Genomic DNA, 70,423 nt, shown 5'->3' with positions numbered 1-70,423 from the left:
TTTCTCTTCTGTAAAGCAGAAAAGGGGAAGATACACTTCTGGGCTTCTGTGAGGCTAAAATAAGATGATGTATTAGAAGGTGTCTTAGCCCAGTACCAGGAAAATAGTAAGTACTCAAAAAGTTTTAATAACATAATTATTACTTTAATAGACATAATACTTCATCCATAAACCCAAGTGTATAGGAAATACCACCTTTCCTTATGGTCTTTAAATGCCTTAAGCCTGACTCTGCTAGAAGTACAGGAACCCCAGTGGCCATCATTTCTGAGGCTTCCCAAGAGATGGGCCAGCATCACCAGCCTGTGCTTCCTACTTGAATTATCTCTTTGGATCTTTGGCTGTCTATGCCAGGTCTCATTTGGAGCCTCAGCCCCAGCCTTGTCAGGATCCAACAGAGGCTCCCAAGGGGGTCCATATACTTGTTCTATGGGTACCCACAGAACCATTTCCAAACTTGGATTCTTTAATCTCTCTTTCTCTCAGAGGCTCGCCTTCCAGACGGCTCTTAATAACTCACAGTTTTACAAAAAGAAGAGAAGACATCTTTGAGTAGCTTTGGGTCTGTCTTGCTACCACCAGACTGCTAACCTGTCTGGTACTGGCAGATCTTTTGGCTTGGCCATCTGCTTGGACATGAGAGAAAGAAAGTAGTGAGAACAAGGCTCACATTTATGTCTTTTTTTTTTTTTTTTAAGCACCTGCCATGCTAGCTACAAACACATGTAAGCAGAGTTTTCATCCCTCTGTACCTACCCTACTTTAGAACCATCTAAAGAGCTCCAGTCAGTGCTGTCTGAGACCCAGGCCTGCTCCCATTCAGCTATTTTAAATTATTCAAATATTATGGACACCGCTGTTTCAAAGGTGCTGCTTACATTGCAGGGTGAAGGGTCTCAGAAAGATGAAGACTCCTGCTGTATATCAGGTTCCTGAGAGCGGTGGTTCTCAGCCTTCCAAACACCACGACCCTTCAATACAGTTCCTCATGTTGTGGTGCGCCCCCCCCCCCCCCGCCGCCCCGCCAAGCCATCAAATTATTTCATTGCTACTTTATAACTGTCATTGTGCTACTGTTATGAAAGGTAACGTAAAGATCTGTGTTTTCTGATGGTCTCAGGCTACCCCTGAGAAAGAGTCCTTTGGTCCCCCAGAGGGGTCATGATCCACAGGATGAGAGCCACTACTATAGAACCTTGTCATCCACAACTAACTCTGAAGACCGTGGATCATTTCAGATAACTGGCTGGGGACCTTGGTGCCAATGGGCTGCTTGGAGAACACTGGTCAGGATGCTCCACTTTACAGGAAGACCAAAGTTCTTCCTGTAAAGAAGAACCTTCAAAGAGGAAGAAAACAATGGAGCCCCTGCAGTGTATGTAGGGTGTGGTGGTGAAAGGGTAGGGCTGGTTTTTTTTTAAGTGGGAGGAGCCTTGAAGGTTGGATAAAGAATTAAGAGGTCCTCCTGTGAGGCTCCAAGACTTGTTTCCCGCTGGAAGAACAATCCTTCTTAGGTGAATCTTAGCCAATGGAGAGTTTCTGAGCCTACAGTTCAGTACTGGCCCATTTCCAGTGTCAGTCAGAGGAGTCTTATGGCATTTCAGACAATGCATGGGGAAGTAAAAGTCCTGTTTGCACACTTCCTTTGGCCTAGCCCCACAAATATCCAGACACGTTGCCAAAGTCCCACACAGAGTACAAATGTGCCCCATCTTTCCTGTGCTCCACTTCACAGGAGAGATTGCCAAAGGCCCTCATAAACCAGGGCACGTTCAGGAGAAGCCCATTGATTAGTGGCAGCCCCGCCCTGTGTCTGTGGGACCTTTATAGGCAGCACAGGCCTCAGCACATGGGCTTTACCATCCCACACAGAGATGATCGGATAAACACCAAAGATACCCATTCGCCAAAACTCCACAGAGCAGTGACAGATCTGTCCCTAAAGTCATTGCCACAGTCTTTTTCAGTTCATAGACTAATTCAAGCACCATCTACCACCCCGGCAGCTCTGTCAGCCACCACCCAGGATTCCTTACCTGGCGTGATGGAAACTGTGTCTTTCTCCCAAGACACGACGCTAACATATTCCTGCACTGAAGAGGGGATGAGGCACTTAAAGACGGCCACGTTGCCACGCATTGACCTTTGATCCTCCACCCGGACGGTGTAAGGTTCCCTGAAAACTGTGAGAGATTGAAAGAAAAGTGTCTCAAGGCCATGGCAGAGAAGAAAGTGCGTTTGACAAAGTGATCATCCCTTGAAAAAAATAAAACCCTGATTGTGTGAGCTAACAATAGTGTGCATCTATTCCAATGCTTCCTGGGAAATGTAGTTTAGATATTGGGCTCTTCATGGGGTTGGTAGTACCTAGTGGGCAATAGAAGAGAATAATTGAAACTGGGTTTTCTGAGACACAGATACAGTCCCCACGCCCCTACCACCCTCCTACCTCCTGTCACTACTATTCTAGCCCAACCTTGGTCCTGATTTTAAGACCATCTGGAGTCTACTCCTGCCTGCTCCTAGCCCTGTACTCATTTTTCACGTGGTGTCTGCCTGCAGCCACTCATGAATCACATCCTGCAGGTGGGATGACCCTACCTTAAGAGTGGGATGCAGAGCTCTGCCTCGCCCGTCTTCCTCAGTTTGGCCTCTGCCAGGGGCTCGTTCCTTCCACCACCCCCTTCTCTGCCAAGCAGAGCAGGGACATCCAGAGCCCCCAGCCAACCGGCCTTGTCCCCAGCAGACACCTGGGCAGCATGCCCTTCTGCTCTCCTTGCCATGGTTGCCAGGGTGACACCTAGAGCCCCGGCATCTTCCCCCGAAGCAGCGCACCTGCAGCGTCTCTGGCATCATCAAGAGCCTCTTCAATTGCTTGTGTTTCCAGTGGACCTGGCCCTCCCCAGGCCTTCATCCTCCCTCTTCCCCAGGCAAGAGGAAAGGAGAGGAGGGAAGAAAGGGAGGAGGGGAGAGCCTGGCCCTCTGGCTCCAGTCCAGCCTACCCATGGGTCTGGCAGCATTACTCCACAGACTCTCACAAAGAAACCTGATGGAGCTGACCCCCAAGAGTGCTGGAGTGGTAAAGGTCATGGGCGAGTTGTGCTACTCACAGACCCTGGGGGTCTTGGAGTGGAGGCAGCCGAGGTGAACATAAGAGGCCCTGCCCTCTGAGCACCATTGGGGTGCAGGAAAGTTAACCTTTAAACCTCAATTTCCTTAACTGTCCCCAGTAAGAAACATTTGTAGACTTCTGATTCTAACTCACATGATGGCCTTTCCCTTTAGCCCAGGGCCCCTGCCTATATAGATGCTAGAACTGAACTTAAATCCAGGCTTCAAGGCCTCCAGCTCAATAGTTGGGGTTGTACTTGGAGCCAGAGACAAGGCAGAGGACCTGATACCAAAAAGACACCTGGAGGAGCATGGGAGAGTAGGCCCCTGCCTCAGCATTAGGGCCAACAGTTGACACCCCCCCCCCCCAGCTACCCAAGGGCACAGACAGGGCTCAACCATCAGTCTTTCTCAGCCCTGCGCTTAGATGCTTGCAGCCTTGTTCTTCTGCAGAGCTCATCCTGAAGGGTCTGCCACTAGGCCTGCTGGTCTTCCTAGGAACTGTCCACCTGGGCCTGACCAATTCATCTTCAGGGCAGATAGCACATTGGAGCTACATGGTTGGCTGGCCTCTTGCACCCAGGTGCCCCTATAAGGAAAGCACAGCCTGCACTTGGGTGGCTTACTTGCTACCTGAGGCACTTGCTACTGTATCGGAAGGATAGTGTGTTGCAATGTCCTAGTTAAAAAGATCCGATCAAAGCCATCCGCTCACTTCCAGGGCTGAACCACAGAGATCAGCCTTCCCACCCCACCCTGGCTTCTCTATCACCACAGTCTCTTCGGAAGATCCAACTCTTTCACTGCTATGGTTTTCCGCCATGGAATATTACTTAAATGACAGTTCATCAATGGTGGGGTGGACAAATAACATGTGGCCTAGTTACGTGGTGAAACACTACACATCCCTGATAGTGGGTGACCTTCCACCACACACCACACACCACGGCGAGGAAAAATTCCATGATGAGAACAGTGAGCTGAAGATCCCAGAAAAGGCAAACTGTGCCTCCATCTATAAAGCACGGGCAAGGTAAAACATCCAAATTATTCCAAGTCCGGGGAGTGGCTGTCCTGAGGAGAACAGAGACCACAGAAAGAAGCAAGACTTCTAAGGTGCTGTGGCATCTGTTGTGCATATCTCTGTGCTGGGTAAAGCTTGAGCCTTATGGAAATCGCTTCAGTTATATACGGGAATGTGCACTCTCCGTGAGGGACAGGAGGTGTTAGAAAATGAAATTCAAGGAACATTTTTTTTTTTAATGTTTCAGTGGTCAGTGCTGTCACACCTAACTCCCGTACAGTCCTGTGCTAGGTAGACACTCATTTTGAATGTGTAGACGAGGCACCCCCTCTTCCCAAGCACACAAGTAAATGTTTCTTTTGAGCTGTTGCGTGCATAGTACATATATACCCTCATAACGCCAGCCCGCCTACCGCATTCTGTGTCCAGACCTCAAAGGAAGCCCCGCCCCCTCTACGTCCCAACCCCCATCAAGGTACCTTGCAGGTCCCTCTGGTCCCTCACCTGCTTTGATGCGAATGTTAGGGCTCCGGATCTTGCCGGCTGCGTTCTCTGCAGTGCAGAAATAGTCATTGTCGTGAATAAAGCTATTGAAGGCGGAGGGGGAGAAGGGGTAGAGCTGCAGAGTTCCATTGGCGTGCACGTGCCGGATGTGTGGTACATCGTAGATGTCGTCCCCCGTGGCCAGGTACCATCGAAGAGCCGCGCTGGGGGAGCCCGCGGCCGGGCAGGGCACCACCACACCCACGGAGCTGGAGAAGGTTACCTGCTGCAGGGAGTCATTTACAAAGTAGAGGCTGGTGCCGACATCCTCAGGGCGGGCTGTGGGGGGGGGGGGCAAGGGAGGCAAGGAGAAAGAAGCGGTTAGCGTCATCTGCCGGGGAAACATTCATTGGAAGCCTTGCTGGTTGACACGGATTCATCCAACCTTCAAGTGTCAGCCAGTCGATAATCACTTACTGAGCACTGTTTTATTTACCAGACACTGGCAAAGAGGAGAAAGGACACTTCCTGTCCTATAGGCGTTTCTAGGTTAGTCGGTACAGGAATGGCATAAGTCAAAAGTCTCATTGACTGTGTAGAACCAAGTCCGTGTAGAGAGACTGCTGCAAGCCCTGTTGCACCACGGGTCTAAAGTCACCAACTACTGTGGCAATGCACACACCAGAAGAGACAGAGATACCTAGATTTGTAGTCACTTAGCACCTACTCTTTGCAGCCTGACTCCTAGCCATTCCTTTAACCCACTTGCACAGTCCTAAGGGGGAGATGGCCCTTTCTCTCTCCCACTCCCTCTGTCCCTTGCCCTTCCCCCTCTCTCTTGCTCCCTCTCCTCTTCCTCCTCTGTTTCTTTCTATGTGTTATAATGTATTTGTTTCTGAGTGTTTCACCTGTATGTGTGTATATGTGCACCACATGCATGTGTGGTCCTCACAGAGGCCAGGGGGCATCAGATCTCCTGGTACTAGAAGTATAGATGATTGTGAGTCATGTGCGTGCTAGGTACTGGGTCTGGGGCCCTTGGAAAGAACAAGCACTTTAAACCACTGAGCCATTTCTCCAGTCTTGCAGCTCTCTCATCACCTATATTAATTAGAGTTTTGATGGCTTTGATAAAAAAACACACGACCAAAAGCAACTTGAGGAAAAGGTGTGCTTGGCTTATGGGTTACAGTCTACCAGCATGGGAAGCCGAGACAAGAATCTGGAGGCAGAAACAGAAGCAGAGGCCATGGAGGAATGCTGCTTACTGGCTTGCTTCCTGTGACTTACTCAGCCTACAAGGGGTGGGTCCGCCTAAAGGGATCTGGGGCCCTCCCACACCAATAGAGTAAAAATGTTCCACAGGTTTGCCCACAGGCCAACCTAGTGGGAGCATTTTCTCAGTTGAGGTTCACTCTCCCTAAATGACTCTAACTTGTATCAAGTTGGGGAAAAAACCCACTAGCCAGGATATCCCCCTTTGATAGACTTGGGGTTCTTAGGGGCTTGACCATGAGCATAGGATGGTTGCAGAGTTGAAGTTTGGAGGCCTTGCTAAGATCCTCTGCTCTTCCTAATCCACGGCAGGTGACAGGGAAAGGGCCTATAACCACAGCATGAGAAGAAGGGGTGAAGGAAGTATGGTGCCAGCCTGGGAATGGAAGGCAGTGGGAATCCCTGAGGGCTGTCTTGGATCCCTTAAGGTCATCTGGTCCCTATTCAGTGTGTTTCAGATGACCTTTGGATCTGTAACAAAAGGCCAGGCCAGTCTTGGCCTTAACTGTCTACAGAATTCTCTCCCCTTTGATCTCGTGTATCTGCCTTTCTCAACTGGGAGGTAAGCAGGGTGGACAAGACTGGGAAGACCCCTTCTATCCCTAATGCACTGCTGTTCCAAAGCCCTGCACCACAGAGAAACCCTCTCAGGGCCACCTGTCAGGAAGGGCAGTGTCTGTTCCTCCCACTCCAGCACCAGGCTGTGGAAACTCCTGTCCCTGCCCTGTTGCAGGAATCGGGGGCCCTCCCTCCCTACTCAGGGGCCTGGCCTTTAAGAAGGCCGACCCAGAAGAAGAGAGAACCCCCCCCCCCCGGCCCTCTGGTCTCCTGCTGGAAGCTGGTCCCTCTCCACCAGGAAGATGAAGGAGTAAGCAATGGGCTGCTGCTGCTTGTTTAAAGAACGTTGTGGGGGACCCAACTTGACCTCAATTTCCACAACTTTATGGGGAGGGGGAGAGCCCACATCCGGACTGTATTAATATTCTTGCCTTAACTCAGAGCAGAGCCTCTAGGGAGAATATACCAGGCAGGTCGTTGAGGAAGGCCATTAAGCCTCATTGGCCAAAGCAATTCACATCATCTCATAAAAAGCCGTGATGAAGCCATTAGCAGCTGTGCTAGGAAAAAAACCATCCATGGACTCCTGGCTGCAGTGTCAGGGGCATCCTCTTAGCAGAAAATGCATTTGCTGTTCCCACCAGGCCCTGCACCCTCAATGGCTGAAAGGCTCTGGGGGAGGCAGCATTGCTTGGCAATCTCCTCACACTGCCTCCCTGTAATAGTCCATGGTTGAGTGTGTCTGTTCAGGGAGAAGCTCTGTAGCAGGTTCCGTTCTGCCTGGAATATTCCTCACGCTATAAGATCAGGCCATTTTACAAGTTAAGACTCCTCAGTACATCCATATGTGGGGCCCCCATGTTCACCTTCTGAGAGGCCCTGCCAACCAAGGTGCACTCAACAAGTACTTGCTGAGCATCTCAGTTGTGTCATGTTGCTTCTATGGCCTCATGGCATCCTCCTCCCAACATTCTGGGACTGCGTGGCCACCGTTATCCCAATCTACAAAGGAGGAGACCGAGGCACTTGGAGAATGAAATGACTATCTCAAGACTCACACAAGCAGTAAGTGAGACCTCTGGGATGCCCACCCAGGCAGTTTGACCCAGCATTACTTTCCTGACAGGCAGTGTGTAGCTGCAATATGATCAATGCAATAAAGAGGGGCTTTGCCTGCCCTCGAACACAACCAGGCCACCAGCTTCCATTTTGGGCTGCCCAGGAATGAACTCACCTCACCTCACCTCACCTCACCTTACCTCACCTCACCACACTTCACCTCACCTCACCTCACCTCACCTCACCTCACCTCACCTCACCTCACCTCACCTCACCTCTCCTCACCTCTCCTCACCTCACCTCACCTCTCCTCTCCTCTCCTCTCTTCTCCTCTCTTCTCCTCTCCTCTCCACACCTCACCTCTCCTCTCCTCTCCACACCTCACCTCTCCTCTCCTCTCCACACCTCACCTCTCCTCTCTTCTCCTCTCCTCACCTCTCCTTGTCTCTCCTCTCCTCTCCTCACCTCTCCTCTCCTCGCCTCACCTCTCCTTGCCTCTCCTCACTGCTCCTCTCCTCTCATCTCATCTCTTCTCTCCTCTCCTCTCCTCACCTCTCCTCTCCTCACCTCTCCTCTCCTCTCCTTGTCTCTCCTCTCCCTACCTCGCCTCAGCTCTCCTCACCTCTCTCGCCTATCCTCCCCTCTTCTCTCCTCCCCCTCCCTCTCATCCCTGGAAGTGGCTCCTGGTAGACTGGGCATTCCGGCAGTCCTTAGCTTTAGGAAGCAGGGCATACATCCCTCTGCATTTCCGGGTGCTTTTTGAGATGACCTAATACCTCAGCTACCTCCACCATGTCAACCTCATGGATCTGAGGAGCCAAGCTCCATCAAGTTATAGAATGACTCTCCACTGTGCCTAACACACAGACCTAGGAAAACTGAGAAAGCTGTCAGACAGAAAGGAATCCAGGAAGTGTCCAGTACATGGGAAAAGGCTCCCAAATACTTGCAAAGGTCTGAGGAAGTGATGTAAGTTGGACAGGGCCCTCTGTGATATCAAAACCTACATAATAATGATGACAGTCACTGACTTCACTGTTAGCCAGACCCACTAAGATCATTTTCTTTTTCATCAGTAATAGGTAGCTATTGTTCTTCATCTTAATGCCCTAAAGAGAATTAATAATAATAATAATAATAATAATAATAATAATAATAATAATAATAATAATAATTCCATCTTACAGAAAAAGAAGCTGAGAAGACTGGGAAGCTAATTGACTCATTTAAACATACACAACATAGTAGGAGGGAGAACAGGAACCCAACTTTGTCACATCAGAAGCAGAAGGTACACCTATTTGCTCTACTGAATGGTCAAGCTGGACATGAACCAAACCACAAAACCCTGTCCACCCTTTCCCCGATCCCTGCCATACCGAAACACACATTCCTGTCTCCTCTTGTTAGCAGTCCCTTCCCCCTCTCCTTGCTTCTGAGGACAACCCTTTCTACTCCCACCAACAGCATCAGCCACAATGACAACAGCCCTCCTGCACTTGGAGGCCTTGGCTCTTCCCAGAGCCAAGGACACGAGGTTCCCAGAAGCTACAAATGGGTAGATTTAATTGATGAATTGACTGGGATTGTCCAGCCACCTGTCAGGGCTGATGCAACAACAGATTTATAGCAAAAGACGAGGAGCCTCATATTTCTCCCACTCCAGGATGCGAGCTGCTGTCTTCCGAGTATGGGGGAGCTGGGGAGGATTAGACACACCATTCATTTCTGCTTACGGTTCTGACAGTGCATTGCTATCATGAAACATCACCCTCAGGTGTAAAACAATAGCATTTTGCACTTAGGTTGGGTTCATATTTTACTATCACAAGGCACCTGTCATCTCAAAATGCAGAAGCCTTAAATAAACATTAATTCTGCCTTGTCCTATCTGCCAAGGGAAAGGCATGAACAAACCCATAGGAGGGAAACTGAGGCACTGCCCACCATGTATCTGGATTCTGTGCCACTCACTCCCAGAGTGGAAATCTGGGCAGGAGGTCAGCTGGCAAATAGAGGTGGAAGCAATGGTACAGAGGGGAGCATCGGGTACTCAGGGTCCTGTTCTGACCCCACGGAGTCTACTGTGGCCTCTCAGGGACTTCATCTCCTGCTCCAACTCCTGTTGAGATCTACAGAGCAGGGATGTTACAACCGGGCAAGGAGATGAGGCACCACAGAGCCTTGGATAGAGCCTGAGAGAACCGTGTGTCTTCTGGGGGCTTGCGTCACCTGCTGTGTGACCTCAAATAAGTGGCTTAGCCTATCTGGGCCTCCTTGTGCCCATCTCCAAAAGAAGTAGGGTGAGGTGTCATACCTTCCTCATGGGGCTGCTAGCAGGGGAAATGGAAGGGGAAGCCTCAACTCCTTTAACAAGAGTGGAGGAGCAGGAAGTCCCAACTCTCCTGGAGGCTCCAGGTGCCCTCCACTTTCCTCTTTGCTGGCTCTTTATCCTACTCTGCCCCTTCCCAGGGTCTTTCATCACTCCAGGAAATATGCACAAAGCACCAGCTGAGTGTGCCAGAGTATTCCAGGGAAGGCAGAGGCATCAAAAGGCAAAAGAGAAGGATGCTGCCTTTCAAATCTCCCAAAAGGAGAGCCGGAGATGGGCTAAGCCTTGGCACAGAGCTGAGTGTGGGAACGAACTATGCTAAGTACGGCTCTCAGATAAAAGCCAGGATGGACAGGGTCAGTTACTCCACAGGCTGGCCTTCACGAAGCTGGAAAGTAGACGGGAGTAGGAGGCTGGCCCAGGAGGCATCCCCAAGAAGCTCAATATGACAATAGTAAAGACTGGCATGAGATGAGTGTGTCTGGGGGGAATCTCCAAGCTGGAGTATTGGGGAGATGAGGCAGAACCAGATGAAGTGGCCTGCAACCTGCAGTCAATGGTGGACACTGTAGGGTGCAGGTGGAGTTTACAAACTGGAAAGGACACCAAGCAGGATGTCCAAGTGCCTTCTGACAGTGGTGGCTGCTCTTATTCAAGTAGATCCCAGGCACAGTTTTCAGGGATGGACATCTCTCTGGAGACTCACTGGCATGGCTGATGGTACAGAGTCCCAGAAAGGAGACCAACATTTCCCAAGTGGAGGCTGGGCTGGGCACAGGGCACAGTTGCTTCCCTTTTTTATTTAATATGTGCACAGCCATGAAAAGTGAGAGTCCTGATGGTGAAAAAGAGTTTAGGGGAGTCGTAACTGCTGTGAAATCATACAGGTAGGAAGAGAAGGTAGCAGCAAGGCACAGTGATGTGCACAGGGACTCCCAACTTCTCAGGCAGGGTCGGGGGGGGTGGGGGTGGCTTGAGTCAGCAACTGAAGAGCAGGCTGGACATCAAGAGCCGGTGCCTCAGCAGAGAGGGAACGAGATAAGGGGAGACAGGGCTATTCTATAGGAAGGTAGGTGGGTAGGTGGGTAGGTAGGTAGGTAGGTAGGTAAGTAGCTGGATAGGTGGATGGGGGTAGATATGTCATAAATAAGTAAGGAAACAGAAGAGAAGTCAGAAAGAAGGGACAGAGGGAGGAGAGAAGGAGGGAGAGAGGGAGGGAGGGAGGGAGGGAGAGAGGGGTCCAGCTGAGAGGTGAGGGCATGGGCTTCTTAGCTGAGCTCTCCCATCACAGTACTGAGTTCCTAGACTGGAGCCTTATGGCAGTTCTCCTCCACCTTCCTCTCCAAACTAACCCCAGTTGGGAAGAAGATCCCATGACAGCAGACCACAGCTTTCCCCTTAAATCTCTGTCATTCCCTCCAGCTCTTTCTTCCCTCTGCAGACAGAACCAAGCAAATTTACAGAGAGCAAGAGAAGGCAGGGGGAATCCTTCATAAATAAAGAGAGAGACATTCAGATCAACAGCAAAGCTGCTTCTGGTCAAAGAGGGAAATGGAATTTTAATAGAAAATGGAAGTTATGGGCCTGGCTGTCATGTGACAGACGTCCAGACTTAAACTCATTTAATCTTCTCTACCCGTGTAGCATTGAGCACCACCCCGACGCTGTTTCATAAAACAGGCTCCAAATCGCTAGGAGATTAGAAGTATAGAAATAGCACGGCAATATTTTTAAACCAGAACTCACCCCCAGGCATCTGGCTGCCCCCAGGGCCACAGCTAGAACCTGCATATCCATTCTATCTACCAGCTAGCTCACCCTTGGCTTGGCTGGGCATCACATGGGAGATTAGTTTGGCAAAGGAAATCTGACACGGGCGTCGCCTGTAGCGACACCAGTGGACTCCTGTCCACTTGCCTGGAGTTGGGGTGGGGAGGGTGTCTGGCCGCAGCCTACAGCACTCCCGGCATTCCTCTGGGGTATGCACTGAATCACCCCATGTCATCATCAGCAATCATCAGAAGTGACAACCAGAGGGGACTGAAATATTAACACCTCGCCGCCTCCACGGGGACAATGAGTCATTTAGTTCTTTCCGTTTGCAATGTTTACTCCTTTCATTCACCAGACTTTGAATGGAGGACTGTCCGCCAGTGCTGGGCACCTGAAGCACCCAGAGTTCTAAAGAGTACTTCCTGCTCAGGCCCAGCATGCGTGGGTAGAGAGGGTGACAGGTCTTCAGGGATACAAAGGCCAGAAGAGAGACAGGACCAAGGGGGGAGGTGGACCCTCTTACTATGCTGGGCTGTTAACTCCTGAGACCACTTCATCTCCTGGGCATAAGAGCAAGAGCTTACACCATGGGAAAGAGCCATAGATCCGGTGCCACACTCCCTGGCCTCAAATCCCTTCTTTATCCATTACAAGCAATGTGTGTAACCCCAAGCAAGCAACCTTGCCTTTCTGTGCTGTAGTTTCTATGAAACTGAGGTGACAGTATCTACCTCATGGACAGTTTCAGGTGACTGTAAGTGTCTGGCACCACTCAAGTATGGGAGGGGGGGCTGTTATGAGTATTATTGTCATAGCAGACAAGCAGGAAGTACCTGTGAGGTAAACAACTCCTTGTGCCTATCTACCAAGCACCTAGGATGAGGATGAGGATAAGAATAACTTCAAACAGTGGTGTACAAACATGAATATGCATAAGAATCACCTGGGAGCTTGATAAAGATGCAGAGACTTAGACAACAGGCACCCCGTGCCTGTCATAAGGCCAGAAATGCTATTTTAGATGTTAGTGTCCTCTGTCCGCAATCAGAGTAGCAAGCCGTGGGGAAAGCAGATGTCCCATACTGGACTTGTGTTTCATATACCAGCAACATAGTTCTTGCGGGTCTGCTGACAAGCCGTCCCACCATGTGTAGTAACCAAATTTGGCACTGGAGTTCATAAAGGAAGTGTTGCGTGATCGCTGAACAAGCATTGCAATAGTAATCCCACTGCTGTCCACTTCCCCTGACGTCCCCGCCCCCCATCTGTAAACAGCCTCCCATAGTCCCTTAGGCAGGAGGGCTGGAGAGGTTTTAGAGATTATTGTGCAAGGGTGATTACATCTATGCATTTGCACACAGAGGTTTACAGGTGAGACCGACAGATTATGTAGCGCGAGTCTGATTGTTCTCACACCCCAGCTGGGGAAACTGGGCCCAGCTGGGGAGGAATCAGAGGATCTCTGCTCAACCACCAGTACATGCCAAACCCCAGAGGACCAGCTAGACACCAGAAAACCCTTCTGTGGTTCGTTTACACTGTGGAGATTAGTGTAAGGCTAGGCTCTGGGGAGGGGTGGGTGAGTCTCCCAGATGGCACCGGAGTGCTTCCCAGGTAACCCAACTTTGTGTTGTCCTTGGGCAAGATGAAGCCACAGGGACCAAGTCTCCTGCCTGCTGCCCTTGGTTTTCCTCCTATCTGGGCACACCTGATGTCTGATCCGCTTTCTGGTGCTGCAATAAGACACCATGGCCAAAAGCAACTTGGTGAGGAAAGGGTTTGCTTGACTCACACAACCATCATCAAGGGACGTCAGAGCAGAACATTAAGGCAAGAACCTGGAGACAGGAACAGAAGCAGAAAATAGAGGAATGCTGTTTACTGGCTTGCTCAACTTGTTTTTTGTTTTGTTTTGGTTTTCATCCAAACCAATATGTCCTTCCCAGAATGGCACTCCTCACAGTGACCTGGGCCCTCCCATATCAGTCATTAATTTTTAAAAATGCCCTACATGCCAATCTGATGGAGGCATTTTCGACTGCGAGGCCTTCCTCCCAGATAATTCTAGTTTATGTCAAGTTGACCAAAACAAAACAATAGCAACAACCACAAAACTAGCCAGGGCACCTGGGTTGCCATATTCCTCATACTATTGTGGCCATTGATTTTTTTTTTCTTTTTTCTGTTTTTGGCATCTCCTTAGTGTCAGGCAACCACAAATGAAGAACTGTTTTCTTGCTACATTACTTATTTCATTCTTATGCCAAGTCTTCAATGCAGCTATTGCTCAAAATTTCATTAAAAAAAGAAAAAAAAAAAACATTTTGGAGAGTTCAACAGCAAGCTCAAGAGATGCTGCCGAAGGGAAAAAGTTGCTCTGGAAATTGGGGGAAAAGGAAGTGCAGCCTCTGGGAGTGACAGTCCTGACAAGAAGTCTAAGGGCCCAAAGGGTGGTGGCAATGCCATAAAGACCAGACACATTCTATGTGGGGAAAAAAAACTTGCAAAATCATGGAAGCCACAGAAAAGTTAAAGTCTAGGAAGAGATTCAGTGAAGTAGCCTCAGATTATAGTGAAGATAAAGCCAGGCAAGGGGGTGACTTGGGTTGGGTGACCTGAAGTGGCATTTGTCTTGCCTATAGGTAGAATGGGTAAGCCTGTGGTTATGGACCCACCAGTTGAGACAAAATTTGGACATCATATTATTATGGTTGAAGGGAAAAAATAAAATCACATGAAAGACCTGGGGGCGGGGAAGCCCACTTTATGGATAAGTAGATCAGTTCTTTCCTCATATTGCCCACTTTCTCATGCATAGCCATGTTTCACCTCAGGTCCACCTTTGCGTCCCACAGCCACACTAATCTAGACTATATTCAGACTGTCTCCAAGGGTGTGCACACGGCAGAGGAGTGTCTGATATCGGGGAGCGATCTGGAATAGGGCAGTTCTGCATGACTCGGGGTCATCTCAGGTATTGGGTGTTTCATTTCTGTCTCAACCTAATGCCAGCGACTCCCTGCTCCAGCCATTGAGATGACCGCCCTTTCAGAGCTTATTGAGAAAAGCTGTTCAGGCCCTTCCTCATTCCCACCAGAGACAGCGTGGGTTTGGTTGTGATTTTTTTTTTTTTATTTTAGTATTCTTAACATGAACATTGCTCCCCTACCCATCACGCAGAGAGCTCTGAGATCCAATGAGGATGCCGCCATCCTTCAGCCTCCAAGGCCCCTGCACCATCGGCTCCAGGAGGAGCTATGAGTAACAGCTGACAGCCGGACAGCCTCTTTAATCTTCCAGCCCTTTCTAGACAAGGCCTGTCAGAGGAGGGCCCCTTATGGCCAGAAAGTTCTTCCTAGGGAGTCAGTTCAGACAGCACAGTTGTCCCCCAGAGAATCCCAGATTTAGATTGTTAGCACTTGAGGAACTTAAGGGGTGATTTTTTTCCCCCTAATCTCTTCTGTTCACAAAGCCTAGGGAAGTGGAATCACTTGCCCCAAGGACACAGCTAGCTAGTGCCTGGACCGGGGACCAACGCTGGCTCCAGTGTTCTTTCTGCTCAGCACCCCTGGCAACCCAGGTACACTGGAGCATCATGAAACAGTATGGTGTCACTTGACGAAGCATCAGAGGGACTACAGGAGCAATCTCAGATGGGAAAGATGTCCACTTGTAAGTGGCTGATGGGTGACAAATGGAAGAGGCCTTCGTCTTGATCTGTGGTCCAAAGTTGGAGCCAAGATGAGAGTAGAACCCACAAGATCATGGCAGGGCTGGTCTGGGTGTAAGGATGCACTCGAAAATACGCAGAGTCACAGGACCAGGAAACAACCGCTTTAAAGAAAATGTTCCCTACTCTACTGGATATAGAAAAGAAGAGGAAGGGGAAGCTGGTAAGGTAGCTGAACCTGGATGGAAGTCACAATCCATGTCCCTCAAGGCACCTTCCAACTTTGGGAGACTACTGGTCATGACACCTGAATTCTTCTCCTATTTCCATAGCTGCCCCCCAACTTTCACACACATACATCCTGCCCCTGGCTCCAGGCAGGCCACTAGACCAGGGTATCCATGACCCTTGACTCAGCAGGATTCCTAGGGATTGTAGAGAGTACTTCAACCTTCAATGAGATGACCACAGTGGGACTCTCACAAAAGACTATGGATCCTCTACAGGAGCAGTCACTTCTGGGGGCTTTAGATAGGAGAGAGGTCAGGGGAGCTGGAGTGGGTTTCTTTCCACACCACATGCAATGGGTCTCAACAATGACAGAAAACAAAACTAGGAAAATTATCCATGAGTGAGGGAGTGGGGGCATGAAAGGAGACAGGCACAAACAGCTGTGAGGCCTTCTTCATTATCTATGATAAAATGATAGTAATTATACCTTAAATTTTAACATAACATTTACAGGGCAGAAACTGTTTTGCTGTGGTTTTTTTTTTTTTTTTTCAAATGTGTATGTTCTATACATTGCTTCCTCTCATGTACAAAGCACTGCCACACAGTATTTGATTTTATGCCCCTTATCCCTGTGTGCATGTAGCAATACCTGCCCTGTGGGAGAGCTGGGACACCGATCACTCTACCCATCTTACAGATTATAGACTAGAAGCTTCTCAATTTGCCTGTGATAAGACAAATCAAAGGCTTGTTTTCTGGGTCCACAGAGAGTGTTCTCTCCAACCACGCATGTGTATATGAGTACACACACACACACACACACACACACACACACACACACACACACACACACATCTTTAGAAAATCCAGCTTAATGAATATGCAGCTAGCATCTGAATAACTGTTCTTAATGAAGACGGTGACCTTGGAAACTGCCGGAGCAAGCTTCATGTAGAGCAAGGGCATGGGGACGGACGCCGAACAGATGAGGAGAGTAGCAGCTGGAGTAGCCCGGGTGGTACCTAAGGCTAATGCTGCTCATGCCACAGCGGCCCCGGACAAACATCTGTTCAGTGAGGCACATGGGTTGATGTGCCCACAACAGCCCCTCCTCCCATTTACAGAGGCCATAGGCTACAACCCACTATGGGCATCCCTTGACCTCTGTGCCATGTGCTTTTTTCTCTATGGCTCAATCACTCACAGAGAAAGGAGTGACCAGGATTCCAAAGGTGGAGTATTCTCTCCACACATGACTACCTGGATGGCAGAGAGGCTCACCCAGCAGGGAAAGACACATCCAGAGACACTTGGAAGGCTCACCCCATGAGGAGCGCTTGCTTACACTCTATGTTGAATTAAATCCATCTCACTTGCTTTTGCTACACCAAGCATGGTAAAGACACACTGAGCGGGCGGCCCCAGCCTTCACTGCAGACAACAAACCAGCCCTGGCTTCCGCAAATGCTAGACTTCAACCACCCCCTCTCCATTTCCACCGCTGCCACCAGCCATGATGAGTCGGGGAAAGGGTGGTGCTAGAGTCCCCAAGGACACTCAGGTGTCCACATGGCCACAGCTTTCTCAGTTGAGCTGAGGCAGAGATGCAAAGGCTACCCTGTGAGGTGATAAACGGAAGGAAGGAACTTGTGTCCCCTGTCTTGGCCATCATTTGATCTTTCTTACTGTCATAAGGATTAAGACTGTCGACCTTGCTGGAAATGTGACTGACTAATACAACTGCTCGGGAGAGGCAGGATTTCCAAATCTATTTTGGGGTCAAGGTAGGAGGATGAAGGTGGGGGCTGAGGTGGGAATAGGGAGCAGTGTAGGAAGCAGAGGGGCCTAATGTGTATTGAGCACCAGCTCAGTTCTGGCTACGGTATGTACTTTATCTTCCTTAGTCTCCCTTTTCAGATAGAGAAAGGGAGGCTCAGAAACCCCCACACCCAAGTCTCATGCCTGCTGAATGCAGAGCTAAGATATGCACAAAGGGCTTAATTTGGCTCCAAATTTCCACCATAGAAGACAGATCAGTCTTACCCCAACATCACACCACACACACACACACACACACACACACACACACACACACACACACACGCCAAAATATGAACCAGATGAAAGCACTAGTTGAAAGCATTGAATAGGCAGGGGCAAAGCTCAGTCTATCCTTCTAATCCTACTCCCCTGAGACCCCACTTAACCCCCTGGAGCTCCTCATGGTACCTTTTGGAAGATGCACTCTCTGGGCTCAAGTGGACCAGGACCCTTCTGGTCTCCAGAAGCCTCAGAGGCAGGTAAGATTCGTTCAGGAGCCCAGACGAACAGTCAAAGCTATCCCTAGGCCATGCTTCCATCACAGATGTCCCAGCTGGCTTCCCAAGCGTAATCACACAGCTCTCTTAAGTGCCTGCCCTTTAAGTATTACTCAAACTCTACACAGCCTTGCCTATCTTCCCACTGCCCCCAGCTGAACCATCTTCAGGCCCAAACCGCCTTAATCACAGTGAAAGAAGAAACCCCAGAGGCCATCACCCTTCCCAAAGATGAAGGATTAGAGAGCATCTTGCCACACCTATTAACCCAACCCTGTCCACCAACGAGTCTTCCACAACTCAAAGCACCCAGTTCCCTCCATTCAAATGTCCCATTCCTAGATGGCTAGTACTGGCCCTAGGTAGGTTCCTGGAATTCTGAGGCACAGAGCAACAGCTTATACCCCCATATTTGCTCTGCCTCAGGTTGTCTCTCCCCATTGTCGCCCAGTGCCACTATCTATCTTGGGTGCAGAAGGTGAGAGCTATGGGGCTACTCTGGCAGCACTAAGTGTGTGTAGGCCTAAAACTTGGAGACTGTATGAACATTACCAGGCCTCTCTCTCCCACCTGTCCGTTACGTTCCATACAGGAAGAAGCTATTGCTTAGGCCCACTGAAGCTGGGATTAAGATGCTCCTCACAGGGCTAGGCTCTTGGGCTGGCTAGGTGAGCATGCAAATCTGCATGCAAATCATATGCAAATCTGGAGCCTGCTCTTGGGTTCCTGGCCTCCTGCCATCTCTGCTGCAGTTCACCCTATTCTGGTACCCTGGTTTCAATCAACGTACTAGGTTAGGGACTAGGAAAGCACTTCAGAAATCTAGGGGATCCTCCTCATAACTACTTTGAATTCCCCCCCAAGAAACATCTCCAAGGAGATAGGGGAGCAGAGAGTCTCCAGCCTAAGGCCTGAACACCCTGATAGAGCTCTCCGAACAAATAAAGTCATATTTCACTAGCCAAGGCAGGGAACCAAACAAATCACAAGGACGGACTCCCTAAAGATACAGAGGAGCTAAGGGCTCTTATGGTACACACCCCCTGCCAAAGGCTCCATGCCTGTGATGTGCCTACCCTCACCCTGTGTTTGGGGAGCCCTAGCTTATCTGCTTCTTGAGCAAACAAACCATCGCCAGACCAAATCTGACTGTTTGTGTGCCCACCTCCACCCTCTCTGAAAGAAAAACAGCCCCTCTGGCCAGTGCCCAATATCTGCTCAACTTCAGCACTGCCTTTGGGTCAACTGCTTACCAGCTTTTTGTGTTTGTTTCTAATTGAGTTCCCTATTCTGCGGCAGACATATATTAAGGCAGCTGGTGTTGATGCCCAGAAAAATGAGGCATCAGGAAGGTTTGCCGGGCATCATGGCAATCGCCTTCTCCTTCGCGTTATTCTAGCAGCCAGGCCCCCTCTGCCCACCCTCTCCCAGATGTTCACTGGTCCTTTGCCTACCTCCCCTAAGTTATACTTGCCACTTTGAGATTTTAAAAAACATGCCCCCAGCAAACCTCCCCCCTTTTAATTAGACACTGAACAGAATGCTAGAGATTTTCTTAATGGCCTGACAAAGGCTTTTAATTTGGTCTTCTCCAGAGAGAGGAACCCTGAGTCCTCATCCGAGAGGTTGGGGTGGGAAATGAAAAAAAAAAAAAAACCAATGCAACCCATTATTTTGGCTTTTAGAAAACAGGAATTTTAGTGGCGAGGAAGCTTGTTCTTTTACACAGTAAAAATGCAAATTCGGGCAACACAGATGCTGGCACGCTGGATGTAACAACAGAGAGAGCCTCGCTGGGGTTCATCTGGCTGCTCAGACCTGGATTTGTTTTGGCAATAATAAGGCAGTTATTGGAGACTCGATAACCGATTATTAAAACACCTTCCCGGTTTAGTTCTGGGGAAACGGGCTGAGCTCAGGCTTCAGGAAAAAAAAAAAAGGTATTTTGAGAAGAGTGGAAATAACAGAAGCTTAAAACACATTCAATAACTGCTTAATTCCATCCAGAGGATGCTCCATCTCCCCGTTTTCTTCTCTCTGCCTGCCGCCTCCCGCTCCTCACAGATGGACGTACAAATTATTGCAAGAGGATATTGTTTTCTGTAACAGGCTGGAACATTTGCATTTACATTTTCCTTGGTGCCGCGGGGGTGACTGGCAACGGGAGAGAAATAAACCACGCCCCATCTTTCTTGCTGTCCCTACATTACATCTTCCCCCAGCCGCCTCCACCACCCACCTACCATGCCACCCCAAGCAGAACAGGCCCCTGGGGATCAGCCTGGCACCTAAGACCCAATTAAGGCACCAAGGAAAAGATAGGCCTGTCTGGCAAGGCTGCCTGGCGCCCAACACAGATGCTGGTGCTTTGAATGGCAGGGGAGCCAGGAATCTGCAGGCCCAAAGGCCGCCATACCTGGTAACTCCTGTCTACCCACAAAGACAAACTTCCTGCTGGAGTAGGAAAGGATTCTGCCCCTCCAGCTGTTGCCCTGTGGCCTTCTGGGCCTTTCTCCACCCCCACCCCCATCTGTTCCTTCCCTATCAAATAACTGGGGCTTCGTTTGTTAATGCAGAGCCCCCGGGTTGGGGAGGGGGCGGGGTGTCCTGCAGGTATTTGTGAAGGGGTCTCCGTTGCTGAGAAATGGGCTGTTCCCAGGGGCAAGGTTGGGGACAAAGCTGTGTGGTCACAGCTCTGGTCTGTGTTTCTTGCCTGACAAAATGGAAAAGAGATGGGGGTTGGAGTGAGAGCTACGGAGAGAGAAAGCCGCTCCTCACCTTATGTATATTTAATATTAACGTAATTAAAGCTGTGAGCCAAACCAGCCTGCTGGGGTGGAAAGAAGCAGGAAGAGGCCCAAGAAAGAAAACTGGTGCGTGTGTGGTGGGGGCAGGAGGCAAGCTTGTTGCTCTAAGGTGGGATGAGAGGGTCAGTTCAGGGGGCAAGGAGTTAAGCAAGCTAGACCAGCCTTGGCGTGTTACCCAGTGGCCCCCACTCTTGGGCCTGAGAAAGTCTATTACTTTGCTCACCATCTGGGGCCACCCATTGCTCAGCACCCGGATCTTCCAAGCAAAATCCCAGTGGACTAGGCCATCAGATTGGCTCTGACCTGGCCATATTCACAAATAAGGCTTAGCCTGCCGTCCCCCGCCCCGCCCCCAACCTACTGGGTATTGCTTTGGGCTCTGCAAGTTGCAAACTCTAGACACCCCCTGGTTTCAGTAGAGGACTTGACCCCCGCCCCCGGGCTCTTGATTGCTCTTCTCCATTGCCTAGGGGGCAAGAATTATTGTTGGACCAGGCCAACCGAGGCAGAACGGGCAGAAGGAGAAGCTGCCCTCCGGGCGCGAAGGAGAAAAGTTAGAGGGTTGAGCAGGTAAAACCAAGGAAGAGCGTCTGTGCTCTACAGCGCAAGGGCGCGGAGTTCGGCCGCCTCCTCTCTCTCCCGCCATCTGCGCGCCCCGGGGCACGTCCTCTGCTACAGCCTGGAACCTCAACTGCCCGCGCTGCCCAGGTCCCAGTTTGGTGCCCAGGTTGGTAACGATCGGAAATGCCTGCCTCTCGCCAGCCCCTCAGTCCCGGCTACCTCTCAGATCAGGTGCGCTGCGCCCCAGGAGCAAGTCTGGACATGCTGGACACCTGGACCCACCCCTAACAACCTTTTCTCTCTAGGGAAAGGGACACGCCCCCCCCCCCCCCCGTCTGAACACTTGTCCCCTGGTCCAGCAAGCCAAGCGCCCTCGCACCTTGGGGCGCGCTGCCTAAGGTGGCCAGGAAGACGCAGAGAAGCCTGAGCTAACGCCTGGGGTACCGGGGTGGGACATAGGTGAGGGTGATTCTTGGGTCTGAAGAACAAACTTGATGTCCGAGGGAACCCCTACCTCTCGGGACCCTCAGCTCTCCCAGCCCTGCACCCAGTCAGGGGCAGATAAGCGCCATGCGGTGCGCCGGCATTTGCGCCAGGGCGGGGGTCGAGGGCAGTCAAGGGGCGCACGAAGCTACGGCAGGAGTAAGCCTCACTAGGTCCGAGGACCCAATTACCGAGGGCTCCCGGACGAAGTCTCGGTCGAGGACCACCTGGCTCGCAGGGCACCCCGGGGTCCCAGTTCCAGCAAGCCCGGGGAGCTGGCAAGGGGCTGGGGGAGGGGTCCAGGAACTGAGGCCGGCCTGGGATGGGAAAACCAGGGGTTCCTTGGCCACCGCCCCCCAAGGGCGCGCCCCTAATCGGCAGGCGCAGGGGGGCTGGCAAACGGTCCCAGGCTGACTCTCACCCGACCCTTCTCGCGAAGCTGCCCCACCCCTCGCGCCCACCCAGCGCCATGCACCGAGTGGGTCCAGCACCCGGGCACCTGGAGCTCACTGGGCACCGCACCTCGCCTCCAACCGCGCGCATCCTGGCCCCGCCGCCTCCACCGCCCTGCCGCGGGCAGCGCGGGTCTCACCTTTGTGTAAAGAGTCCAGGAGCAGGAGGAAAGTTACCAGCCACATGCCATAAAGAGGCCCTTTTCTCCGGGGAGGTGGTCCTGTGGCCGGCCGTGCGGCAGCGCCTCTCCCCCGCTCAGCGCGCTCCCAGCCGCCCGCACTCGGCGCCCCGCTCTCTCAGCTCCTCAGCCCAGCGCACGGCGGCGGCTCCTCCCTCCTCGGCTCCCCGGTTCCTGTCATCCGCGGGGCTGGGCTAGGCGGCCGTTCTCCCCGCCCCCCCGCGACACCCCGGGTGGTGAGCGCCACTCCAGCCCGAGCCTGGGGGTCCCTTAGCTCCACAAGCTCAGGAACAGAGGTGGGGACCTTGACCAGACAGTCTCGATCTTGCTCCTCTGGGAGAGAGGCAAGGGGTCCCTGTTACCAACGGGCTTTGAGCCTACGGTGGTACAGAGGCATATGTCACACATGTGCCAAGAGTCCGCCATGCACGGGGCAAGGACGCTGGGTTTTTCCCGGCCTGCGGGCCAGGTCATCCAAAGCCATTGCTTGCTATTTCTTTTGGACTCAGTTTCCCTCCACAAAAGGGAGAGCATGGGTGCTCTGGGCAACATCTGGACTAAGATCTTTAAAAGACATTTGGTGCTCTCCACCCCAAAGCTCAAATCTACGTGCTGCCCTAAATCCTTAGTCACTTCTGCAAGTCAACCTCCTAGGGAAGCCGCCTCAGTCCACTCCATCCGTACGTAGCATTGTCCAGATTTGCACTAATACCTGACACACTGTGAGCTTTTAAGCAGTCATTTACAAAGGCGTAGCAATGCCTGTTCTGTGCGTGCTTTGTCATCCCACCCCACCCTACCCCGTCATCACAGCTTCCTCACCTTGCAGAAACTGATCAATGGTACCCCATCAGTCACCAAATGGAAGCTGAGCCCTGCTGAGCTCTGAGGAGGGTGCCATGGCATAGCTGACTCTGATGTGGAAGGTTGACTTGCAGAAAGTGGGGTTCCCCCCCTTGAATTCTAAAAGAAGAGGCCTCACAGGTTCCAGGGAAGAGGTCCAGGTAGCCTGAAGGGTACACCAAGCACCAGCACCGGAACTCTCCAGAGTCAGGTAGGTGGCCTTGAGAACCTGTGGCCACCTTGATTCCACCTAGCTCCACCTGTGTGTGCTTTTGACCTGGCTTTCTGAGAGGTATAGTAGGAAGAGTGGGAGGAGTTGGGGGGGGTGGGGGTGCTGCTGTTTCATCTAACAGAAAGAGATTTTATTTCCCCAGATGTCTCACCCAAGTTCAGGCAAAGAACCAGGTTTTCTCATTCCTAGGTTTTGCCAAAATATGTCTAACGTTTTAAACTAAAATTTGAAAGCCATGCATTTATTTTTTTTAAACATGGTAAGATACAAAAAGTGTGAATTTGCCATTTTAGTCATTTTTAAATTTGTGCGTATGGTGTATGTACATGTTTGTGTGGATGCAGGTGCATGTGTACATATGTGTGTATGGAGACCACTGGTCTGTGCACTCATGTGTGCATGAAGACTGCTGGCCCATGCACCCACATGTGCATGGAGGCCACCGGTCCATGCCAGGTGATTTCCCCCAAAGATCTCTCCTCACCTTATTTTTTTTGAGACAGGGTCTTTCATTAAACCTTGAAATCCAAACTCAGGGTGCCATGCTCACGCAGCAAGCACTTTACAAACTGAGCTGTCGCTCCAGCCCCCATTTTAGCCATCTGTTAAGGTTACTACAAAGGAGAGCCCCAACATTGTCCCACCGTTGCCACTTCCCATGCCCAGATCTTTTCCATCAAACCAAGCAGAAGTTCTTTGCCCATTAAACAACCGCTCCCCAGCCTCTGGAACCATCACTTGTCCTCTGTGCACTTGGCTATTCTAGGTACCTCATAATGAGTGGTCCTTTCCTGTCTGCCAGGTTTAGCCATGCTGCAGCACATGTCAGAATTCCGTTCCTCTTTATGGCTGTATAGTATTCTATTGTGTGTCTATACAGCAGTTGGTTTTTCAGTTGTCATCAAATGCACACTTGGGTTGCTTCTACTTTTGGGTCTTCTGAGTAACCGTGCTATCAACACATTTGTAAGAACATCTCTTTGTGTCCTCACTTTCCACTCTTTGAGGTGCAGAACAGAAGTGGAATTTCTGGATAGTATCATAATTTTATGTTTAACTTCTTTTTTATTATCTAATTCATTTATTCAGATTACAACTCAATTGTTTTCCCCACACTTGTATCCTCCTGTTCCTCCCTCCCTCCTTCCCTCTTTCACCCTATTCCCCTCCCCTAGGTCTTTGACCAAAGGGGACCTCCTCCCCCACTATATGGTCACAGCCTATCAAGTCTCATCTTGGTAGCCTGCTTATCCTTCCTCTGAGTGCCACCAGGCCTCCCCACCAAGGGGAAGTGGCCAAATATGGGGCACCAGAGTTTGTGTCAGAGTCAGTCCCCTCTCTCCACACAACTGTGGAGAATGTTTTGTCCATTGGCTAGATCTGAGTAGGGGATGTTTAACTTCTTAAGGAACTGCCAGACACATTTAATTTTTCAGTGCAGTATTTTAGGTATTTAAAGGGCCTTCACCTGCAATCACTCTGCGTAACTCCCATAAAGTCTATTAAAGTTTCATCAGGCTCCTTTAAAACTGGTTAGGAAATTGAGGCTCACACAAGATCACCAGGTTTGAAGGATTGAAAGCAAGACCCAAATCTAGGTCTCCGGACCCCAACATCTGCTTGCTCTTTGCTCTGCAGCCTTCCCTGGTGGCTAAGCTCTAAGCCAGCACTCTGAACAAGAAGCTCATGCTTTTTTTTTTTTTTTTTTTTTTTAATGTGGCTTGTTGTCTGTAAAAGTAGTGTAGACCATGGAGGCCATACTTCAGGGGGTGATTGACACGACCTGGCCCAAAGTTGTGCTTTGCAGGTAGAGAAACTGGCTCCGAGTAGAGAAGCCATACGCCTGTCTGAGGCCATACAAGAAGTAAGAGAGTCCACTTGTGTTCTTTCCCGCCCTGTTCCCTGTCTCCTTCTGTCACCAACCTAGCTTATGGGACTCGTTTTGTCATTGTGTCCCTTCCTGCTGAAGGAGAAAGCCATGGAAAAGAATCCGGTTATTTAAAACTAAGCCTATTGACCCAGAGCACCTGGTCAGGCTGTGCCTAAAATAAACCACTAAGTCAGACAGGATGAAAGTGCTCTGTCTGCTGTAAGGGGACGGGGCCAGAGAGGGCCCGGGACGACAGCACAGCTGCTCCAGCTCTGAGCCTTCTCTCTCCACCCACCTGCAGTGTCCCCTGGATCCCTTCATGTGTGTCTCCTTCATGCTGGTGTACAGTATTTCACCATGTAACTAGGCCACGTGTTACCTGAGGGCTGAGGTCATTCACTGTGTCTGCTCCTTGAAGAGGAGGCATCTGGATTGTTCTGAAATACAGAGAAATCTAAGGGAGGGCAGGTTCAGGGACTCCCATTAGCAAAGAGACTTTCTAGCATCACCCTTAAGAGTATGGCCTTGGACTCAGGCTGTGTTCTCAGCCCAGCCCTGCCACTTGCTGCAGAGTGCCCTGAAAAACGTTTGTGTGTCAGACCCTGGTGTCCTCACCTGGAAAGTGGAGACAGCTCAGCATCTTTGGCAGGAAGTCATGTGAGAATTAACTAGGACAAGCCTGGTGGCCGGCACAGCGTGGCACAAGTAAATATTACTGATGTCATTGGCTTTTCTCACAAAGACCTTGACTTGTGTGAGCTGTTGGGTAAAGACTGCTCTGCAGGGTGATGCTGAGGTGTCATCTGCACCCACACTATGATAAGATGACAACTATGGAGCTGGGGACCCTGGCAAGTGGCTGTAGAAATATGAAGTGTTCTCTGATATAGAAGCAAGCAAGGGAGAAAGGGAGGGAGGGAGGGAGGGAGGGAGGGAGGGAGGGAGGGAAGACCTGGTAGCAGACAGGCTTTACAACTTTTGTATTGCTGTTTCCTAAATTGTGGTCCTCTCTGCTACTCAGAGTGACAGCTTGGTTCAAATGTGTTCAGCAGTCCCCTTTTCTTCCCCTTGTATGGGGGTTCCCTTCAGTGACTGAACCCTAAAGGGAAATGAAGGAGAGGAGATCCAGCTTGTTCCTTCACAGCCCCAAACCAGGTGGAAACCCCCACAGCCACACCTAAGTCTACATACACCAGCGTGAGAACAAACACAGTCGCCCAGGCAAGCAGTCATTTGTACAGGTAAACATAAACACTTAATGACAGGCCCACCTGTGCTTCACTATGGTTTGAACGCAGTCCAAAGCTTCATATTGGCACCTCATATGGGCCTGAAATTCATGGGATTCGTTTCTTACAGGGACACCACTTAACAGCAGTGAGAAATTTCCAGTGTTTTCTTACACTGGAGCTCAGAACAATTTTTTTTTTTTTTTTTTTAACCACTGTCAGTTGAAGCAACTTCACAAAGTCACAGGGAGATTGAGAGGTGAGCCTCTTCCAAATTCAGGTTAATCGTGGCTTCTTGGGGGGGCAGGGATATTATTTGGCCATGTTGTATTAAAAGCAGAGCCATCACAAGAAACCACAGATGTTTTCATTGTTAACTTAGACAATGAACTTCCGTATTTTGGATACTTTTCTACAAAAATAAAGCCATGTAATTATTTCAACAAAGCCTTCATATGTGCTCAGACATTCTTGGGCAATTTCAGCATAAATATGGCTTTCATAGAAGGAATCAATACTGAACCAGGTCGATCTTAAAAACTTAACACTTGGGGTTATGTAGCTAATTTGAGATTGACCTTCGTGGTGCTTACTCATTGATTGGAAGCGAGGATTTCCCTGCGCTCCTTCCTGTTTGTAATAGGTTTGAATGCTATGCACAGAATCTTGCTGTAGGATCCTGTGGCATCAGTGTCCCAACCATCTGTGTGTCACTGGGCAAGCCCCTCAGTCATGTTAGACCCCTGCTTCTTCACCTGGAGAGGGAGGTTTGGACAAAAAGATGGAGTGAACACATGTATACAGGAACCTTGGGCCCACTCCCACATAGTGTGTGTGTGTGTGCCACGTGTGTGTGCCACATGTGTGTGTGTGCCATGTGTGTGTGCCACATGTGTGTGCTGTGTGTGTGTCCCTACAAAATGTGCATGCTCTCCAATGCAGGCAAAGAGAATTATAAATTTTTAATCACAGACAGTCAGAAATAAACAGCAAAACATAAAAATCAATACTAAAATTTGCACCTTTAACTATTTTAAAACTTTATTTACTTTTTTATGAGGAGGCATGGAGATGTCAGAGGGTGGATTTCAGGACCTGGCTCTCCACTCTCTCCTTCCACCTCGGGTCCCAGAGAAGCAAACTCGGCTTGCACAACAGCCGGTTCACCCACTCCATCCTTTAGAAACAGGATGCACTACTGTGCCTTAGAGATCACGGTGCCTACATAAAACATGGTGTGTGCCACTAAATGATCCAAGTCTAGTGCCTAAAAGGAAATGAGGCCACCCCGTACATGTTCTAACAGTGTCAGGCACTGTCACCTATGCTGGCCTCACTGAGCAAAGGCCTGGATGTGCCGAGGCTCCTCCCCTTCGGCTGGGTCTCCAAGGCTGGTCCAGTTAAGGCTCCTGCCTCTACAATGACTGCAGCAAGAGTGAGTTTAAGGCTGTGGCGGCCCCAGGAAGTGGAGGGGTTTCCCAGCTGTGGCCTCTCCCCTGCTGTGTTCTCTGAGCTCGCAGCTCTGAAGCTGGCTGAGAAGCCATCCCAGCAAACCCCTAGGGTATCTGAGTTCTGCAGGCTCAGGGTCACAATCCTCTCTAGAGGGGAGCCGGGGCTCCAGTGGAAGGTACCCAGACTGAAAGACAAAATGGTGTGCTACCCGAAACAAACAAGACACAGAGACTCAGCCCACCTGTCTTCCCAAGTTGTCCTACAGTTGCCCCACAAAAAAGCTATCTCCTACACAAGCCCCTCCGAACCGCCCAGGTGTGCTATTTAGCATAGGCTTAATCCCAGGACATGGGGCATGGGATGGGCAAGGGACAGAGGCAGGCAGGCCTCTGTGAGTTTAAGGCCAGTCTCATTTGCATAATGAATTCGCCAGAACTACATGACAGAGACCCCAACCCAACTGATGTATCTACAGCACAGCTCCTAAACCGGAAGAGGGGGAAGTCAGAGAATCAGGAGTTTGCTGTGAGACTGTGTCTAGAAACACTACACAGATAATAGCTCATGATTGCTGAACAGGGACGGCACCAACAGACATCCTAACACGGGCAGAGGAAAGGCCTCAACCTTAAACAAAGACTGGCACATAACTAAGAAATGACGAAGGAGGGAAAAAATGGTCTCCTTCAGAGAAAAGCACAATTGGTTATCTAATAGCAAAAGGTCAGCCCTACAGCCATTTTATATATGTGTCTATGCATATGTATATGTATATACATATGGACTGAGCAGGTTGTACTTACGTATTTCAGAATGTGTGTATGTGTTTATAAAACAATAATTAGTGAAAGGGGGCCATGAATTAGAAAGAGAGCACAAAGGGGTCTATGAGAGGATTTAGAGGAGGAAACAGAAAAGGAGAGTCTGTAATCATATTATAACCTAAAAAAAAAGAATTTACAACAACAACAACAACAATAATAACCTCTGAACACCATGCCCTTTCCGCCCCTCTTCTCCAGTTCGCAGGGCCCTTCCTCTGCCCCGTCATGCACTGTCCTGCTGTGAGGGTGACAGGCACTCTGGCTACAACAGACAGCAAGTGGCCTGGGCATGAAACCCTTCCCTTTGTTGTGACTTGAGGCTTTCTAAACTCATGTGACTGTTTCCTCCTGCAGACTCTGGGCACCCAAGTCTCTTGACTAGCCTACAGGCCTTCTCCTGGAGCCTCCTTAAACGCTGACTGAACAACTGGCTTGCCTGTCTCACAGAGTTCCAAGCACCTTCCTACGTCCCCACATGCATGGCCTTACTGTTGAGTCTGAGCCCCAAGTTTGGCAGTCCTCGTATTGGCATTTTCTGACCACTCAGGGCGAACTCATGAAAGGGTGCTGACAAAGGCATGCTCAGCCTGCATCTCTGTCATCTTCCTGGTTGTCATTGTGAGGAGATTGTTTGGGGTTCGGAGTGTTTTGTGTCTTCTTCTAATCTCAGATCTTCACAAAAATAGGGCCAGAGGCCAGGCATGGTGGTGCATGCCTTTAATCCCAGCACTCAGAAGGCAGAGGCATGGGGATCTCCTGAGTTTGAGGACAGCCAGGGCTACACAGAGAAACCCTGTCTCAAAGCTGAGGAGGGGGTAACCAGAAGGGCCTGGTTTTTGCTTATTTATACAAAATGCAGCAACTGATGCTCCCAGGATTTGTGGCATGCCCAGAGACAGGTTTACTATGGAGCTGACATGCTCAGGCGCCTTCAGGCTAAAGACTATGTTTCTATGCTCAGAGCTTATGGAATGGTGTGTAGGGTGGCCCTGCTAGTCTGCAGCCACCACTACAGCTTCTCTTTTCTTCCCTGGAGTCCCAGGGGTCTGGTGAGCACTGTATCTGACTCATTTGCCAGCGGGGCATCTTTAAGTAGTTCACAGGTATCCACAGCACTGTCTCATGAAAGGAGCAGCTTACAGGAACATTCTCCCAGCTCCAGAACAGCTCATCTGGCTTTGCTTTGAGACAAGGTCTTGCTATGAAACTTGGGCTAAACTTGAACTCACAGTCCTCCCGCATGCTGGGATTGCAGAAATGCCCCCACTGTGCCAGGCTCACTCACCTGGTTTTGTGACACAAAGCTGCAGTGCTAAGATTTAAATCCCACATACCTGTGGACGCCTCTGCTTGTGAGCGAGCAAGTGAGTAAGCGAAAGCTAGAGAGACAGAGACAGAGAGAGACACAGAGGCGGGGGTGGGGGGTGGGTAAGGGTGGGGGTAGGAGATCAGGTGTAAAGTAGGTGGAGCCAACGGCTGACTGTGTAAGCTCAGAAACACAAAGGGAACATCAAAGGAGAAGAGTATGGCCGAAGCTTGCCAGGCAGTTGGCTAAGATAGCATGTGACTGTCTAGATTTTGTGGTATTTGTAAGGTCTTTCTTACAATTTGTCATTTGCCTTAATTTTGTGTGTGTGTGGGTGCGATCTGTACACATTCATGCGTGTGCACAGGTCGATGTCTTAGTTGCTGTCCCAGTTGCTGTCCCCTTTAAATTTTGAGACAGGCTCTCTCACTAAAGCTGGGGCATGCTGATTCAGCTAAACTGCCTGGCCAGCAAGCCCCAGGGGGTTTCTTGTTTCTGCCTCACTGGCCTTGGGATGACAGGTGCGTGTTGCACCTGGCTTTTCTGTGGGTGCTGAGGGATCCAAACTCAGGACCTCACACTTGTACAGCAAGCGCTTTCCCAGCTGAGCCATCTCCCCGGACCCTGCCGTCATTAGTATCATTTTAAATGGGCAGTCTCATTTTTATCTATTTTTTAAAAATTTTTAAGGGATTGATTTCATGTGTATGGGTGTTCGCCTGCATGCATGTCTGTGTACCACATGCATGCGGTGCCTGTGGAAGCCAAAAGAGGGTGCTGGATACCTTGGAACTGGAGTTACAGGTCATTGCTAGCTGCCTTGTGGGCACTGGGGACTCCGGGCCAGTCCTCTGAACAAGCCGCCATTGCTGGCAACCACAGAGCCATCTCTCTGGCGCCTTGCCTGCTCTGGGATCTGTAACTTTTATAGTTTCTTAAGCTGCAGGCTCTAGAAACCTTAATCAGCTCCAGGAATTTACTTAGATCCCATGGTGGCGAAGAGCTGAGCGGGCACAGGTTGCCTGGACCCTCACTGAGGGCCCTCCGGTGTCCTCAGTCCACGTGTAAGTTACATATTCATGAACTGCTGCGCATGCTTAAAACTGCCACCTCCCCGGGAAGAGATCTCCGTCCACACTGGGAAAGACAGATGTTAAGGCAGTGCCCAGGGTCATGACCTTGACTTGAAAGATGACATTCTTCATCCTTTTGCCCACTACTCCACAGGCTCCACTGGAGAGTCTCAGGACAGAGATGCCTCAGGGCAGCTCTGACGCCCTCCACAGTCCCTCTGCAGTACAGCGGCGTCCCTCTTGTTGCTATGACAAGCCATCCGCACGGAGGATGGAGGAGCCACTAGATGACAGCATCGAGCTGCTCCAGCCACCAGCACAGGAATTGTGAGGAGGAAGAAACCTCTCCCTGGGGTCTAGCATGGCTGATGGTGACCAGTGACTGAGGCGTGTCCAGTTAGTGGGGGGCGGGGGGCACACAGGCTGCTTAGGGCTCCTCTCTCCTGGCCCGTTCTTGCCAGTGGGCTCTATCTAGGCCTCTCCACAGATGCTTCACCAACCTCAGGTTAATGTCACTAGTGCTAAGGGCCTCCTCCCTCCCCATCCTGACGCCTAGCCTAACTTTATTGCCTATGTTCACATTCTGGTTAACTGAGCCTCTTCTGCCTGGCCCTTCTGGAGTGCATAAGCTGTGCCTAATGTCTCACAGATGACAGTTTTCCACAGAGTGGAGAAGAGCCACCAGGGCCCCGAGCGGTCCTTCTACTAGGCCACATTTCTAATCTCTGCTGCCTTCCATTTTAACACGATTGCTAGACCCTTCCTTGGCTGTGCTGAATTCCCTTCCCACCCCACCCCTCCCTGCTCAATCTACAGCAAAGGCTGGCCTAGAACTTGAGATCCCCTCACCTCGACAGGCTCCTTCTGAGTGTGAGGTCACTGGTATTCGCCCCCATGCCTGACTAACATTGCCCTCTAAACAGAACAGACCCAATGAGGCCTGATCAGGCCAAGCGCAGGAAGTCCCGCCCCCTATGGGAGCCCACCAGCTCTGACTGCTGCTCTGGGATCTTTCGCTTTGGTGGAGCAAAGCCCTGTGGTCCTACTGTGCATCATTGGGGGAGAGGTGTAATTCAATGCATCATTTCCTGAATATCGGGAGGCTGGGTCAGTGGCACCACTTACACACACAGGTGACACTGGTGACAGTGAAGTCAGAGGTCAGTTCCCCAGGGAGTAGAGCTCTGTCGGGGTAGAATGCAGCATTGAGGAGCGGGAGAGCCCAACCTCAGGCCACTGTGCCATCGAATGCCACATCCTTAGCAAAGTTGACCCCATTTTTAACAACGTCAGCTGACAATGTGAAAAGATCAAGTATGGCATTTCTCAAGTGTTTCACCAGAAGGTCACAGATGACAGAGAGAAATGAACTTATGCTCTATGGGTTCAGAAAACCCTGGGGTAGCTGGAGGTAAATGGGCCAGAGTCTCCATGTGAGGCACTTGACTTCTTATGGTCTAAAATATTTGTCCTTTATACTGTATACAGCCACTCATGGCCCCCTAGGGGACGGAAAAGGAAGCACAGTCCTAGGGCTGCTAGAGCTACTTGTTTATTTATTTATTGTGGTGCTTAGTGGCTGACCTGGGGGCGGGGGGAGGCTTTGAGGGTGCTAAGTAAGCAAGTTGATCATCGCACTACATTCGCTGTTTTAAACACAGCCACCCACTCCCCAAACCCTAAAGGTAATGAAAACTCTCTGGATGGCCCAACTCAGGACCTCCACCCTCACTCCTACCCTGCAGTGGGCATAATGGTTGTGTAGCAACAGCGAGTGAACACCAAGGCTCACAGACAACACGGCAGAGCAGAGAGTACTTAGAGAACATCTTCTGTAAGCACCTGGCTCAACAGGTTTAAATGGCAGCCCAAAGCTGGGCAACATTGCAAGTCACCACAGCCTGGGGCAGAAATGGGGCTCTTTTTTTAAAAAAAAAAAAAAAAAAAAGTAGTGCTTTGCCTGCATTTATGTATGTCTATGCATCACATGCATGCAGTACCCACAGAGGCCAGCAGAGGGCGATAGATTCTCAGGGACTGGAGTTACCGGTGGTTACGAGCTCACAATCAATAATTATAAGCCGCCACGCAGGTGCCAGGAATTGAGCCAGCAATCAGTGCTCTTGGCCTCTGAACATCTCTCCAACCCCTTTCTCCCCCCTTTTTTTCTTTAGGGTCATATGTAGCCCAGGCAGCCTCAAACTTGCTGTGTAACTAAGGATGACCTCGAACTCCTGATCCTCCGAAGTGCCAGCCCCTCTCACCACACCTAACGAGATGGTTGCTGGTCAGCAGCCCTATGTCTGTGATGGTGTTTATGTCACTGGTGGGGCTGCCCTCTGTCTCTTGCACTGTCTGCTCACCCTCCAGACTCCAGGTGGACATTTCCTAAGTGTTTGTTGGGTGAATCTGGGGCGCCGTGGTTGGGATAGATGACTTTTAAAATCTCACTTAGGGTTTAGGTTTATGAAAACTATTAAAGAGTTGCTTAAACTCAGAGAAAGGAGTAGTCAGCAAGAACCCAGGTGGCACTTGAGCTAGGCACAGGGACAGGAAAGCCCAGGGTTGGCATAGTGCTGGCGGAAAGAACCCAGGCAGTGTCTATAGCTGAGGCAACCTCACATTGGGACATGTGCATTTTAAGGTTGACGACACTGTAGTTAGGACCCTGAAGCTAAGAAGAAACAACCAAGTGTTCATCAGCATCAGCTACTCCATTTGGCAAATTTTGGCCAGAGCCATGGACGGCTACCCCTAGCAATGACTGGAACAGGCCCTGGTGGTGTGGTGGCTCGGTGCCACACTCAGGTCCTCAGGATATCACACCATTTCTCAGCTAACCCTCTGCGGAGCTCTAGAAGGCCAGCTTCGTGCCTGCTGTTCCCATTGTACAGATCACGAAGCCGAGGCTCGGAGAAACAGGTTAACCTTTGTATGGTCACTGGCGGTGGTGGCAGTGTTTGCAGTCCCCTTTCCGAGGTGGGTTGGATGCAGACACACAAGCAGGGAGCGCAGTCGGATCACCTGGCCCGCTTCCCAGCAGCACCTGCTAGCCATTTGAGGCGAGTCTGATCTCACAGGTCACCCCACAACTTCTCATCACCTTGGATTTTTACTTGTTTTTTTTTTTTTTTATCCTATTCGTTATTGTGTGTGTGAGAGACTGTTAGTGCAAGAATGCCAGGGCACACACATGTGTAGAGGGCAGAGAGTGACTTTGAGGTGTCTCCTCTTTCACCGTGCTTTTATCCATTGAGCCATCTTCCTGCACTCCTTGTATTGCTTTGAAGAAAATCCTGTGTATTCTAGGGTATCATCAGTAGACTGCATCCTCGCGGCAGAAGTACCCTGGGAAGGGGACACCACCAACCTGCCCCTCTTTCACCCATGTTTCAAGCTAGCCACTCTTCCAAATGCCCTGGTATTCGAGCATAAATGTGAATCATGAGACAGCCTAAAGCCCTGACCAGGCGGTTTCTCTGAGCCTCCTGTGTGCCTGTGTCTGGAGCCTCTTCCTTCAGCCTGGCTTCTCTAGAGACAGAGGCAACTGGGCGTGCTGGTCTTCTGCCTGGTGGAGTTGTTGCTGTGAGCACACGTTTTTCCAGACCAGGTTGGTCCTAAGTTCACCCTCTGGTCGTGCCCTTAGCCCTGTTCGTTCCTGCATTGGGTGCAGAGGGAAGGTGGGCAGAGGAGCCCTCTCTTCCTAGGAAGGACTCTGTCCCCTTCCCAGTCTAAGAGCAACAAGTACAGAAGAGACCGAAGAGAGGTGAGCTTTCTCAATCTTTTGGCCAGATGGGGGAATACAGTACCTATTATGGCCAGCAGGTGTCGCTAAAGACTGAGCACTGGAAACCTGTGGGCAGTATTGAGCGGTTACATAGAGGTTTTTTTCCTTCAGTATTTAATCCTACCCGGATTTAGGAGAACAGAATGAAGTTTCCCCTGTACAGATCTATCTTGGTCGGTCTGACGCTACTTAGATCGCAAGTGAAGCTTTAGAGAGCCCGTGGTGCGTTCGCATCAGACCCTAGGGCCAGGCTGGCGTCAATATTCCTGTTCTACTGACGAGGAACCTAAGACTCTGGAAACCAAGTGGTTGCTAAATGTTACACGGCCACTGAAGGGCAGAACTCGGAGTCCGCAACAGGATGTGACTCTAGTCTCCTGACTATTCCGGGCACTGTGCTGAGGCGCATCCCTGCTGGCCTGACCTTCAGGAGGAGACCTCAAGTCTCAGTTGTCCTTGGCCCTCTAGGAAGAGGTGAAGGAGCAAGATGCTCTAGGGGCGCTGGCAGGAGACCCGCTGTCCTCTGAGGGCATCTTCCTCCAAGTCTCAAAGTCTGCTTCTCAGCGAGGGCATCCATTCAGATCAGTGCCTTCCAAACCCTGCTCACATTAGTGAACACACACACACACACACACACACACACACAGAGAGAGAGAGAGAGAGAGAGAGAGAGAGAGAGAGAGAGAGAGAGAGAGAGACAGACAGACAGACAGACAGACAGACAGACAGACACATGAATTGAGAGAAGGAGACAGCCCCAAGCAGTGTCCCATGGGGCTTGAGCTGCCCTTTGCCCCCAGGGGACCCTATGTGGTTTTATCATCTCTATTTTTATAAAAATATCCCCACTCTAGTTTTCCAAAAGGCCTAACACAGTCCCTGTCGCACGCTGGCTATTCAAATCCTCAAAGCACATGAGCCACAAGACCAGGGTTGAGCTCCCCCTGTCCCTCAGCTGAGTCCCGTTCTGTTTGGTAGCACGCTACGGCTTTGCTTATACGCGTGATCTCATTCAACCTAATGATGGGGCTTATCGTTCCCATCCCACAGGTGAGGAAGCTAAGGCGCAGAGACGCAGAAGGATTCGCCGGTCCAGCTGGTGGGCTGAGCTCCGCTTTTCACTGTTTCCCCCACTGTGCCCCCGTCTCTGCCCCTGCAGGATCTAAGAGGAGGAAAGAACTAGGTCTAGGTGACAGCCAGGTCTCTAGACCTGTTCAGATCGGGGTGGTGACATCAGGATCTATGCAGACAGTGGCATCGAGGTTTTGCCTCATTCGGTAACAGGCGGGTAGGGCAGGCCCCTGCAGGTGGACAAAACTGTCATGTCCACTCTCCCTGGTGGGGTGGTTGTGTGTGGGGTGAGGTGCGGGGGTGGGCAGAGTGCATTTCCCTAACTCTGCTTAGTCTCTGGGTAGGCTACCTCACTGAGGAGGACTCTGCTTTCTTTTCTTGGGCTCAGTATGGCTCCATTCTTCAGTGAACCTTAAAACAGAGAAGCTGGTTATGTGGCGCCCCCTTGTGTTAGAGACGCAGGATGGCAGCGCTGCAGGCTGTGCTAAAAATTTGCTGGGTTCTCGGCCACTCAAAGTTGTGTCTCACAGGCCAGTCTGTAACCTGACCGGCCCCATCCCAGCTTGTGTCCGCGTCTGCCTCTGAGACCTCCTAGAAAGGACACATAGTGTCCTCCAGCCTGGGACCCTCGCTCTCTGATACGCGGACTGAGCTCCGGAGAGGGGGCTTACCAGTCATGCATAATTTGCTTGCTGTTCCAGTGACTCTGACCGAAGGCAACCCGGGACAGAAAAGGGGTTATTCGGCTCATATCCCCCAAGGTCGCAGCCTATCCTTGAAAGAAGTCAGGGTAGGGATTCAAGTAGCGCAGGAACCTGGAAGCAGAGGCCACGGAGGAGCGCTGCTTACTGGCTTGCTCCCCGGGGCTTGCTCAGTTGGTTTTCTTATACAACCCAGGACCGCCCAGGCCAGGGATGGCCCCACCCACAGTGTGCTGGGCCCTCCCATGTCAACCACGAATCAAGAAAATGCCTGCCTACAGCTCTCCCTTCGCAGATAACTCTAACTTGTGTCAAGTTGACAAAAATTAGCCAGCACACTCTCTGAGGCGTGTGGGCCTAATTTCTGCCATGGCGTTACCAGAACTCTTAAGGTCACAGCGTGGGACCTAACACATTGGGCCACCTGTCCTCAACAGATCTACTGACAAACAAGCCACGAAAAAAAGTGACTGGATTGAGAAGAGGAACAAAGAAGGCCCCTCTAGGGCCCCTCCAAGTCCACTTCAGAGATCATGCCTTGACAACATTAGTTTTTAATAGACAGGAAGACGAGTGTGCAGCTGACCCATCACAGTTAGACCCAAGCTCCTCCTGCAGGGTGGTCTGTCAGAACTGTTCGAGATCTCTTCCCAGGAGACAGCTCCCTCTCCAGCTGGTCCCAGGGCCTCCTCAGTCTTTTCCTTCTACCAACATGAGATTCCTGGGGGGAAATTCCAGTTCTTTGGTGAGATCCTCATTTCAATAGTCAAGATTCCTTTATTGCTTCAGAGACTCTTGGATTAGCCCAGAGCCAGGCTGGCCTCTGCTCAGGCCCTCTCTGCTTTGGGGTTACTCTGCCTCTCCCCAATTCCAGAGCAACTAGCATCACACCCCACCCCTTCCTCGCATAACATGAAACCTTCTCCCACATCCTCCCTGGTCCCAGCCTAGTAGGACCATAGACCACCCCCCTCCTTAAGAGAAGAAATCAAGAGCCCCCAGCTGAGGGGGCAGAGGGCCCAAGGGGTGAAGACATCTCACACATGGCCAATCACCCCTGTACCTTAGCTCACATGGCACTGGGAGGGAACATGGGTGTCCCAGTCTCTCCCTGGGACCTGGCTATCTTTAAGGTGGGCTCACAGGGCATTGTCTTTAGATATGGTGTCCTGAGAAGAGGAGGCTGGGCAGAACTCTCTCAAATCATTGTGGGGAAGGGTCCAGAAAAGTTTGTGGCTTTGACTGTTAGCTTGGAGATAATGCCCACCACATAGTCACTGGCCCAGGATTCCGGCAAGTTTTTCTGGACTCCAAGTGTCTTAGTTATGGTTTCTATTGCTGTAATAAAACACCATGAAAAAAAAAAAAAAAAGCAAATTGGGGATAAAGGGGTTTATTCGGCTTATACTTCCATACTGCTGTTCATCATTGAAGGAAGTCAGGACAGGAACTCAGACAGGGCAGGCTCCTGGAGACAGGAACTGATGCAGAGGCCATGGAAGGGTGCTGCTTACTTGTATGCTTTCCATGGCTTGCTTAACCTGATTTCTTATAGAGCCCAGGACCACCAGCCTAGGGACGGCACCACCCACAATGGGCTGGGCCCTCCCCCAGTGATCACTAACTGAGAAAATGCCTTACAGCTGGGTCTCATGGAGTAATTTCCTCACCTGGGGCTCCTTCCTCTCTGAGGACTCTACTCCTGTGTCAGGTTGACAGGAAAACTCAGCCACTATACAGAGACTCAGAGGATGAAATGAAGGCTGTCACTGGGAAAGCTCTCAAAGATCTCTCACCTCTGTGAGCCTAGACATCACCCACTCTGCCCCAGCACCCACCACCCACCACCACCATCACACACACAACCCTCCTCTCCCCTATACAGTGGTGGGTGGCCATTCCTCATTCAATCCTCTTCTTCCAAGCAGCCAGCGCGGTCCATCAACTAACATTTACTGACTAGGTCCTCTGCCAGAACTGGGATGGCCACTGAGGAGCACTGAGGCCACTGAGGAGCACAGGCGCTATTCCCACCCTGGAGCAGCTAATCTGCTTCATATCCCCCCCCCCCCCCCCGAGTGAAGGAATATTCAGTTCCAAGAAGAAGCGTCATTAGGATATCAGGAAGGAGGCCTGGACAGCCGAGGCCCGTTCTGCAACCTTCGATCCTGCTCACACCCCCTGAGAGGCTGGCTGAGGGCTCAGGCCTCTCCTGAATAACTTTATTAACTTCATAGTGAATGTTTGGTTTGCAGACGGGAGACCTGAAATGTTAATTCCCTGCAAAGCAAGGACTGTGACTTCCCAGCAGTCTGTGTGAGTGTACACTCACTTACCGATTGACAGGCCTTTGTGGGGAACAAAGAGAGAGAAGTCATCTTGCTCCAGAGCCACAGTAGCTCCTTCCTCTCCCTCTCCGGGTGACTTTGTGCCTGCCTTCTTCGCTTACCAAGCTGCTGTGCATGTGTGGCTGTGTGCATCTAGTTGCTTGTGAGGGACCCGTATGTATAGGGCCAGTGAGCTGGCTTGTGAGGGACAGGAGGCGAGAGAGAACCCGTGTCAGCCCCAACCTCCTTTCAGAGTCACTGGCCCTTGACTTCTAGACAGAAACTTAGAATCTGTGTCTCCTGTTTTGTTTCCCCCAAAGCCCAGTCCGGAGACAGACAAGGACCTTTCCAAGGTCACACAGCAGGCTGGGGGACAAAGCTGCCAGGAATGCCAGTTTCAGTTCCCAGAGTATGGTCTGTGGCTTGCATGCCTGGGGCAGCTGTTCCTAGCCACCCGCTGCCCTCCCGCCTGGCTCACCTGGCCAGTCCTCCCAGCAACACTCCGAGGCTCTTCCAGGAAGCAGCAGTGAGGAGTTCTCAAAACAGAGAGCCAGGTTTGAAGATGTACAGAGAGACAACAGCACTATGGAATCATGGGACAAGGTCACACTCAGGGTCATACTGGGTAGCCCAGCAGGCTTGGAGAAACAAATTTGCCAAATGGGGCTGGCTCTTGGGTCTCCCAGATGTGAGGCCCATGGCAACTGGGGACCCTTCCATCCTGTGTCCTGCTGCCATCTCCTTTGCCCCTCCAGTGTCTGGATGAAACCCTGGACATAAAGGTTCCAAATTCTCAGTAGGATTTCTTCCCAGTCCCTCAGCTACAACTGCAACAACCCAAAGTGTCCCCAAGCCGGGACTTCGTGTGTTTCCGGAGACTGGCAATCGTCTAAGGCCGGGATGCTTGGCAGCCCCACAGCTCCCCCCTTACAGCCCGTGTGTCTCAGTCCTGCTCCTAACACACCTGACTGTGGCTGCTCTGTTCCTGACTCTGTGGCCCAAGCTCATCCATCTTCCTGATTGGGACAGCATAACTGAGTGGCTATGACATTTGTCCAGTCGGATGAGGACTGGATTACACTCATTCAACTGCAGTTCAGATCTTGACCACCTGGGGGTGCACGTCTGCCGGGAGCTGATTCATCTCCCCAGAAGTGGCAGTCTATCCCTGGAGCAAGATATTGGAGGCGGGAGAGAGGTCGGGGTGGCGGGGTGTAAACTCAGTCCTCCCTCCGCCCTAGGACCCATCTCTGTCTTAGGGGACCCTTGTTTTGCTGTGTATAGGGCCAGTGAATCTTTTGGAGGCACTCTCTCATCCTTACTGAACCAGGTGAGCCCAAAACTGCTGAGGCGAGATGAGAGTGGTTCCCTAAAGTGCCAGTGCTTTTTAGAAAAACTGGCTCATGCAAGAAGTCCTCACGCTCCAGATGAGCCAGCCTCTGCCCCACCCAGGCCACCCATGCCAAGATGGGCTCATTGTCCTTACCCTGGGTGTGCCATACTTGGGTGACTGTGAGTTCGGAAGGAGAGATCTGGACACTGGGACAGGACCATGGTAGCAACTCAAGCCGTGGGGCCTGAAAAAAGCCCAGAGCTTTCCCAGGAAATCAGTTGCAATTTCAGGTGAATCTGAGTAAGTCACGGGCTCCCTCTGGTGGTAGAAGGAGGAATTTCACCCTAAGACAACTAGGTCTCCAAGCAGTGAGGCAACAGTCACTTTCAAGACTTGGTTTGTATTCTGTAATTCAGGACAGCTCTGATAGATGGAAAACCTCAGAGTGAATGACATGTTCAGTAACTCAAAGCATGACAACTTCCTGGATAGTGAAAGGAGATTTCATAGCCCTGGAGCAGGTCACAGAATCGGAATGTCCCCTGGAGCTGTTGGTCCCTCAACCCTGGGCTGGCTCACTGAACCTCAGCCTGGATGAGGGTGGCAGAGGGCATAGGGACAGGAGGACAGGCTCTCCAGTAATCTCGTTCTTGTGGCCATCTCTCCCTGCTCAAGACGTATGGTTAGGCCTAGGTCAGGCAAAGATCCCCAAGGTCCAGGTGGATCAGTCTGGTCACTTAGAGAACAGGAGACATGGTGTCAAGCTGAGGGAGGAGGAGCAACTCACCCAAGACCATTTCAGTGATGGGCTGGTGTATAGAATGTTCTAGAAATGCGACTCCTTTCCGAGGCTTCCACTTCTCTCTAGTGAGCCACAGACCTTGAACACCTCTTTCCGTTTGCCTTGCCCCAGCATCCAGCAACCCTGAAGAGTTTGCCTCCTCCCCAGGCCTAACCCTGGCCAGATCACCTCCACCTCTGCTCTTTCCTCCCTCCCTCTAGAGGGCAGCCAAGCATAGCAGTCCTGAGTTCTACCTAAGGGTGTGAGGTCACATTCTGTAAGTGGCATGACACTGAGACTAGGACCTGAACTTTACCTACTGGCCTCAGCTGACTGACACCTGCCCTTCCACCCCAAGCTCCTCTCATCGATTAGCTCTCACAGGAAAAAAAAAAAAAAGGCAGGTGCTACACAAGTCACTGCCTTTCTTGGGTGGGGGGTGGGGCGGTCAGCAACCCCTTCCCTACAATGGAGATGGCTTCTCAAAGGACTGTGCAATTACCTGTGGGTGGGTGGGCTTCAAAGCCCGGGGCAGTGGGTTAGGACAGAAGACTTAAGCACCAAAGTCACTTTCCACCCTGTCTGTTTGGCCCACCCTAACAAAGTCTATTCCTTTCAAACTGCGTCATCCCAGGTTCTGCTCAGATACTGTGAGGTGTAGATAAGGAAGCCAGTCACAAGATGGTGCCAGCATCCCTGCTAGCCCTCCAGTCTCCTTGAAATCTCATGGGAATGGAGGGAGATGGTGCTGGACCTCTTTGTAGGTCTCTTCCCGGAAGGATGGGGCGGGGACAGCGGACTCACTCTCAACGTTCACTCCGGAGGAAGCATGCCAACAAACAGATGGGTAGGAGTTGGCTGCAACTGCAGCTCCCTGGACCCCACCCACCTGAGGTTGGGCTGGATGGGCTGAGAGCATGAGCCGACGCCCAAAACCAGGCCTTCCAGACCACTCACCCTGGACAGTAGAATACCTAGGGAAACCATAGAGCCCATGGGTGTGGCCACAGACAGCTACCACCCGGTTGTCCAAGAGCACCCGAGAAGCAAGTTCCCCAAGGGAGTGCCAAGGCGGCAGCAGCAGCAGCAGCAGCAGCAGCAGCAGCAGCCAACAGGACCCAGTCACCTCTATCTCGACACCTTGAGACTTTGCCAGGGTGCCTGGGAGTCAGGCAGAGGTCTCTATTCCCAGGGCAGCTGTTTCGGGGGGGGGGGGGGGCGAATGACGAAGAAACCATAGATGACCACACCGAGCTTTCATTGGCAGATGCTTGTAGAGTGAGCCATTGAAAACCGAGTAAGGCTCCACATGTACCCCAACTTGGAATAGGAGGTGGGGTGTCGGAGGAGTTGGGGATGAGAGGGAGGGAGGAAGCTAGGGATCAAGAGGCATGAGTGGATGACCGTGAGGGGGGAGGGGTCACAGTGAGCCTGGCACTTCCTTCAGCCCGAGTGCTGTGATGAGGACAGCTGGGGAAGATGGGCGCCACTGGTGCCTATGCGCTGGTGGGCACTGCCAGCTCTGGAAAGACAGAGGCACAGGTTGAGTTGCGAGGGAGGCTTCTGTGGCTCGTGGTTTTGTTCCTGTCCCTCTTATTCTCCAGGACCCCTCTGCAGAGGACCTACTTTGGCACACCCCGCTTTAGACACTTAGTCCTCCCTTTACAACTTAATGAGGATAGCCCACCTGACCCCTCCCCCCCACCCCCCACCCCGCCCCCTCCCCCGCCAAATTTCTCTCAACTTGTCTCTTATTCGCATGCATGCACAAACTGCCCTTTGAAGGGAACATACCTGTCATCACAGCTCATCTTCATTGACCTGCCTGTAGTGGGGGAATTAAAGTGTGTGAAGGCAGAGCAAGGAAAGAGTCTGTGGCCCCCTTTGGGAAAACATCCTGCCCCGCCCCCCGCCCCCAGCACTCACCTATGCTTCTTACTGCCCCCACAGCGGAATCTTTTGCCTGGAAAAGAGACGGTAAAGTTCGTTACCCTTTTCCAAGGGGACCCTGGAAGACCCAGTTCTGCCAGGCTTGCCTCCCTCCTCCAGCGTCATCACAGTGTGAGGCTTGGAGTCCACATTTAACTGTTTCTCTCTTTATATAAGGCTGGACCACCAAGCAATTAGTCAATCAGCAAACATTCGCTGCACCAGATCCGTGATGGACTGTGAACATGCTGAAAGTGGCAGCTGGGATGAGTTCATGAGGCCACCTGCACCACATTGGGCACAAGACCACAGCTGCTCAGCACACACTTGGAGGACAGGCCAAATCTCTCTGTTTCACTGTCTCTGTCTCTCTCTATCTCCCAAACACACACACACACACACACACACACACACACACACACACACACACACACACACACACACAGATGGACGGTAGATCTCTCCCAGGAGGCCAGCTTTCAAGTGGAGTGGCAGGAGACAGAGTTTGTGGAATTCTGGGGTAGAGAAACCACCAAGTGTCTTTCTGACTGGGATCCTGGTATTGTTCTTCCGGTTGCAACAAAACAAGGCAGCAAGCATTTGTTAAACACCTGTTGTGGTGACTGCCATTTCCCTCCCCCTTAGGACCCTCCACAACTACCCTAGACCCTTTCTAAAGTACCCCTTCACCCCTTTAGACCACCTTAGGATGCTAGCCCCAGTCTTACAAGATGGATAGAACTGTCCCCATTTAACAGAGAGAAAACGGTGCCTCCCCGGTGTCCCCAGAGTTAGGATAAGCCAGTAGTAGGCCTCATGGCCTTGGTCCCAGCCTGCTGATTTCCAGGAATATGTGGAGGGGTAGATTTCAGATACACTGAGGGAGGGGAGCTGCCACAAGTCTCTTCCTGTCCTTCTCAAACGCTGACAGTGGTGGTAGGGGGGGTGTCCTTCAGTGTGCTGAGACCACGTAAGGCCTCGGGTGGCTAAGATGGTGTCCAGATAGGGCAGTGCCTGCTCCCCTGGCGCCTCTGCCCCACAGTTGCCCAGCCAGACTCCTTTCTCAGCTTCCCCTCCAAGGCCACCAGGGGGCACCCTGAAGGAAGCCAGAGCCTGCTGTCTGTGGCGCATTCCAGAATTCCTCCTCAGGTTGGTGTGTGTTGGGGGTGGGTCGTATGGCAAGCATCCTTACTGTATGACATTAGGAAATGCCCCACCAGTCTCCACTTACTGAGGAGGATGAGGAGACCCACGATGAAGGCCAGGCCCGCGAAGATCAGGCCCCCTTTGCGGACGGTCTCGTAATCTTGGGAGAGAAGAGACGAGAGCGGTGGTGTGAGCACTGCCCCTCATAGACCTCCCAAAGTCCACCCACCAGCAGCCCCGTGGTGTTGAGAGCAGATAGCAGGGCCCCCTGGCTGGGAGCCAACTGATGGGGTAGGCAGGGGAGGACTGGCTTACCATACTCGAATGGATTCTCTGACCCCTTGGCACTGCCACCTGAGGAGAGAGCCGGGATGGCATGAGCAGGAGTAGTGGGAACTCCAGACTTCTCAGATGATTCCCCAAGAACCCAGATGGGCAAAGGAAGGCTAGGTAAGAGTGACCTGTGAGCCGAGCCGTGGTGGTGCACGCCTTTAATCCCAGCACTCAGGAGGCAGAGGCAGGCTGAGCTCTGTGAGTTCGAGGCCAGCCTGGTCTACAGAGCTAATTCCAGGACAGCTAAGGCTACACAGAGAAACTCTGAAGGGGTGGGGGTGGGGTGTGTAGGGGCGGGGGGGGGGGAGGGAGCATCCTGGGAGCTCCAGGCTTCTCAGATGATCCCCAAGGGCAAGAGAAGGCTGGATAAAAGTGGCCTGGGAAGAGGAGGCTGGTGGTGACTCCCCAAGGTTACATTAGAAGGGCATTGTGGGATCAGACGCAAGGCCTCTGCACTGTCTGAGAAGACCCTCAGTCCCAGAAGGGCTAGGTCCTGTCTAATTCCCTGCTCTGTATCACATCAAGGATAGGCCAAAGACCCAGCTCTCAGGGGGCCCCACAAGGGCCTCTATTGATATAATTCCACCTCCTCAAGGAAAATCAGTGAAATAATGAACGAGTAAAGCAAAGCCTCTAAGTTCAAGGACCAGGAGGAGGGATCCAGGGGCCGGCTGGAGTCTTTGTAAAGACACTGAGGGAATGGAAGGCAGAACCAGGGCTTGCCTCATCCTAAATTCTGCTGTCTATATCATCGTCCTCCAGGCAAACTTAGCAAGAGAAATGTTAAAGTGTCTACAATTCAGGCCAGAATGGTGGGAGCAGCAGCATATGTACCCTGTAATGCACTCCCAGGCTCCCTCTCAAGTAACATGGACAGAGAAGACCAGACCAAGCTGTATGACCCTGGCCCTGCCTCCTGTGGCTCCCTTCATCCTGAAAGAAGCAAATGTTCTACCTTCCACCAGCCTGAGCTCAGAGCTGGTGATATGCTGGCCAGCAAAGCTGCAGTCACCCCACCCCACCCCACCACACCCCACCACACCCCACCCCACCACACCACACCACACCACACCACACCACACCACACCACATCCCCTCGATGCTAGCTGCACTCTTTGCTTCCCCACTGGAGACCCTCTCATCTGGGGCCCTTTCTAAAGGAATGAGCAAGTTAGCAATCCCCAGGCAACTTTGAACTGTGCCCCTGTGGTGGTCAGCTATGGTGCCTGGTCAGTCTGGCCATCTCCAGTGGCCAGGGGAGGGTCAGTGCCTGGTGAACCCCAGGTATGAGTTGTTCAAGAAGGTCAAAATCTAAGAAGAAGTCACAGGGGCCCAGGCTCTGACTCCATGCAGAAAGTGCCCCCAGCTTCAGCCACGTTCAAGGTCACATGGGGAGCTAGTGTCCATCTCAGCCAGATCCAAGCTAGGCCTTCCTTCCCTCTCAGGAACCATCTGATGAGCCCCCTCCCCACAAATGCTCTAGGTCAGAACACTCCGAGATATGTGGATCAGCAGGGACCCTGTTGGGCTCCAGGTCTTAATCTGTGGATTCCCCCAAACTCAGGGGTTTTCTTGTGACCGACCTTAAGCCAGCTGGGGAAGGCTGTCCAGAGAGCCGCTCCTCCCACCACCAACCCTGGCAACCCCTGACCACTTTGTAATCTTAGCTCTCCATTCCAGACTAGAAGGGCACCCTGAGCAGGGTGTAGGAGGCCGAAACAGGTGGGAGGCTGTGAAATTTAAGTTATTCTGGGCTATACAGTGAGTTCCAGGCCAAGCTGGGCTACAGAACAAGACCCTGTCTCCAAAACAACTCTCTCTCTCTCTCTCTCTCTCTCTCTCTCTCTCTCTCTCTCTCTCTCTCACACACACACACACACACACACACACACACACTGCTGCTCCAACTTCTGCTATTCTGCTCCGTTTCTGTCGGGGTGGAGTTGGGGGTCCTTTCTCAACACTAACTTTCTTAGAGAGCCACTGGCTGGGAACCCGAGCCAAGGAGTGGGAGAGGCAGGCTCAGAGGGAAAGGGGGCTCAGCTGCCCACCTGAAGCAGCCCCAGGCAAAGTCCTGGCAGCCTCTCCGGGCATTACACTCACCATCGTCAGCAGGCATCCCTGTTATTTCTCCACGCTCTTCCTGTGGCCTCTACTTCTGGGTCAGTGTCTACCCGTGGGGTGGCCAGGGCAGAGGTGGGGGGCATTAAATATTAACAGTGTCAGGTAATATTTACCCTGGTCACAAGAAAACCCGAATGTGCTCAGAGGGGCTCCTGCTGAGCCAGGCGAGGGGAGGTGTTGGGGAAGCCAGAGGCAGGGAGGAGCTGGCTGTGGACTCTAGCCCCTCCCAGAGGAAATTTCCAGAGAGCGGGGCTGAGATGGGCAGCAACAGTATTCTTCCATCAGCAGGGGAAGGCAAAGCTGGCCAGTGGGATGAGGAAGTGGAAGCTTCAAGAAGCACTCATTGTGAACAGCGCATGGGAGGTGGTGTGTGTGGGAGAACTATGTCAGGGTGGGGACCTCCAAGTCCCTTCTTGCCAGCCCCTGTGGATAGCACCATGACAGCTAGCACTCTCACAGGGCACTCATGTCTCCCTGAGGAGTTCCTAAGGAGCCCGGCCTGCCTCCTCTCCCACCACAGTCCCCTGAACATTGGGTCTGCAGCAAGATCAGCCTTCATGGCACTGGCTGGCTTGACTTTGTTTACGTATCCTGATCCTGGGGCTGCATTTAGCCAGTCACACCTCAGTCTGAAATGCTCTGTCATTCCTAATGTCTTACCCTGATGCCCAACACTCCCTCTTGAAGCTTCTCCACCATGCACTTAAGACTCTTTCAGGAAGAGGCCCAGGCTTGTTCTTATGGTTTGCAAAGCATTTCCTAGCTGGTAGCTCCTTTTTGCATTAGTTGCCCCCCACCCCTTGACATGAGATGTCTGAAGCATAGAGGAATTAGAGACCTTATCCAAGGTCCCATAAGTGAGAGGTTGGGACAAGATTTATGTCTGCCCTTTCAGATTCAGAGCTCAAGTGTTTTGTTCATATCTCCCCAGGTTGTCCCCCCACTAACTGTGACTGTCCCCCTTGGGAACTATGGTATGAATTCTGTATGTAGTACAGTCTTCTTTGGTTTCTAGATGGTAGACTTGGCCTCCAAGCAGCTAATGTCCAAAACTAGCAGGTAATATATAGATAGATACACAGATAAGAGATACACATAAATAGCTGATACATACATATGTACATACATACGTGCATGCATGAAAACACACATACATGCATGCGGGCTACATAGATGATAGCCAGATGGATAATAGATTGGTGGATGGATAGATAGATAGATAGATAGATAGATAGATAGATAGATAGATAGGTAATAGATAGATAAATGATAGCTAGAGATGGATAGATGATATCTATTCCCCTGGTGTCCTTCCCAAGAGAAGGGCTCCATTTGTGAGTCACCCTTCAACCAATGCCAGGACACTGGCACTCACCACTCGCTGAGCATCTGACCTTTGTCAACTTGCTTACCTCTCCACGCCTCTGTCTCTTCATCTAAACAATAAGTAGGGCACAGGGCTCAGGGAAGTTGTGGGGACCAAGAGAGGCATATTAGACTATGGCCCAGGTTTATGCATTGTTTGAAAAGTGACAGGAACAAGCCTGTTGTATAATGGTCCCTTCAGAAAGCCAACCACTCTCTGCTAAGTAGGCGAGAGGAGAGAAGCAGGGCCCTGGCTGTCACCTTCAGAGCATTCACACAGCTCTCCTGAGCTTTCAGAGCCCAGTGACAAGCATTCATAAAAGTAGACAGCGGTGCTGGGCATGGTGGCACACACCTTTAATCCTAGCACTTGGAGGACAGAGGCAGGCAGATCACTGTGAGTTCAAGGCCAGCCTGGTCTACAAAGCGAGTCCAGGACAGCCAAGGCTACACAGAGAAACCCTGTCTCAAAAATCCAAAACAAACCAAAACAAAAAAAAAGGTAGACAGCGGCCCCCACCCTGTGAGAGTCTGGAACCACATCCTAGGCTCTCGGTTCTCACGGCACCCATTTAATTTGTGGTAGCTCCATTTCATAGATGAAGATTTGAGGGCATGTGCCATAGTCCTCCAGAGACCAGAAAAACTGAGAGCAAGAAAACATGGAGCCAGAAACACAGAAAAGGGAGAGCCAGAGCCTGGACGGTCCGGGTCCCAAGATGGCTGCCGAATCTGCTGCCATTCTTCACAGAATTCTGCAGGACCCCCACTCCTTATCACATTATCTTGGTGACTTTTTTTGTAAGCCCCTATGAGTTCTTTCTAAAACAAGAGATGAGAATAGGTAGCAAGTTAGAAAGATGTATGACAGACAGACAGACGGACGGATGGACGGATGGACGGACGGATGGGCAGGCATGTGGGTAGACAGGTAGGCAAAGCCATGGGAAAAGCAGGCTGACGACTACTTTTCTGTTCTAGGTGCTGGGAAAGTAACCCCTCCAATGTCACATGATCCAGTAAGAAAGGGGAGGACTAAAATCATCCCGTCTTTCTAAGGTGCAGATGAGTGGCACTAGCTGCCACCAGAGAGCAGGAGGCTAGAGAGGATGGGGGACTAGCGTGTGAGGCAGTAGTCTGATGGACAGACACACTGCGGGATGAGGAGGTTGATGAGAGCCAGTTTCCCCAGCCTCTGGCTCAGAGACATCCAGCATGTCACAGCAGGCCCAGGACTCATTATTGAGGTGCCCTTATTAGGGCAGCCTGTCTCTCGCATTTCTGTTTCTCCCACAATTCTGGGGAGCCAGTAGGTGTATTTGAAAGTGATGGGTGGTCCCCTGAATGCAAGTAGGACAGGGCGGGGAAGGGCAGGCTTGGGAGACTCACCCAGGTACCACCTGTCCATGGCCGGAGTTGCTGGAACTGTTTGAGGCACAGCAGGAGCCAGGGAGTGCCTGCCCTTGCCTGGGGCCTGGATAGGAAGAGTGGTACTTCCTCCCTTCACGCACTGGTTGAGCTGAGCTAGAGCAGGAGGCGGGGCTGCTGAGGAACTGTTACCTTGCACCTGCCTGCCTGGGCTGGTTGGAGTAGGGGAAGAGGCTCTGACCTCCAAAGTCAACTGCAACATCCTCTTTTCTCCACAGGGACCTTGCTGCTACCACCAGAGGCCTGCATCATGTTGTCTAAGAGGGTTTCTAGAAAGACACTGGCCAGGATGCAAACTGGCAGTACCAGAGCTCCTCCCCCACTTCCGTGGGCTTCAGGCTGGCAGCTGAAAGAGCCGCTCAGAAGCAGGTGTGGGTCTCTAACCTTTCCTCAGCAGAGTCTTCATCCGGTGGACCCACCTTGATGTCTCTTGCCCCTGGGCCCATTCTGTAGCCCAGAGCCTCTTGAGATGAGGCAGGAAGCTACTCGGAGTGCTGTGGGGACTGTCCCTGCTGGTCCTGGAACTGAGGAAGCTGACTAGGCTCCTAAGCCATTCTGCTATCTGGCCAGAGATGAGCAGCGGCTGGAGGCACACTTTGAGGGTGCTCCCATGGTCACCCTTCCTTCCTCCCCTCCTAGAACTCCTCACTTAACCTTGGGGACATGTCTCATTTGTGATGACACACCTGCCTGGATGCACCTACGGGGTCTCGGCAAGAGTTCCGGCACATAATGAGGTCCTCTGAGAAGAAATAAGCTTCCTGTCAGGGGAGCAGCCGAAAGGCAGAACATCTTCTACTCCTCAGGGCTAGGGTGACGCCAGGGACCAACAGAAGAGTAACAGGACAGCCACTCATTAGCTCCCAGAGTCTTTGTGTCCTGGTCGCCATGAAAGGCAGAGCAAGGCCACTACAAGAAGTCTCTGTTGTCTGACTAAGACTTGACCACAGAGTCTCTTCTAGGTGCCCAAGACCATCCTGATGTGGCTATTCCAGAGGCTACCAGCAGAGCACGGGCAGTGCTGGGTCTGGTCATTCTGACAACTGTCTCTTTGTTCCTTGCAATGGCGCTGCCCTAAGAGAGGGTGCTGGGAGACGGAAGCACTCTGAAATGCTGGCCCGAACTCGTAGCTGGGTCCTCTGGTTAGGCTGATGTGTCTTAGGGCTCTAAGCTGACAATGGCCTCCCACCCCCACCCACAGCCACCTGTGAGGTAAAGGACAACTCCACCCGGTGACCCTGTCACGTGTTCCCAAATGGAACTCTTAACCTTCAGATACCTGGAGCCCTGAGTGGAAACTCCCCAAGCCAGGCACCGGGGAAGTTCAGACAGGGACACCCCCACCCCACCCCCGCCACCTCCCTGCAGGCCCACTGAGAGTGTCTTCCCAACTTCAGTGCTGTGAAAGAAGACGCCCTCTTTCTCAATAGATGCCCTGCGCTCCCACCGAGTCCTTCACTTGTAAAAACCGTTTGCTTTCCTTCCCATGATTCTCTGGATACTGATTCTAACCCTGGGTCGTTTTGTTTGTTTGTTTGTTTTTGTTTGTTTGTTTGTTTGTTTTCTGTCCCTTCACTTTGTGAAGTTTCTTATTATGTTGTTTGTTTATTGTGCGTATGAGAGCTTACATGTCTGGAGATCAGAAGACAATTTGTGGGACCCAGGGATTGAACTCACAGTGCAAGGCTTTGTGGCAAATGCCTTCACTTGCCCTCTTACTGGCCCCCTTTCTGTACGCCTTCTTAATCTCACCCTAGTGGCCTCTTGAACCCTGTCCCCAGCTTTTCTGCTCATCTGTCCATTGCAGCCATACTGTCCCCTTGGGGGCTCTCCCACCTTCCAGGGCTCACTCTTGCCTCAGGACCTTAGTGTAGATAGTCTTTGAGTGCTCAGCTTCCAGAACGATCCCTCTATCCTCGGGCTTTTCCCCATCGCCATCACTTAGACAGCCTTCTATGTACCCTTTCTAAATTTTCACACTATCCCAGCCCAGAGAGGCAGCAGCATTTTGCCAATGACCCAACCTCCGAGCTTGCCTAAGGCCACCTTCTCTCTAGTCCGCCACCTGCGTGCAGCAGGTAACTCGGCCTCGTTTCTCTAGAGAGGCACTGAACTCTTACCACCCTTTCCCTCAGACTCCTCTAACACCCTATCATGCCCCACCCAAGCCCACACCCAGCCCATACCCAGCCACACACCCGCTCCCAGCTCCCAAAGCCCAAGTGAATGTTAAGAGTTGTTTAGACCTTTTTCACAAGTCCTTCCTCAGACAGCTTCCATGGTATCCCAGCCAGCCAAGGCCATCGTCAGGGCTTCGCCAAAGCTGGGGATAATGAGCCTTCTCTAGGACATCCTAATCCCCTGCAAAGGGACCCTGGCTCTTGCTCTCCTGGGAACAACTGAAGAAGTGACTCCTCCCATGTCTGTGTGCATAGCCCCTTAAGGCCAGACCGTACCAGTGTAAATCCTCCTGTAAACTGACTTGCCCTTCTGACCCTGGGAAGGCGAGAGAAGGATGCCTCCGTGTATCCTGCCATCTAAAATGCATGGTGATACCTACCTCAGAGGCTCAATGTGGGAGGAAGTCATCAGAAGAAGTGTTTCGCCAAAGAAGGTCCCAACAATGGTGGTACCACTCTCTACCCTAGGCTGGGCTGGGTACCCAGGAGATAAGTCTGCTTACAACATCCTTTTATATAGCCCAGGGGCCCTGGTGACTTCTACTGAAGGGTTCCTGACAGTTGCCTCCTCCCCTGATGCTCCAGCTAGATCCCCAGCTATCACCGTCATTGGCCCTAAGCTTCCTTTCTTCCCTAGGAAAACACCAATCAGCATGACCTCCCCATCAGCTTCTTAGCTATACCCCCACCATCACCACCACTCTCCTTCTTGAAGTCTTCCCTGTAGTGACAGGGCCCAGGGGCCATGCAAATGGTATTTTCCTGATTTTTAAAAGAATGGGGCAGGCCAAGAGCCTCCCGTTTTCCTTCTCAGTTGGGTTTTTCCAGGGTGAATCCTGTGTCCTCTTAGACCCAGAGACCAAAGCAGTCTTTCAGAGTTAGGGGGAGGGATTCCTCCTTCATCCTTGTCATGCCCACAGGGTCGGGGAGCTCAGCAGTCGCACCTCATTCTCCCAGGTCCTTCGGGCAGGTCTGTTTTAAGCCTGGGGCAGCCACGTGGACAGTCTCCATTGCATTTGTGTGTAGGAAAGCCATGGCTTGTGACATTCAGCTGGTCCTTGTCTCCCTAATTCATACAAGAAGCACCAGAGTAGAGGTCCTCACCACCGGCCTTCCCACAACAGGACTCTCCAGCCCACCAGCTCAGGGCTTTGTGAGGTTTCCTGACAGAATCCACAGCATTGCATTTCAGGCCCCAGCATCATTTTCTCTTCGTGCTGTTGATTCGTAGCTCAAAGGAGCGTCAAAGGGGGCAGAAAGCATGAGACAACCCCCGACTCCAAGCTCAGGCCCATTCTCCATGGTATAGTCCTCAGGGACACTGGGCAGGGAAGGTGGCTGCTCCTTGTAGGCCCCATCTGTTCTGGCTAGAAGTCCCAAGCCCTGAGGAGTGCCAGCTCTTGTCTCTTGCTGTGACCACAAGTGCCAGGTCACAGGGGTCTTATAAGGCAAGAGCTTGGAGGAGGTGGGCCCCATAGAATCCGGCCCTTAAGTGTTGGCTTCAAGATGGCCAAGCAGTGGGGCACAGCGGTCCTGGGAGTTGCCAAAGGGCAGTGTATGCTGAGACTCAAGGTCACCGTGTTACAGCAAGGACAAACCCATTAGGCCAGCCTCCTACACAGAGAACACCCTGGAGAGAAATGCATTCTTGGTTTTCTCAGAACTCACACCTGGCCTTGACCTGGCCCTGAGGTGTTTCTAAGTGGTTCCTTGTGGTCACTGCCTTTGGAGAACCTCAGGAAGCAAGTCATACCTTTCTCTCTATGGCCTCTGGAGTCCTGAGATGGGCGTCTGTGGCTGTCATGTGGTCTGTGGCCATCCTGTCCTGGCCTACAGGCATACACAGATCACCACATCCACTCATCGTTTGTACCATCAGTCACTGACACTGAATCCAGCTCGCTCCACCTGGCAATGAACGACCCACCTATTTCATGGTTCAGGAGGGCTCCAGAGATCTGCTTTGCTTTTCCTGATATCATAGCCAGGCAGGTTGGGGGCTGTAGGTGACATGTGTACAAGACAGGACTAGAGTCCAGGTCTAAGGGACAGGTAGGGACTCTCGCTGTCAATGAGGAGGCAGTCCTTAAACAGTACGCAATGCTGGTCCTGGGAACATAACATCTTCATGTAGGAATTTCACTGTGTTTTGTATGTCTATTGTGTCATTTTAACTCAGGGAAGTAACAGGAAAACATTGTTGAATTCATTGCATAACATATAGTGTATAATATAGTGTCTATACTGTCTAGTATAGTGTACTGCAGAGGATACTGTGGCTTCGGTGGCTTTTCCAGAGTCACACAGCTAGCTGGAGGCCTAACCCAAGAGAAGGAAAGTGACAGAGAGATGGGAGCTGAAGTTCAAACATTGGGAGAGACGAGGGGTCCAGGCTGCGAGGCAAAGACCGAGGCTTTAGAAAGGCTGCTCGTCCTGCCCAATATCCCCCGAGTCCTTCAGGACGTGAATGACAGCATTGTGCCTTGGCAGGCACCCCTTGTTGCTCAAGGCCATGGAGCTGGGGCTGACTCCAGAAGATCAGCAGGTGGTTGGCTAGAACTGGTTGATGCTGCCAGCCAGGAGCTTAGGGGGTGAGAGCAATGAATCACACAAACGGCAGTAGGTGACCATTCCTTCCTCTTTATGGCCTGAAGACAGGTTATTTTCAAAGCTCCTCCCCTGGCTTGGGCAAACACACCTGACCTTTCTCGCTCTCCCTGGGCCTCTGGGGGAGGGGGGTACAGAGCAGCCAGGGACAAGGCGAGAACCAGACTGAGCTGGAGAATTCTCACCTGCCACTACCCCATTCTTTGGAGGGTAGAGCCCCTTGACCTTGGGGTGTGCTTCAGCTTGGCACCCCTGTCCCACCTCTGCTACTAGCATTCCGTTTGCTCTCTGCCTCTGCTCTCTTCCAAGAACCCTCTGGCCAGTTCTGATCTACAACTTCCATGGAAAAAAAATGAACAAACCAAACCCCTGAGAGGTCAAGGGCATAGCATTTGGGGACTGAGGCACAGATTAGTGGCATTAAGAATGAGCAACAGCAATTTTTGAAGAGGTTTGAACGTCTTTGGGGGCCAAACTCATGTGAGATGGAGAGTTCTGGGAGGTCAAATTTGAGGGACCCTCAAGGTTACTAAGAACAAGGGGACTATTGTCTCTTTTCCCATGCAAGCAAGTAAAGTTGCCATATTAAACCAACTCACAGGGCCTCGGTTTGCAGCTCAGTCAGCAAAGAGCTCACACAGTATGCACAAACACCGCACCCAGCCATGGTTGTGCAACTCCTTAACTCCCAACTCAGGAGATGGGGGGAGGGCAGGAAGATCAGAAGTTAGGCCGGCCAGTCTTGGCTGCACGTTTTGGTTTTCTGAGTTTGAGGCCAGCGTGGGCTATGTGAGACCCTGTCTCAAAAGAAAAACAAAAACCAAAGAGATCAAAAGCAGAAAGGAGCATCAGGTAACAGGGGCTGCACAGCTGGTACTGTCCCACCCTTGTGAAGTTGCTGTGTGGATGTGAGTGTGGGAGGTGGGCCCACGGGAATCCCTGCACCCTACACCTGGCGGGAGCTTGGGAGATGCCTTTCTGTGTGATGCTCAGGCTTTCCATTTCTGGGTCTTTCCATACCACTGGCCTCTCCCACAGGAACTTCCTCAAAACACAGCCTAGAGTGTATTCTAGCGAGGTCACATCCTGAAAGAGCATGGAACAGACAGGGTTGCAAGAGCCATGGGTTGCCCCCGCCCCCTTATCTGACACAGCTTTCCCCAGGCGCCAGCTGTGTGCTACACACATGGCCCCGGAAACGCTGCATGGGTCGATCTCCTCTGCAGCTGCTGTGGCCTGGACCAGCCTTGAGGGGCATCAGAGAGAATCTGTAACACAAGACTGTCCTGCTACTGCAAGGATAAAGCCAGGTTACCAGACAAACTAAGTGCGTGTTCCTAGGCACCTTGCAGAGCCATAGGCACCATATTAGACACATAATAAGACAACAGGTGCTCTCTCTTATTGGTGTGATGGAGGAAGGTCAGAACCTCTCACTGGGCTTCTTCAGAGTTTTGGTTTTAATAACGCCTGGCACGGTACCCACAATCCTTTGTGTGTCTGAGGCCTCTCAGGGTCTCGTCACCTAAAAGGCATGAATTCCCTGATTCATGAGTGTGCTGTGAAGGGACCTCATCTTCTTTAATTATTAAGACCCCACGTGACCACAGATATCTTAACATGTGTGGTCATTTAACAAATGACCCCTGCTATCCTTGGCTTGCCTATGTTATACTTGACCACTGCTGCAAGACTCCATATTTTCAGAGCCTGAGGGCCGAAACACACTGAGGCAGAGGTGTGCGCAGGTGTGGGAAATGCACTAAGCAGGTCTTGGGATGAGGCAAGAGGAGGCAATCTGCCTGCTCCCTCAGGCCTGTGTGGTGCAGTTCTGTGGCTGGAAGCAACTCAGAATCCTCCTGGGGGGGGGGCGGGGCTACCAAGGTTCTCTTGAATCCCTAAGATGTTGTGGTCACTCTCAAGTTAGAACAAGGCTTGTTTCTCACTCTTTAGGAGTTGTGTCTCACCCAAGACACACAGAAGGCTGGAGGCCGGGCTGTGCTTGCTACCTTCTAATACAATCTGCCTGCAGCTGTGTTTGTTTGGCCAACAGTACTTAAAAAAAAAAAAAAAAAAAAAAAAAAAAAAAACCCAAACAAAAACAAAAACAAACCCAGACAGGGATGGCTCTGGGAGGCCTCCAAGTTCCCACTGTCACTAGTGTCACTAACCTTCTGTGGCACCTTTCTACTCTGGTCCCAATGTGAGAAGAGCCTGAGACCAGGGATCTGTAGGGAAAAGCCAAGGAAGAAGAGAAAAGGAGACAGGGAGAGGAGGTCCAAAGTTGGGTCTCAGAAGCCCCTGTGAAAGAGGCCTAAACAGCCCGGCACCTTCCTTGAACCCTTCAGTGTTGACCTCCTCCCTCTGGCTGGGGACAGGCACTCTTTTCCCAGACTCTCAGAAGAAAAGCCACTCAGGGCCACTAGGAAACAGTGTTGTATTTATCTATTTATTTTCCCGTTGTCAGCGGATAGATCACAAGACAGAGATGGGCAGTCCCGGTACACCGTGTGGCTTGGTTAGTTTCCAAGGGAACACAATGGGCAGGTGGGGCAGGGTCTGGTTTGCGGTTCCACTCTGATGACCTTTGACTCCTGGCATTTGCTATGCATCCAGGCTGTGTGTACCCTCTCCCTGTTGCTCTCTGACCTGCAGCCCCGCTGCTCCTGCACTGTTCCATCCCTCTCCACTTTGACCCCTGACAGGCAGGGAAGGGAAACTGCAAAGGCTGCCAGACCCACACCATAAGGTAGACAGGCAGATCCCCAACCCTACCCTCTCCGTTGCCCAGTCCCCTCGGCTGCCAGAGACCTGCTTCAAAGAAGGAAGGGATCCTTGGGTCAGATAAATTGGACTAGAGATTGAAGTCTCAGAAGCAGGGAAGGGCGGGGGAGGCAGGGGCGGTCCAGATCCTAAGGGGCTATTGCTCAGAGGTAAGTGAGGAGCCCCAGAGGCAAGAAGCCCTGGACCTGGAATTCCTGGGTGTTCCACAAAGGGTGGAGCAGATTAGGCCTCTGCAGTGGGCACCCTAAAAGGAAAAGGACCCCAGGAGGGCAGAGCCTGTAGGAAGGCAGGCCTCTGAATCTCTAGCTGCTAACAGATCTACTAAACTGGTGGAATCTAGATCCGATTTCTTCTGACAGTCCACGGAGAATGGCAATGAATGTGGCACAGACTTTCTCAGTCCCAAGACAGCTTGAGACTCCTGCCCCCTGGTACAACTCTCCCTCAAGCCTAAATCCAGAGATGGGACTAGGGCTCCTCAGGGGAAGAGCAGACTCCAGAGAGCAGGAGGGGATGGAGGTCACAGGAGGCCACAAGGCGCTGATGACAAAAATGGCCGAGCCCCTCCCAGGAAAGGGAGCACACAGTTCACGGGAACAATGAAATCCACGAATGAAATCCACGAATAAGTAGCCACAAGACCACAGTCAGCAGACACACACACAGACACACACAGACACGGCACAAAAAAGGGGCCAGACCCCTGGCTGTAGTGAAAAGGGAAGGGCTGAGTGTTGCATCATTAAGTATACAGGACTGGGGTTAGTTGGGGGCAAGGAGAGGTTCAGGAAACACGTGTTCTTGGCTTCTCCTAGAGAAAGGTCTGGCATGAAGTAGCCGGTTTCCTCAAGCCTTGATGTCAGCCTCTCAAGTGGCAGGCGGCTGACCTTGGCTTCTGGAGGCTGCGAGGCAGAGACTCACATTAAAACCCCAAATCCTTTCTGGTGCCCATACCTGGTCAGGACCAGGTCTCCATCCTCCTCATAGCCCCTTTACCCATAAATCCCCCAGTTGACATGCCCTTGAAGCCCTGAGGCCCAGCAAAGAACAGACAAGCCTGAGAGGCAGGGAAGGAGGAGGAGCATTGTGAAGTGGGATGGCTTCCCAGGCTGGAGTTGTTGGCTGTTGGAGTTGGTGTCTTTAAGATATCCAGCCCACAGATAGGCACAAGTGAACCCTGCTCTGCTACCTGGGCTGTCATGTGGAGACACAGGCACGGCAAGGAATTAAAACACTACACAGGTACGTGGTGATACTGCCCCCATGACAAAGGCTAGGTGTCTATGACACAGCCAGTACTTGGTTTGTTTTGGCGTTTTGTTTTGTGACAGGGTCCCTGTAGCCCAGGCTGATCTCAAATTCACTATTAGTCAGGGTTGACCTTGAACTTCTGATCTTCCTGCCTCTACTCCCATGGGCTGGGTCTGCAGGTAGGCACCACTATGCCTGCCTTTAACCTACAGCTTAAGCTAAAGTTATGCACCCTTTATATGTGTCTTATTGTGGAGTCTGGGGCAGAAGCAAGGCAGCAAACTGGCTTTCTTGCCTTTCTACATCCCAGGGTCTGCCATCCAGGATGCAGTTCAGTAGGTATCTTGGGTGCCCCTAGCCACACAGACCCGGATTCAGGGCCCTGCTTGTCGCATACTATCTGTGCTGGGTAGTTTTATGTCAACTTGGCACAAGCTATAGTCACCAAACAGCATGGAACACCAACTGAGAAAATGCCTCCATAAGACCAGGCTGCAGGCAAGTCTGTAGGGCATCTCCTTAACTAGTGACTGACAAGGGAGGGCCCAGCCCATTGTGGGTGAGGACACCCCACACTGGTGGTCCTGCGTTCTATTTTCTTATAGCAGACTGAGCAAGCAGCTCCCCTCCATGCCCTCTCATCAGCTTCTGCCCAGGCCCCTGCCCTGCCTGAGCTCCTGCCTTCACCTCCTTCAATGTGGAAGCTTATACCAAATAACTGTTTCCTCCCCAGTTTAGTTTGTTGTTTCATCACAGCAATAGTAGCCCTAACTAGGACGCTATCTGAATGGCTTTCTCTAACTGCAGGTTTCTTTGGGTTTGCTGTTGTTGTTGTTGTTGGGTTTTTTTTCCCATTACAAATGGAGCCAGTTCTGCATGTCCTATTTCCCCTGGTAGGTTCCAGAAGCTCTGTATGGCCTGCTGACAGGAAGGTTTATCCAATCACTAGGAACTTTCTGGTGCACGCCACAGTGAGCGATGGAAATGAACACACAGTGGACGCCAAATGCTGGGGACAGTGTAGGTACAGGGGGCAGAAGGCGCACATTATTATTTTCCTCACTTTAGTTTTGGAACATTTCAGTGTGTGTGTGTGTGTGTGTGTGTGTGTTTCTGGCTCATTATTGGCAGCCATTCTCAATGTTACTTTAATATGGAAATGTTTCACTAACTAAATGATTCCTACAAGTTGTACTCTTTTGGAAGCTGGGAAAGAACCACATGAGCCTGGTCCCAGGGCTGATTGGAGGCTCTGATTCCCTATGCTTGCTGTGTTTTGGTAAGGGACACTTAGGTCGGTCTCTCTGGGACTGAGCTGTCCCCTGTTCCTCCCCCACCTCTGACAGACGCATAAGAGTGGGCTGGTAAGAAAAGTTAGCCTGATGCCCCTGCCCTGACTCGAAGCCAGTAGTGAGATAGTGGGAGAACCAAGCACAGGTCACTTACCTTCCTGCCGGAGGCTGCCCCCCTTCAGTTCTCTGCCTTCTGGGGCTCTGCAGCTGGAAGAGAAGGTGGGTTTTTTTTTTTTTCTTTTTCTTTTTCTTTTTTTTTTCTTTTTGGTAGCGATTTTGTAGGAATTGTAGCAATTGTAGCGTGAGGCTCCTCACCCAGGGGGTGTTCCATGCTGAACCCTCAGTAATGCTGGAGACTAGGATTTGGGGGGGGGTCACTAAGATGTGGTGCCAATCTTTGCAACCTTGACATTCGCTGGTTACAAGAACTTGGACCTAGGTCGTCGAATATGTACCCCCCGGGGCTCAGCACACGTGTAAAGACGGAGTGTGCCTGGTACTGATGCAAGTGCTCTGTGTACAATGACTATCGCCTGTCTGGTACTGAATGAAGTGCTAACATCACAGAGGTCCCAGAGCCCTCTCCTGGCACCTCAGAAGCATGTCTGCTGAAACACAAAGCAGCTCATAGCACCTAACCCAGTGCCCCAGGAACCATGGGAAGTCTCTCGCCCGGCACCCTTTCACTGCGGTTACCATTTGTAGTGATGAGGTTCTCCACCTGGGCCTCTTCATCCCCTGGAGCCCTATGACAAGAGGGGACACAGTCACTGATGCTCAGGGCAAACCACAGAGAATCTCCATTCTCTCCACTGAGGCAGAGCCCCTGGGACTCATCCCCTCCAAAACAAACAAACAAACAAACAAACAAAAACTTTCTACCATGGGGCACGTGAGGCAAATAGTGGAGCCAGGACTGATGGGGACAGGCGCAGAGAGAACTATGGCTACCCTTCAGTGTCTGTCCCTAGGGTGGGGTTTGGGTGTGCCTGCCACAGACCCTGGCTTCTCAGGCCCATGGCCACCATGGCTGTTCTAATGGATGAGGTGTAACTTATGTGCTGTGGAAAGGGGACCAGACGTCTAGACAGTGCACAGAGCCTCGGGAAGAGATGAGGAATGCGGATGGTGCCTCTGCCCTGTAATTCAGGCAGCCATCCTCCTCCACTTCCCTCCTACCAAGCCTTGCTGTCTCACGGACCTCCAGACAAGGTTCCAACACGTTCCTACTCAATGTCCCCTCCTCTATTTACATCCGAGGTTGCACCTCCATGTTTGGACCTCTCCTTAGTTCCATGGTCACTTGGAAATCCCCAAATTCACCACTCAGCTCCCCACAGTTCTTTTTCTGAGACAAAAGAACACCCTCTAGGTTCCCCCCGCAGGCTTCTCCCTGTCCCCATAGCCCTGTCACCCTTACCTGGGCTTCTGGTTGAAACTGCACTTGCACCTGCGACCTGAAAGACAAAGAAGCCACCCAAAGTGACACTCCCAGCGGCAGCTCAAGGTCAGGCTCCTGGCCCGGATACAGAAGATCTACTGTGAATCTGCACAGGCCAAAGACATTGCCAGCCACAGGCAATGGACGCCTGCCCTGCTGCCTGAAGCTGCCCTGTGTCAGCTGAGGCCAGGTGCTAGGGTTTAAATGGCAAATGTACCCCTAGGCTGTTGTGTCCCGATACTTGATCCTCAGTGGGTGCTGTTTGTGGGAGGGGGAATGCTTTGGGAGGTGAAGTTAAACAAAATGGGTTCTTGGGGTAGGTCTTGGAGGTAGTAGCCGCGTCTGGTTATATCCTGAGCTTTCAGCTTCCTTCTCTGTCTTAATGTGAATAAGCCACACACATCTTCCACCATGGACCAAACTGTTCCATCAGACCTTCCCACTATGGTGGAATTTGCCCTTTCATACCGTGAGCAAAAATAATCAGGGTAGCAAGCACACTCAACGCCACACATAGCTCTTCTTTTAGGGCAAACACATTTGTAGGTGCATGGCGAGAACTGCATCTGTCTCCCGGGATGGCTGCGCCCCTGCCCCTAGGGATGAAGCCTGTTCATTTTAGCTATGCCTGTTTTCACCTATATTCTCCGAGCTCATCTCCCTTTTTTAACTGAGCACTTACTACATGCCCAGCCCTGTACTGGTCCTGAGAGACCACGGAGAGGGGCTGACTGTGCCCACAGACAAAATGGCTGGGCCCGTACAGATACTGTCTCCATCTGTCTAGCAGCCATAGGGGAAAGGGACAAACTTACTTAGGATGAGGAGTATCCCAACGGAGAAGAGGACCACAGCGAACACCAGTCCCCCAATCCTCAGGGTCTGGTAGTCTGCAAAGGAGCCAGGGATGAGAGGTGGGAGATGACCATGACCAGAGCTGGTCTGTCCCTCCTGGATGGGGCCACACACACACTCCCACCACCACCACCACTGGGACTGCGGAGGTCACTCACCATAGTAGAAAGGGTCCTTTTCTTTCTCCTTCTCAGCTGCTGGGAAAGCAGACAGACAAGGTCAAGAGGAAAGTAGCTGTGCTTCCCGTGACTTCTCATCTGCCCCACAGATCCCAGTCCCCACGAGAGGATTCTGGTAAAGCAGGCTCACGGGGTGGAGATACTGAGATAATGGAAAACGGGCTTGCTGTGCTTAGGGTCCATGTCCAAGGTCTAGGGCAAGTACGACTCTGGGCCTTGGTGAGGTCCATGGCTCACAGCACACCTTCCGTTCACTCCAAAAGGCCAGGTCTACCTGTCGCCTAGTGACAAGTGGGGAACTGAGACAGGGGCGGGAGGGGGTGGCTCATGGCTTGCATATATAGGCAGGATGGGTTAATTACACTCTAGGCTGCGATTCCACAGGCGCCCAAGGTACCTGGAGAGATTAACAGAAGGCCAACTGGACCCTTGAGGGGAGCAGTGGGGGAACACCTGGATTAGGACCTGTTCTTCTACGACCCTAATGTCCAAAAGTGCCAGAACCTTCTACCAGAAAGGGCTGCGGCTGCCAGCTTGGTACAGCTAGGCCCTAAAGCACTCTTACCACTAGCCAAGACTGCAGGCACCAGCAGGCTGCAGAGGATCAGCACCGTCTCCATGGTGTCTGGGAATAAAGAAGAAGATGTTACTCTGGGGACAGAAGGAAGACCTTCCTCCTTAAAGCCATCACCCATGACAGGGGCTCATCCCAGCCTCAGCTGTACTGGGAGCACATGTGACCTGAGACCAGTTCAAATCACAGGGACCAGTGCCACCTTATCAGACTCTCAGAGACCTGCACGGTCAATGCTATTAACCCAGATGACTCAGAACACTTAGCTATGATAGGTCCACACTGCAGGCCTGGAACCGGAAGCTCGCTTAAGTAAATGCTCTTCCTTGAGGGAGCAGCAGGGCCAAGGTCGTAAAACGGCTCAGTAACTCAGTAGCTTGGGGGCTTCTGTACTGAAGTCTTAACACCCCAAGGGCTTTGAGATGTCTCCCCAGTGTCTTCTTTCCAAGCCTTCTCTGCCTCATTAAGATGTGGGGCCCTGAGTCCAGCTCTCAAAGTAAACAGCCCACTAGGAAGTCTTTTTTCAAAAAGGTGTGTGTGTGTGTGTGTGTGTGTGTGTGTAGGTATGCCATATGTGTGCAGGTGTCTGTGGAGTTGGAATATTCAGGGTAATAGATCTGGAGCTGGGGTTACAGTGATTGTGAACTGTCTGATGTGGGAGCTGGGAACCAAACGTGGGTCCTCCGGAAGAGCAGTGTTCTTCCGCTCTGAATCATCTCTCCATCCCCTAGGAAGTGTTTATATCAGCTCCTTAGTCCAGTCAATGCGTGGAGGCCACTCTCTGTTCCCCCTGATGCCCATATATGACCTTAGGTTTCTCGCCATGCTATTTTCCTGTTTCCCCTAGAGGCTCAGGTCATCAATTGCATGGCAACTGCATAAAGGGAATCTGGACAAAGGTTTCTGAGTACCAGCCCCAAGTTCCTCCTTCCCCACAAGACACTGAGCACTTAGTTGGATTTCACTGAATCCGGGAGGTGATAAGGTAGGAGACCTGGATGGGTCACATGGGCAAAGCCAACAGCAGAGCCAGCTGGCTCCACCCTGGGACATGTATCAGTGTAGTTACACTCACACAGAGTCAGAAGAGAAGACAGAGCAAGAAGGTTGAATTCAAATCAGGAGTGCCCAAAGCTGCCTAATCTTTCCCATATAGGCTAAGCCTTGCCACAGCCTGAACCTCTGCAATGGCGGGCCCACGTCACTCGAACAAACAGCCCTGGTGCCATTCACCAGTCAGACACCAGGGGGCAGCATGGCTGTATCTAGAACCATGCTCAGCCAGAGAGCTGCAGGAGTCAGAGAAATTGCCAGCAGTGTGTGTACACTATGCTCTTCTTAAAACTATACTCGACACACATATCCAATAACACTGCTTAGCGTGAGATTGTGCATGTGTAAATGCTTGGGTGTCTGAGCAGGCGTACCCCCTTGCGTGTGCAACCAAGAGGTCAACGTCAGATCTCATCTCGTCCCGAACCACTCTGTATGTATCTTTGGAGATAGGGTCTCTCGCAGAGCCTGAAGCCAGCAAATCCCAGCTATCCTCCTAACTCCCCCACTGGCAACTGTAGTTAGGTGCCGCTCCACCTGGTTTCTTTACATAAATTCCAGGGATCAAATTCAGATTCATGTGCTTGAGAGGCAAACGTCTTACTGACTGAGCCATCTCCATAACCCCTACGACAGCTTCTTCTTCTTCTTCTTCTTCTTCTTCTTCTTCTTCTTCTTCTTCTTCTTCTTCTTCTTCTTCTTCTTCTTCTTCTTCCTCCTCCTCCTCCTCCTCCTCCTCCTCCTCCTCCTCCTCCTCCTCTTCTTCTTCTTCTTCTTCTTCTTTTTAGCTTTATGACTACGATATAATATTTACAGTCTCCTGGGACTTTGCTTGGATCAACACTGTTCTGAAGATTTATCTACACTATTGCACAGAGCCATAGTTAATTCATGTTTAATATGTGGTATTTCATTGCAAAGGCAAATCATTGTGTAGTGATCCATTCTCTTGTTGATGGGCATCTGGTGTCTTTAAAAATACATTGCTAACTCTAAATGATACAGTTAAGAATCCTTACTGCACACTGCCAAGGCACACATACAATTGAGAGGTTTGGGGGGGGGCGTTGTTTTTGTTTTTGTTTTTGTTTTTTTAACATTTTTTAGCACCCAGTCTCAAAAGGAACAGTTTATATTGCAGATCAATGGAAACCGAGGCGTTCGTGGATACTAGAAAACAGGACCACCAAGCCACACCTACTTCTTTTAAAAGAAATATGTCTATGTCCCTTGACAAGTCTCATGTTGCAGCCAGGAAACGGCGGCCTAGAGCGAGCATAGCTCTGACGTCACTGCTTAGGTACAGACTACATAGTGCTAATCATCTGTCAGAGAGGTCGTTGCCATCTCAACATCCCACACCAGCATGATGTGACTCCCCTGTTACTCCCCATCCTAGTCAGTATTTGATATTATCAGATGTCATAACTTCTGCCAATCTGGAGGCATAAAATGTGGTGTTAACTGGTCACTTGGCTATGGGTGTATGTCATTTCCATTTCTACATTTGGGACATTCATGCCTTTTTCTCATTTGCAAATCAATTTTTTCGACCTTGACATTAAACCTCAGTTATTGAGTATTGCCATGTCTCCTCTCAATCCCTGACTTGTCTTTTTACTTACGAGTTTTTAAATATTTTATCTTGTATTTCATTTATTTAATTATTTGTGTGTGTGAGTGTGCATGCGTGCGTGCGTGTGTGCAATGTGTACAATGGCAGGTGTGTGGAAGTCACACATCTACTTGGGGGGAGGTGGTTCTGTCCTACCATGTGCATTCTGGGATTGAACTCAGTGACTGGGCCTGGTGGTAAACACCTCCGTCTCCTGAGCTGACCTGCTATTCCCATCTTTACTTTTTAAAACTGCCCTACAATGCACAGAAGTTCTCAATTCTAATATGACTGTATGCAATGACTTATGTGTCTTATTTAAGACATTTCTTCCCACGGTCTGGTTTCTACTTGTCTCTGGTTGTTTCCTGGCCTCCTCTTTGGATATATTGGTTAATTCATCTCTAATGTGCCCTTCTTTCTATGGATTTAGTTGCTTTTTTGTCAACTGCGGTCTGAAAGTATTAAAGAGGAAGCTCCAGAAATAAATGATTCATACAGTTTAGAGCACACAAGTCTACAGATCCTAGTGAAATATCGTATTGTCCCACTCCATCCTGGCCCTGTGACCCAGTGTATCCACACTGTATGCATTACCCTCCCATTAGTCACTTAGGAGTATCTCTTTTTTCAGGACAACTGCTCTGTATCACCATGCTTGCATTTAAGTAACCTTCTCTAACAAAACAGGCAAAAACTTGAAGAAGCAAAAAAGCCCAAGGTATTTCTTCAAGAAAAAAAAAATTGCAATAAGGCACACTGGAAAAGAAGCCATACTTAAGAATTGTTATTATAGTGTGTTTTTATATAATTGCTCTACGCATTACTGTTTTTGATCTCTTACAGTGCCTAACTTACCCATTAAATTGTTATCATAAGTAAATATTACAGGGAAAACAGTATATTTAGGGTTTGATGCTAGTTGCTTTCAGATGTCAATCATCTACGGGGTCTTGGGATGTGCTCCCTGTGGGCCATGGTAACTGCACTAAAATCAGTGTCCCTGTCTGTTACTACAGCTTTTTCACAATCTTGCCACGTTGTAAGAGAGCCTTCCATCTTCTCTTTCCTTTCATCCTTTAAGACTGTGTTGCTCTTCCGGATCTTTTGCTCATATACACAAACATAGGAATCTGTTTGTCAACATCACTTAAGACTTTGGAATTTTCATGAGAACTCTCATGTACCTACCGGGAGGGATAGGGTGAAGCTGGCACATTCCTGACTCCAGTTGCTTCAAGGTTCACAAATCTTTTTTATTTTCCAGGCCCTTCTCAATATTCTCTAGTGAGATGTCATGATGTTTTCACATAGCTGTTAGATCCATTCAGGGTACATTATAAATTATAGAGCTGTCTTAAACGTTAGCATAATTGGTATGTTTTTAAAAATTGGTTTTTATCTATTGGTCTTTTTTTTTTTTTTTTTTTTTTTTTTTTTTTTTTTTTTTTTTTTTGGTTTTTCGAGACAGGGTTTCTCTGTGTAGCCTTGGCTGTCCTGGACTCACTTTGTAAACCAGGCTGGCCTCGAACTCACAGCGATCCGCCTGCCTCTGCCTCCCGAGTGCTGGGATTAAAGGCGTGTGCCACCACGCCCGGCTTTATCTATTGGTCTTAAATACAGTAATCTTAAGCTCCCTTACTTCTAATAATTTACCCATATATCTTCGAGTTTTCTCTGTAGACTGACTTTGTAAATGACTGAGTGGTGTTTCCTCCTAATTAGTGCACAGGTTATTTCTGTGTCTTGTCTTCGTGCCCTGTGTAAGCCTTAAATTGAGATGCAGTAGAGAGACCATGATCATATATACATAAACACACACACACACATGCACACAAATTTGGTCTTCTTACTTATTACTGATTTTAAGTGGAGTTCTAGGGTTTTGGAAACTCTCCTCTAGCACTGGGTTTCCAAGATGCTTGCTTTATATTAACTATGGATCAGTAAGCAGTGTATCCTTCCTCTCCCGCATTCATCCTGGCTCGCTCCAGTAAGATGAGGGCTTGGGAACACGCTGGGTATCTTTAGTCTGTTCTACAAACCATCACACTGTTCTTTCATATTTTCCACGTCTTTGCTTTTCTGTGCTAACTACTGGGTAATTGTTTCAGAATTATTTATTGTCTCCCTTTAACTGTGTTTAATCTGTTTCATTCATCCACTTATTTTGGTATTTCAGTGATTATATTATTTCTATATGTTCTAGTTGGTTCTTCTTCTTCTAAGAGTCTGGTCATTTTGTTTGTCTTTGTTGCCACTCTTCCCCTCCCCCCCCCTCCAGACAGGGTTTCTCTGTGTACTCCTGGCTGTCCTGAAACTCACTTTGTAGAGGCTGACCTTGAACTCACAGAGATCCACATGGCTTTGCCTCCCAGTGCTGGATTAAAGGTGTGCGCCACCACCGCCCGGCTTGCCCACTCATTTTTATGATCTCATTGTTTTCTTTCAACATTTTCCTCACAGTTATTTTATTTTCTGTATCTACTAATTTCAAAATCCTGAATTCTTGGGAGCATAAATTGATTTATGGTTTCTGTGATTTTTTAAACAGTGATTTGGCTTTTCTTGGTTCCCTCCTAAAACACACACACACACACACACACACACACACACACAGAGAGAGAGAGAGAGAGAGAGAGAGAGAGAGAGAGAGAGAGAGAGAGAGAGAGACCGAGACACACAACCTTAGTCTAGTAGTCTTTGATTGTGAACTCAAATCTGCTATATTTTAATTCTGGGGTTTTGTTTTTCTTTTTTCATGGAGACCAAGAGCAGCCAAAACCAACCTAAAACCCGGATTAGCTCCTCTCAAGGGTTCTCAGCTTAATGAAGAAGTCATGGGTCTGTTTCCTAACCCTGCTGGATTCAACACTTACTGGTCTCCAGTGATGCCTGCTGGCACTCACGCTCGCCAGCTCTGCTTCAGTTTAGTTCACACTTCACATCATTGTGCCGCTTTGATTCCATAGGATTTTAGTTAGAAGATTTATTTAGGTTTTAGAGTTTTGGGTGGTTGGTATGTAGAGAAGGGTGACTGTTAAGGGGTAACTTTCTTCCTTCGTGCAGGACAAGCCCCATGACAGCAAAGCTGGGGTCACTGTTTTACAGTGGAAAAACCATTGCTCAGGTAGCCATACTGATTTAAGTATACTGTTCAAAATGGGAAATAAGTTGTATGTTCCTGTTGTGTGTAAAATCTTCCCTCCTTCCTCTGTCTTTTCCTTCGTCCTTCTCTTTTGTCAAACTTGTTGCTACCTCCAGATCACCTTTCAGCTCAAATTACATAGTTAAGTTATATCTGTGCCTTGTTCAGAGGGGACCAGACTCAAAAACTGGAAGGAAGGTGGAACTGACATTAAAAGCCCTTGGATGAGGCTCCAGATCGTGCACATAATCCTAGCACTCAGCAGGCTGAGGCAAGAGGATTGCCATGAGTTCTTGGCCAGCCCAGGCTACATAGAGAGACTGTGTCTCATAAGTAAAACAAAATGAAACCAATGCTTAGGGACCTTCATGTGAGCACTGGGTCTTAGGTGCCAGGAGAAAGGTGGACAGTCTAGGCTTCTCAGCCCACAGCAGATGAATTACTGGGCAGGCAGAGTCCTTCCTGGAAAAGAAAAGATTGGTCCATGCCAAGGCCTCCATACTACCAGGTGTAGTGACCACTCACTCAGGTCACTGTCATGCCTGAGAACTGTCACATTCACTTGGGTCACTGTCGTGCCTCTCTGAGAACCTTCAACAGTCACTTCCACAGATGCTCAGCTCAGGGCAATTCCAGAAACACTGAAATCCATGAGAAGAAAATGAATTCTAGATCTGCAGGGGACAGATAAGTGATCAAGATTTGGCTTCGGCTCCCAAGGGGACACGTGTTTGAGAGCAAAGACCCTGCTGTCATGAGCAAGGACAGTATAACAGGAGACCTGACGGTGCCCATGGAGGAGCTGACAGAGAGAGAGAGAGAGAGAGAGAGAGAGAGAGAATATGATGATGGTGGTGGTGATGATGATGATGATAGGGAGTCATGGAAAGCAGGGACCGCAAACAGTGTTCATCCCTGGTTCAATCTGAGTTGAACCTCACAGTACTTCACTCAACAGCGGCTGCCTGCAGGGTCTTCCTAGAAGGCATCAAAATGAGGCTGGGTCCACTAGTATATGGCACAGGAGGGGACTGTGACAGCAACCCCCAAGTGTTTCCATTTCTAGTGGCAGACACCTTCCAAAACAGTGACTAATCTAGCCTGAGTGAGGCATGGCAGGTGGGTGGTGAGAACTCTGATAAGATGGCTGGAGCTGAGAATGCCAAGCTACAGAGTGAAGGCCTGTCTTTGTATTCCAAAGTGAACATTTGTGATCAAGTTGCAGAGTGCTGAAAGAGACACTGTCTTAACTGTGAGAAGTGGCCAAGTCCCTATCCTCCAAGCAGCCGCTGGGTCCTGGGCTACACCAGCAGTCCCCGTCAGCGTGAGTCTCCTCCAATGCTGCCTCTTGGCACCCAGGCCACTTTGAAAGATCACATCAGTGGTACAGCTGGCGCTGCCTGAGAGCCCTGTGGCCAACTACATACACAGGGCCTTTGAAGGGACACAGATGCCTTTGTTTCTCTGTCGACCAAGGAATTCTATCCTGACCTCTACTCCCTCCGTGGTAAGACTCCAGGCTTCTCCTGCCCTCTGCATTCCTTTCTTCCTCCTTACAGGGTGGAAACTGGGCATCCTGGAGCTCAGCTGGTGGGAGGTGGGAGGACTAAGATGGAGGAGCATAGTAATCTCACTTCCAGGCTCAGAGTATAGGGAACACATAGAGGAGGGAGGACTGTTCAGGTGGGGGAATAAGCCAGGCAGAAATGGGCAGGGCTAGGAGGGAGGCTCAAGGTCATTCCAGAAGTCTCAACATGGATATAAGAAATGCCTTGTTTTGTGGCCCAGGACCCCTGCAAAGAGCCCCGAAGACCTGGCTAGCTGTGACAGGACACCTAAGAAGTCATCTCCATTACGTCATCACTACTGGACCTGAGGACTCTATTACGTCATCACTGCTGGAGTTGAGGACTCCGTTACATCATCACTGCTGGAGATGAGGACTCTATTACGTCATCACTGCTAGAGTTG

At 50.8% G+C, this 70,423-nt stretch overlaps 2 protein-coding genes and 1 pseudogene across 3 annotated transcripts in view; 1 reads left to right on the top strand and 2 right to left on the bottom strand.

Annotated features, from left to right (window-relative positions):
* Positions 1-22,450, bottom strand: part of Dscaml1 (DS cell adhesion molecule like 1) — a 315,683-nt gene extending 293,233 nt beyond the window's left edge. The window contains exons 1-3 of the mRNA XM_051156333.1: positions 22,281-22,450; positions 4,640-4,957; positions 2,037-2,183 (exon numbers count right to left, since the gene is read on the bottom strand). Of these exons, the coding sequence (XP_051012290.1) occupies positions 2,037-2,183; positions 4,640-4,957; positions 22,281-22,326 (511 nt within the window). The 5' untranslated portion in view covers positions 22,327-22,450. The remainder of the gene's footprint in view (positions 1-2,036; positions 2,184-4,639; positions 4,958-22,280) is intronic.
* On the top strand, positions 13,947-14,343 carry LOC127198396 (peptidyl-prolyl cis-trans isomerase NIMA-interacting 4-like; annotated as a pseudogene).
* Positions 22,451-43,061: 20,611 nt separating the features above from the next.
* LOC127198392 (FXYD domain-containing ion transport regulator 6-like) lies at positions 43,062-62,687 on the bottom strand. Of its 2 annotated transcripts, XM_051156329.1 has the most exons (8): positions 62,628-62,687; positions 62,042-62,080; positions 61,844-61,918; positions 61,008-61,044; positions 59,742-59,794; positions 44,539-44,577; positions 44,309-44,383; positions 43,062-43,111 (listed from the first exon to the last, which is right to left on the bottom strand). In XM_051156329.1, the coding sequence occupies exons 1-8, from the start codon at positions 62,680-62,682 to the stop codon at positions 43,071-43,073; spliced, it is 414 nt and encodes a 137-aa protein (XP_051012286.1). In that variant the 5' UTR covers positions 62,683-62,687; the 3' UTR covers positions 43,062-43,070. The 2 variants fall into 2 exon arrangements, with proteins under 2 accessions (XP_051012286.1, XP_051012285.1); XM_051156328.1 differs by lacking the exons at positions 59,742-59,794; positions 61,008-61,044; positions 61,844-61,918; positions 62,042-62,080; positions 62,628-62,687 and adding an exon at positions 49,435-49,716.
* Positions 62,688-70,423: the final 7,736 nt, after the last annotated feature.

Source organism: Acomys russatus, chromosome 14 (assembly GCF_903995435.1).
Source record: "Acomys russatus chromosome 14, mAcoRus1.1, whole genome shotgun sequence".
Taxonomy (NCBI): Eukaryota; Metazoa; Chordata; class Mammalia; order Rodentia; family Muridae; genus Acomys; species Acomys russatus.
Note: the sequence above shows the minus strand (reverse complement) of the source record. Positions and strands in the feature narration are given on the sequence as shown.

Excerpts from the sequence above, each read along its gene's own strand:
- LOC127198392 (XM_051156329.1), bottom strand. The coding sequence starts at position 62,682 with ATGGAGACGGTGCTGATCCTCTGCAGCCTGCTGGTGCCTGCAGTCTTG. Across the intron at positions 59,795-61,007 it reads AGTTTCAACCAGAAGCCCAG|CTGCAGAGCCCCAGAAGGCA; the intron begins GTAAGGGTGACA and ends CTTCTCTTCCAG. Across the intron at positions 44,578-59,741 it reads GGGCAGCCTCCGGCAGGAAG|GTGGCAGTGCCAAGGGGTCA; the intron begins GTAAGTGACCTG and ends CTCTCTCCTCAG.